We start from the raw sequence: 69,831 nt of genomic DNA, 5'->3' as shown, positions 1-69,831 counted from the left end.
ATGGCTAACACAGAAATTTTGAGAGGAAAAACTAAAATGGGCTGCAGTAATCTCAGAAGAAGATATTTGGGAGGGAAAAGGGAGAGGTAAAGATGAAAGGAAATAAAAGTCATGCAAAGTTTGAAATCTAGAGGAGACAGATGGAGTAGAGTCATTTGGGGAAAAAAAGAAAAGCATATAATCAAGATTCAGGGTATGTTGACACCATGTAGAAATAGTACTTTGAAGATACCATGTAGAAATAGTAGCTATGTCCTCTTTTTCAATAATCTTGGTATTAGTTCCAGAATCTACTATATAAAACTGTTCCTTTAACAGTTAAGATTTTAAATGATAAATTCTTTGTAATGGGGAACTAAAGGCATCCCATTTTTATTTTATGTATCCACAGTAGCCACAAAAGTAACCGATATCTTTTTTAAGGAATCAACTTTATTATCAAGTTATAACTCTAAAGCAGTCTTTGTGTAGGGTGAAAAGGGCTTAAGTCTCTTTATCAGATGGTTATTATTACCTCTCCATCTGGAGTTTTCGCCTGTTTATATGTATTCAGTCATAAACTATGACATTTATCCAATCCTAGCCTACTTTCCAAGAATTTATTGCCCAGAACTATTTCACTGTGTATGTACAAGAAATGAAAGTCACTACTCTAATGTACATTTATGTCAATCTGTTTTCCTATTTTCACCAAAAAAAATTATTTTTTCCAATTGCCAAATATCTAAACATTGTGACTGACTTATACACTTCTCCTTGAAAACAATTTCCTAGCTTTCACAAAATAGATCTTTGTGTGTTCATGTGTGTCTGTACAAAACCTTATCCCTTCACTTTAAAAGCAGAGGCTAGTCTTGTACTTTCTTTGTGTTGGTCATGTGTTGGTTTACAAGAAAAAAATGTTTGACAACAACTATTACATATGAAGAGAAATGAATCTACCTCTTTTTTAAAACTATCCTACGATAAATATTCAGAAAAAAATGCAATTTTAATAGTTGTCAACTGATATATATATATATATATATATATATATATATAAATGCATAATCTGAATTCCATGTTTTTCATTTGACCTCCATAAAGTGCTCAGGAGGGACACTGACCTCAGGGTCATTTCCAGCTGTTCTTGTGTCAACAGGGCCTGTGGTTCTATGTGAAGGCCTAAGGATTTGGTGCTGCTCAGGCCCTGCCTTGCTGGGGATTAACTGGGCCCACCCAGGCAGTGCTGGAGGGCCATGGCTTCAGAGCTGAAGCCAACATTTCGGTGGGGAGCATGTGTGTTGGGGATAAAATGGCATGTGCCACAAAGTTGCACCTTAGCCTCTGTGCTGTTTTTCAGTTTTACCCTGGTTCCTTTTTTCTTTTGGTTCTCCAAAACAGTGATCAGAGGACAAGGGTGCCTCTCCCACTGATAGTCTGTCTATGCTGATAGACTCCATACCTGGAGTGCTAAAGGATTGGGGCGCATAATGCCTAGGACTCAGATTGGAGTTCACTGCACTTTGAGCCACTCCTCCAAAGGTCATTGATTTTTTTATTATTATTATTATTATTATTATTATTATTATTATTATTATTTGGTTTTTGGGTCACCCCCGGCGGCACTTGAGTTCCTCCTGGCTCTGAGCTCAGAAATCACTCCTCGTAGGCATGAGGGACCATATGGGATGCCAGGATTCGAACCACTATTCATCCTGTCCTGGGTTGGCTGCATGCAAGGTAAACGCCCTACCACTGTGCTATCTCTCGGTCTCAGGTCATTGATTTTTTTTTTGTTTAAATGTAAAGTTGTTAATTAAATCACTGTGACATAAAGTTACAAAGTCATTCATGACTGGGTTTTAGTCATACAATGTTTAAACACATCCCTTCAGCAATGCAAACATCCCTTCCGCCTCTGTCTCTGAGCCTTTTAGGGGCACTGTTGTTAGCAATACTGCTATAAAAGGGTGTCATGTTGATATTATAAGGATATCACTTTACCTCCTTTTCACACCCAGTTCTTTTCCAGAGTGGTCATTTCCAACTACCACTGTTGCCATAGTGTATATACTCCTTTATATGTATTTCCTGGGTAACTGTTATTCTAACTATGTATCACAGATTATAGAATATGACATCTTCTGAGGGATAGATACTATTACCTAACCATAGTCCCCTCATGCCCCAATATTACTTTGTGGCAATATCCTTCTACGCCCTAACTGCATTCGCCTCTATCTCTGGCCCTTGTCTCTATAGTCTTTGGGTATTATTACATATCACGTTGTTGTTTTTATTTCCCACACGAGTCCTTTAATTTTTAAACCCCAAAGAAGCCTAGAAATAACTATAAAACCCATTGAAGAATTTCAGCCCTGCCATCCCCCAAATATTAAAGGACTTGAGCTAAGCATTAGTCTCCCACAGAGAAAAGTTAAGGTTGGGATTTGAGAGAAGACTATTAACTGGTAAGTTTCCACTCAGCAGTGATGAGTGCTACCTATCTGATACTTGGGAGGTGGAAAAGAGAAACACGAAAGAGAATATAGTTAGAGAAGGGGAAGTAGTCAGGATACAAACAGAAAATAAGGACACAATCAGCGAAGTCATGACTACTTCAACAGTAAGTTACAACTGCTCATAATATTTACTGACCCTTAGAGATATTTGATACTGCTACTAAAAAAATGCCATGTTCTAAAATTCTATGATCAGCCCAAATGTCACTATACATCTTATAAGAAGGTCAAACCTTACACATTAGCAAAACTAAATTTGGGTATTGATTTTTCTGCCTAAAAAAAAAAAAAGAAAGAAATCAATAGACTTGCCATAAATTCAAATATATGACATTCTCCTTCAGTATCTTTCACAAATCGCAGCTTGCTCTGTCACCTTGTTTAAAGCACATTCTACCAAAAAGATGTCTGCGTTTAATTGATTTTTTACCTATAATAAACAATCTAGAAAGCACTAACTAAGGGTTCCTTCAGGATAAAATATTAGATACAAAGGATCTGCTATTATTATGAACTGGAATATATGCTATCGGATACTCCAGGCATTTGGACAGTCAGAAACAAAGAAAAATTGGGAAACCAATGGGGGGGGGGAATTATAATCTCATCCTGGTTACATGTGTGACTGGAATGTCTCATTTAAGATATCATACCTCACTAATACTAATTATGGAATTTACATAAAAATTTAAATAGCTTTTCCTCACAGATAGTGCTTTTCACTAGTATGGTGAATGTCCCTATAATTCATGGCTCTGCTCATCAGCAGTGTGGCAAACAGTGACACATACAAGAAAGGCAAGGATCCTCTGTGTAGCCTGGGGAAGTGGTACTGTAACAAGCAGAGTGAGTCAGACTAAACCGATTCTTCAGGAAAAGGCTCAGGCTACAGAAGGTGCTGCTAAGGCTTGAATGCACTGAGTCCAGTTGCAGAACTCGGAGACTGCTGGCCAGAGGAGATGCAGCATTTAAATTGGAAGGAGAAAAAGAAAGGACCAACTGTTCAAGTTCCAAGTGTTGCATTTTATTAGAAAGATAATAAAATCTTCACTTCCTGTGTGGAGGAGAGTAAAAGTAGTGCCATTAATAGTGTCACATGTAGGAAAATGTGCTTGGAAATAAAACAAAAACTCTAAATATTAGCAATCCTGGGACTTTTCACAATTTAGGCAGAGGGTTCCAGAAGAATCCTAGATAACTTCATATTAGCAGTCACAACTAGTCTTTATCATTCTGAAAATCTTGGGGCTTCATTATTTTTAAAGAAAATGAAAAAAAAAAAAAAAAAAAAAAAAGAAAGAAAGAAAATTAAAGCTTTTACACTAATCTCAGTGACTGTATAGGGACACCAGTGTGGCCCACCAGAGACCCCGACCCGCAGGAGAGGCTGGAGACCACAACAGTTATTCACGAGTCACAAGAGAATTCCGGCCTAAAAGAGAAGAGGGGCTAGGAAATAAAGAGACTCAAGACGAAAGATTCCGATCAAGAGTCCATTTACTGTGGAGAAAGGTGGACCTTATATAGTCAGGCCAAACGAAGAGAAAGGGGGCAAGGCATTCTTGGAATAACTGTAAATTTCCATAGGCACATCTTGTTTTTTTTTCAAAATTAACAAGATTATACATCATGAGGCTGGCATTCATCAATCATGAGGCCCACATTGTGTTAGAGCAACAAAGTATAAGACCTAATCTCTGCTTAGGCCCACCAGCCCTTATCTTTATGGGAACTTCTTGGTGTCTGTGGTCGACTCCCCTAGTTCTGAGGTATGCAGTAACTCCCCTTTTCTTTAGGTCCAAGGGCAAAGGCCACATCTGCTAGCTGCTCAGGCTGGCAGCTCCTGCTAATTGTCACGTAGGCATTTTTGCTCAGACTTTCAGAGACTCCATTTTGATTTTAGTAAAAAGGGCTTTAGTTATGCCAAACAGTCTCCAACACACCAGAAAAAGAGTATGACCAACATATTGATATACAAATGAAACATAGAATGTATGTTTGCTAAAAATCATTAAATTGTACACCTAAGATCTGTAGATTTCATTAAAAATTTACTTTAATAAAATTTTTTTGAACTGTTGAAAATTTATACACTAATAATCCTTTGAACTTGCAACTGTTCCACAATCATGTTTTAAAATACTTATTTTAATATGAATATTACCACCATTTTACTATTCCCTAGTTATTATAATCCATATATATAATTTATATATATTTTTAATTTTATTTATTTGGTTTTGGGACTACACCAGTGATGTTCATGGGTCACTCATGGTTCTGCACTCAATAATTATTCCTGCTGGTGCTCGGGGGACTACATGGAATGCTGGAGGATCAAACCTGGGTTGGCTGTACAGAAGGCAATTACCTTACCCGCTGTACTATCTCTCCAGCCCAGAAGATATATATTTTTTTTTTTTTCGGTTTTTGGGCCACACCCGTTTGAAGCATAGGGGTTACTCCTGGCTATGTGCTCAGAAGTCACCCCTGGCTTGGGGGGACCATATGGGACACCGGGGGATCGAACCGCGGTCCATCCGCTTGCAAGGTAGACACCTAACCTGTAGCGCCACCTTCCCGGCCCTTCTTTTTCTTTTTTAATGGAAGGGAGGGAGGGAGGGAGGGAGGGAGGAAGGAAGGAAGGAAGGAAGGAAGGAAGGAAGGAAGGAAGGAAGGAAGGAAGGAAGGAAGGAAGGAAGGAAGGAAGGAAGGAAGGAAGGAAGGAAGGAAGGAAGGAAGGAAGGAAGAAAGGGAGGGAGGGAGGGAGGGAGGGAGGGAGGGAGGGAGGGAGGGAGGGACATGAAAGGAAGGGAAGAAGGGAGGGAGGGAGGAAGGGAAAGAGGGAGGGAGGAGGGGAGAAAGAAAGGGAGGGACAAGAAAGGAAGGAGGAGGGAGGGAGGAAAGACAGAAAGGAAGTATGAAAAAGAGGAAAGAAGGTAGGAAGAAAGGAAAAGGGGAAGGGAGGGAGGGGGAGGGAGGAAAGAAGAAAGGCAGAAAGGAAGGATGAAAAAGAGGAAGGTAGGAAGGAAGGAAGGAAGGAAGGAAGGAAGGAAGGTAGGAAGGAAGGAAGGAAGGAAGGAAGGAAGGAAGGAAGGAAGGAAGGAAGGAAGGAAGGAAGGAAGGAAGGAAGGAAGGAAGGAAGGAAGGAAGGAAGGAAGGAAGGAAGGAAAAGGGGAAGGAAGGAGGAGGGAAGGGAGGGAGGGAGGGTGGGGGAAGGAGGGAAAGAAGTCAGAAGATATCTTTAATGCAATTATTTTACGGTTATTTCACATCATACCTTTCTTCAGAGAGCCTCATACTTTTGAGAAAACTAATTTCATATCAGACTATACTTTTGTTCTCCGAAGCATAATTTACATAAAACTAAAATAAACAAGATCTATTTTCTTGGTTTTTGGGTCACACCCGACAGCGCTCAGGGGTTCATCCTGGCTCTACACTCAGAAATCGCTCCTGGCAGGTTCGGGGTACCATATGGGATGTTAAGATTCGAACCACTGCCCTTCTGCATGCAAGACAAACACCTTACCTCCATGCTATCTCTCTGGCCCCAATACACAAGATCTTAACACAACTCATGCTAAGCATGAGTTCTGACAACCTTATGCTAATATAAACAAAACCCAAGATTCAGGGGCTGGAGAGATAGCACAGCAGTAAGGCATTTGCCTTGCAAGCAGCCAATCCCAGCATCCCATATGGTCCCCCAAGTCTGGGAGAAGTGATTTCTGAGCGTAGAGCCAGGAGGAACCCCTGAGCGCTGCCGGGTATGACCCTCTCCCCAAAAAATATAAACAACAACCAAAATTTTTTTTTAAAACTCTGCAAAAAAAAAAAAAAAACCCAAGATACAGAAGATTCCATAGTTCCGCTTTCCACCTAAAGGGAACCAAGAGGAAAATATAAACCTTTGTAGACGTTAGGGAGCTGTTCATCTCTAGGAAGGCTTATAAATTGCACTGGAAACACTGGGGGTTGAGAGTCACAAACATCCTGGGAGAAGAAATAACAATTGATAACAATAAGCAGTCTCACTTCAGCCAACTGGCATGCAAGAATCTTTTTTAATTTTTTCGGATAGTCTTCATTCAGCACCATACTGGTTAAGCAAAACAACAAGTGGTGGGGTGGGAGCAAAAGTACAGTGGGTAGGGTGCTTGCAATATACGCAGTTGACTCAGATTCTATCCCAAACATCCCATATGGTCCTCTGAACACCACTAGATTTGGAATGAAGAGCTAGGAGTAATCCCTAAGCATTGATGAGTATAGCCCCCAAATCAAAGTAACTACTCCCCCCCCCAAACACACACAAAAATAGTCAGTACTACTAGTTCTTCAGTAGCATCACAAATCAGTGATGTTCTTTTAGAATTTAGATGTATGGGGCTAGAGTGATAACACAGTGGTAAGGCATTTGCCTTGCATGCGCCCAACTCTGGATGAATGCAGGTTCTATCCCTGGCATCCCATATAGTCCCAGGGCCTTCGAGGAACTATTTCTGAGCACAGAGTCAGGAATAACCCTGAGTACCATAAGTGTGGCCTCCAAACAACAACAACAACAAAGAATTTAGGTGTATGTCTTGAATGCTTGATTTTCTTTTGTTTGGGATAACACACTCTCAAAGAAACTAATGATTCTAGGTAGATACTTGGAAAACTGATTGCTTTAGGATTAAATGAAAGCATACACATAGCTTAGAAGAGAAACCTATATTTATGAGCCAAACGAAACAATCAAATCTAAGGATATGAACTAGAACTACAAGCATAAGAAAAATAAATGAAAGCTGAAATTAATATCAGGAAATAAAAAAAAATGCTGAAAGTAGTCCAGGTTATTATACTTGGGACCTGGTTTTTAACAAGTCAGCTGGTTTTAAGATACAGAGCTGAGGGGGCCAGAGATAGAGCTCAATGAACTCTAAGTTGCGGTGCTGGCTTCGTGTATAGGAGCCCTAGGACCCAACTGTACCACATGACCATAGAATGCCATGGGTACCACCAGGGACAGCTAATTCCTCTCACCTCCCCCAAACAACAAAGATACAGAACTGGTGTAACATAATCATGTATTTTTCTAATTCAGGACACCAGCTGTGGCACTGGCTACCTTGAACTGTCTTACTTGAAAGCAAAAAAATGGATAGAAATTCGCCATGAGGATAATGACACTTCATGAAAGGGATGAATTCCTCCAGGGCCTTTCTTTTTCATTCAAATCCTGTTACAATCTCCCAAAGAACAGTTTTCAGTCAGGAAAGAACAGTATTTCATTTCAAGCTGGACTACTCGTCTACTAAAATACCATTCTGACCAAAGAAACAGATGCAGAATTACAGTCACAGCTGCATTCAGTACGGAACAAGTTGGATAATGGTACTCTAAATTGCTAATTGCAGCGTTAATGATTTTTTTCAGTGGCACTGCAGGATTTTGCCCCCTTTGTTTAAATTTTCGAAGAAGCGGCTGACAAAGTTTTTAGAATCTTAAAGTGTTAAGTACCAGTGAGTCACCAAAGAAAAATTCATAAAGCCTAATATGGGATTCTCATAGGGGATTTTTTTCAAGACCCCATTTATTGTTTTGATTTACATCCTGACCAATTTACTTGCTCTCAAGATTACTGAGGCAATAAGTATCACAGTAAATATTTGTATCTAGATCTAAAGTTAGAATGAAAATATAATAAGCTAGTATGTCACGATAGGCTGGCGTTTGGAATGTGTTATGATTAGATTTATAAAATAGCAAGAATACAATTCTATTTTTACCCTGACAACCATCGTGAAATTTATTAGTATTGCCATTTTATTGTTTAATCATGCCCACATAGCTGAGGGAGGTAATTACATTTTAGATATAAATGTACTGTTAATGTTTTTATTTCAACTTAGCAGACTATACAATAAAAATTAAAGCAATGCTATTGATCCTTATTTTTTTGTGTACATTTAAGTGGCATGACATTTGTATCTATAAATAGTTGATTTCTCCTAAATTATTTTATCGTAGTTTCTATATACTTTCCTTGACTAAATGGTATATTATTTTTGATAAGTTTAATTTACAAAAGCAAACCAATAATTTAAATTATTATAAACAATCTATGCAATTATAAACTACAAATACTTACATTTTCTTTTAACGTTCTATCCAACTTGAGCGATCTTTTAACACTGCAAAGAAAACAGTTTAAAAAAAATTCAGATTGGCTATGCTTTAAGTGGCCAAATATTTAAAGGCCATAGAATAAATAGTTCCTAAGTTTCATTCCCCCTCCCCCTGGCCCCCCCCCCCATTTTCTACTTTCTGGACTTCCCAAGCAGTAGAGAGCCCAGGCCCACCCCCAGCAACATTTGATCAAATGGACTAAACAGTTCAATACTAAATGGTTTTCCCCTTTTCTTATCATTTGGGGGTGGGGGTGGGGCACATACAGCAGTTTATAGGGCTTATTCCTGGCTCTGCACTCTGGGATCATTCCTGACTGACTCAAACTTAGGTTGATCACATGCACGGAAATGTCCTACCCACTGTATTATTGGTCTGGCTCCTAGTATTATGTGCTTTGAAAGAGCAGCAGGACCAGAAAGAAAACCCCAAGGGTTAATAAACATGCTTTGCATACTGGAAACCTGGGGTTTGATCCCTACGGACCATATGGTTTACAGAACACTGCTAGACGTGACCTCTGAGCACAGAAGCGGGAGCACCCCTTTTAGGAAAACAGTTCCAGGTAGTCCACAAACAAAAACATTTAAATTGATAAATAACACCAAAGAAATCATACATATAAACAAAATATTTATATACTGTTGGAGAAGTTGAAAGTATATTTTGCACAAATATAGGATTAAAATAAAGGCAAGTGCTAAAATAAGCAAGGTGAGAAGAGTTTTATACATTATTCTAGCTTTAAACATGATTCAGTGCTACCAGACTATTACTTAACTCGGGAACAGATGCTCTATGTCTTTATAAGTCCCCAATCCATAAGAAACTCTTTTTTGTCTCCCTCACTAAACTGATTCAGGAACTTGCTAGTCTCTCTCTGTGCAAAATCTGTTGTGCTAAACTCGATGCCCAGCTGTTGGTGGCGATGCTTAGAAACGAAAGCCGAATATTTACAATACTTTATTTCATACAGCTGTCTTCTAAAGAGCAGTCATCAACGTTTTATTGAATGCAGGCTAAATGTTCAAAGGAGAAAAAGGTCGATATAAATTAAGACCAGTTTTCCCAGAGACAAAGGCAGTACTAGAAGTATTTTCTTGATCCCTGAGCAACAGAAATTGAGTTATTTAAAAGAATAAGAGAATCTGAGCTCAAGCAAAAGAGAAAAAAAAAAGATTAAAGAAAAAATATTTATAGATCTTAGAAAATGGCTGTTCATAAATAACTGAACAATGACTTTAAAACAGGTGACAGGAGCAAGGAAATAAATAGAAATGATGGACAATCCGCAAAAATTACTAAGTTGCTGATATAAAAATCTGACCTAGTTCAAAAGGGCTCACTGAGGGCCAGAGCGACTGCACAGAGGGGTAGGGCTGTGGTTTCCGGTTTGCCTTGCACAAAGCCAACCTGGTTTCAAGCCCCAGCATCCCATTTGTTACTGGAACATCCTTTTTCACCCCAAAGTCTCCCCAGCTTCCTCTTTCTTTCCTTTTTCACCTATCCCTTTCGACCTGTAAAAATCCACCTAGACTAGATTTAACTTGATAGGAATTTTTGTCTCTCTGTCTCCCTTTTGGTTGGGGTTTGAGCAAGTGAATAGAGGTTTCTGTTTAGCAGGCCTGGAGACCATGAGGCTAGAAATGACTGGACTTCATGCTTTTCTCTCTCATTCATGACTGTCTGTTTACTAATCCATGTGACAACCCTGCTTCAGATCTGCTCACCCTAGTTTGAAAATATGGCATGTAGGGCTTTTACAATATGGTCCCCTGAGCCTGCCAGGAGCAATTACTGAGCACAGAACCAGGAATAAACCCTGAGCATACCCGGGGATTACACTGGCCTCAAAACCACAAAGAACAAAACAAAATCAAACAAACAAACAAAAAAAGGTTTAGAGTTTTTATACCTGTTCACTACCACAGAATATTATTCACTGAAATGAATTAAACCATTTGAAGAATTACTTTCATCTTGTAGAAGTCCACCTGAAATCCACTGAATATGAATTTTCAATGGACACTTATGTACACATGAATGTGTGTAAGCACTATTATGTTTCAGGCACATATTATATCAGAATCTTTTTGTTTGGGGGCCACACCCAGAGATGCTCATAGACCACTTCCGAGGTCATTGCTTGAGGCTGTTTCTGGAGGTGTGGGGAGAGACCATGGAGCACCTGGAGTCAAACCTGGGTGCCGGGCATGCCAAACGTACAAATATGCACTAGTCCTTTGAGTTATCACCATTCCGGGCCTTAATTCCACATCTTTTCTGGATGGGAGAGGTTGCCTAAGTAGAATGCACTATTATAAAAATTCAGATTGTTAACAGCATTAGTGTTAATGAGAATTTACAAAACACAACAACACTCAAAGGCATTTTATAACAGGAACAAAAAGTAACTGTAGAAGTTAGTTTTATGGATGCTGAAAAAGTAACTGTAGAAACTAGTTTTATAGGTGCTGAAAGGAGGTATAGTGATATGCATGATACCCCTGCAGTAACAATACTGCAAACCAGTGTCTAAAAGGGAAAAAAAGGAAGAGAGAGTGAGGAGAGAGAAAGAGAAAACACTGTATTTGCCGGCGTATAAAACGACCTCCTAATTTTGCAGTTAAAACATAGGTTTAGGCCTATGTTCGCTGTATCAGACAGAACGTTCCTGTACTGCAACTGTATGGACCACAGTGAGCCAATCACAACAAGCAAAGGTTCAAAGGTTCTACTGTAATAGACTTCCTCTCTGACTCTGGCCAATCTGAGCAGGCTTTTGACAGTGTAGATTCGGGTCCAGAACATTGTCTAATTTGCATGCCTAAAAAGCCTGCTCGGATTGGCTGAGTTAGAGAGGCGGTCTGAGCAGCCTTGCAGTGATTGGTGCAGGATCGAGTTGGAAAATTCGTTTTGTGGCAATATTCAGACAATTTTCGTTTAGCGGCATATTGAAACATTTTTCGGGATATACTTGGCGTATAAGACAACCCCCGGTTTTCAGTTGACTATTTTTTGTTTCAAAAGTCGTCTTATACGCCGAAAAATACGGTATGTCACGGAGGTAGGCAAGGGAGAGGGCAGAGTTGGGCAGGAGGGAAACTGGGGACATTGGTGGCAGGAAATGTGCACTGGTGAAGGGTGTTATACATTGTATGACTGAAATCAATCATGAACAACTTTGTAATTGTGTATCTCAAGGAATTTAATTAAAGAGTTAATTTATAAAAGAAGATAGTTTTATTGCTCTGTAAAACTATCTTTACTTAATTTTTAAAGTTATTTTATTTATTTATTTATCTATTTTGGTTTTTGGGTCACACCTGGTGGAGCTCAGGGGTTACTCCTGGCTCTGTGCTCAGATATTGCTCCTAGTAGGCACAGGAGACCATATGGGATGCCGGGATACGAACCACCATCCGTCCTGAATCAGCTGCACGCAATGGCAAATGCCCTATTGCTGTTCTATCTCTCTTGTCTTTTAAAGTTAATATTTTTATATGTACCATAGTTTTTCTTTCTTCAAATTTTAATTTTTTATAGATTCCTTAATCAGCATGAGATTCATAGTTACAAAGTTGTTCATGATTGAATTCCTTTCTTTTAAATATATAAATCTTTATTTAAGCACCATGATTATAAGCATTTTGTAGTTGGGTTTCAGTCATAAACAGAATTGAAGCTCACCACAAAGAGTGGTGAACGCTGTTAGGGAAATAACTACACTAACAACTCATATGACAATGTTAAAGAATGAAAGTAGAATGCCTGTCGCGAATAAATTTTTATTTTTGCAGTGCTGGACTGAGTCTGGGGTCTCACACATGTAAGACATGCACATCCCTTTCTTTAACTTATTACCTGACAGTATCATTAATAAGATTCACTGATTCATCAGTACAGAGCAAATGGACAGGCCCATTTAGACATTAATAGCAGTAACCACTACCACTTGATTCTATTAATTTCAAATTAAGAACAGGAACTACATTTCAAAAGGTGACAAAATGGTATGACCTGAGGTTCTCATGTAATATATTTATAACATAAATATTATATAATAATAACTATTATTATTATTTTGGATTTTTGGGCCATACTGGTAGTACTCAGGAATTACTCCTGGTGATGTTAAGAAGATCCTGACTATGTGAAGGCAAACACCCCCTGTCCACTTTTATATCACTTTGCCCTGATATAATTAGGTTTTTAAAATACAATTTTGAATAGCAGAGCCAAGACATGAATTTTGGGGCAGAGGGGATAAACTTAGTAAAGCAGATAAAATTCATGGAGCCTTGATGCTATGCCAAATTCTTCTCCTAACGTTGGTAATCACATAATCTCAGTAAGCTTCAGAAAGTTGGTAATACTGGTCTGGAAAGTAGGAAATTTATGAATGCAAGATAAAAATAACACAGTACATGAGAGTTTCCATTTATACCTCATTATGATTGAGGCAACTTCATGGGAGTGTAAAGGATTATTGGGTGTGCTTGTGAGATGCCTAGAAATCCTGTGATGAAAGGCAATGGCTAATTTCATATCCCATGAAATTACTTAGATAAAGTGAGGTATCCAAAAATGATTAACTTTTTTATTCTATGTATGGGAGGTGCAAAGAAGGGACAAAAATTTCCTACATGCTTTTCTGTTCTCCCTTTCACTCAGGCCTATACTTCTTTGTGTTCAACATTCCTAGTGGTCAGACATTAACTATGATGAGTGGGAACACCACTGCATATAGAGATACAATCACATTATGAGAGCACCTAAAAAAATAGTTGATATTATTATTCTCTATGATGAAATCTGGCAAAAGCTTAACCAATTACCATGCAACTCATGTAATATTATATATCAAAATATTTTCCAAAAGGAAAATGAATGAAGTTGGGAGATTGACCCTTGATGATAAATGTGTTTCCTGGCGTCAAATAAACAGGGACATGTCATAAGATCATTTTATTCCTCAGTGTGTACTAAAAAAATATTAATATTATTAGTTTCTGCCAGAAACATAGACAAGTGCATATCATTGTGTATCAATGAATGTAAGCCTTGGGGGCAGGGAAATAGCCCAAAGAGTTGGGACACAAGTTTTGCATTGCAGGAGGTCCAGACCCAATCTTGGCACTGCATATGGTTCCCTGGCAAGAATGGGATGATTCTTGAGCTATGCCAGATGGGAGCTCCTAAAAACATACAATAAAACGTTTCTATTGAGGGGCCAGAAAGACAGTACAGCAAGCAAGTTTCTTGCTTTGCAAGCAGCTGACCCGGGTTTGATCCCTGGCACCTCTGAGTAAGTAAGCCCCGAGCACAGACAGGTATGACCCCAAAACCAAGGGAAAAAAAGCTTTTATTGCAAGGGTCCAAATAGTTCTATTAGTTTTAAGTATAACAAATGGGTGATATTTTTATGTACTTTTTAAGTCTGGATTGTTTTACAACATACAAATTTAAATTCAACTAACACTGATGGCCTCCCTACTCTCGAGATGCTAATGAAAAATCATCTTGAAGTTTTCCCTGACACTGTCCAGAGATTGCACTCAAGATCTTTCCACTTCAGAACACATGGACATTGCCCTCTAATTGAGTAAGAAATGAATGAAGGTAAGGGAATGCTTACACTTACAATTGTTCTACTCACCAGGCTGTATGTAATACTTCTAAAACCTAGTTAACTTGTAAATGGAAGTCTGTTCCTTTGAGCACCTTCACTAATTTTTCAACCCACATCAATTTGTTCTATGTTCTTATAAGTTTTTTTTTAGAGTCCATATAAAGTGGAACCAGATGTAATCCTTCTATTGGATTTATTTCACTGAAGACATCTGATATGTCTAACATTTTGCTGTGGGTTAACTCCAACTTTAAACCTACACCCAAACTACTTTTTACTCTCTCCCTTTTATATCTTTGATGCTTCAATCATACTTTTATATCATGTTTACTTCAATTATTGTAGCTTTAAATTTTTTTTTGCCTGATTTTGGGCTATACCCATTGGTGTTCAGGGGTTTCCTCTTGCTCTGCACTTAGGAATAATTTCTGGTGGTGCTCAGGGAACCATATGGGATTCCACGGCTTGAACCCAGGTCAGCTGCATGGAAGGTATGTGCCTTACCTACTGTACTATCTGACCCCAAAAAGTTCACTGACCTTTTTGTTTGTTTTTGAGCCACTCCCGAAATGCCCAGGGCTTATTCCTGAAAAGCTCAGTAAACTAAATGGAATGTCATACTGAACCCTTGGCAGTGTGCAAGGCAAGTACCCTACCAACTGTACTATCATTCCAATCCCTTTTTAATTTTTAGGTGTCTGGGTCATATCCAGTAATGCTTAGGACTAACTACTGGCTCTGTGCTCAAGGATCACTCCTGGTGGGACTCAAGAAACAGTATGAGGTGCCAGGGATCAAACTGGGAGTAGCCACTTGCAAGGCAAGTGACCTAGTCACTATCCTATCACTTTGGCTCCTGCACCTTTAAATTCTGTACTTGACTATTTAAAAATCTTCATGCTTGCTTTTTAAGTAATTTAACCACTACCTTTACGACATGATTATCTTTTCATTTGGGGGGGCAGGACAGGGGTTGGGCCACACCCAGTGACACTCAGCTGGCTGTGCTCAGAAATTGCTCCTGGCTTGGGGAATCAAATGGGAAGCCAGGGATCTAACTGTGGTCCGTCCTAGGTTAGCGCATGCATGACAAATGCCCTACCGATTGCGCCAAAAAAATAAAAGTTTTTTTAATAACTTTCCCCTTTCATGTATTTTATTAGCTGTCACTTTAAGTTTCAAAAAATACTTTGTTTCCTGCAAAAAGTGGTTAATAAGTAATGAACTCCTGAAGCATGTGCTTATTTTAGGAACTCTTTTAAAATCCAGATGTTAAACTTCCATGTACAGAATATTTTTGTTTGTTGTTGGTCACACCTGGCAGCGCTCAGGGATTACTTCTTGCTCTACACTCAGAAATTGCTCCTGGCAGGCTCAGGGGATGATATGGATGGCAGGATTCAAACCACCATCCCTCTGCATGCAAGGCAAACGCCCTTCCTCCATCCTATCTCTCCGGCCCCCAGAATTCTTGGTTGAAAGTTATTTCCCTGGGTAGGAGCAAAAGCACAGCAGGTAGGGCATTTGCCTTGCACAGGGTCAACCCAGATTTGATTCCTAGCATCCCATATGGTACCCTGAGCCTGCCAGGAGTAATTTCTGAGTGCCACTTGGTGTGGCCCACCCCACAACCCAAACAAAATAATTTTTTTGTTTTGTTTTGTTTTTCGGGTCACACCCATTTGATGCTCAGGGGTTACTCCTGGCTATGCGCTCAGAAATTGCCCCTGGCTTGGGGGACCATATGGGACGCTGAGGGATCGAACCATGGTCTTTTCCTTGGCTAGTGCTTGCAAGGCAGACACCTTACCTCTAGCGCCACCTCGCTGGCCCCACAAAATAATTTCTTTTCAGAACTTTAAATCTCATGCATTGTCCAACTTCTAAAATATCTATTAGTAGTCAAATAGCCTATGGGGGTTTCACTACACAGACAAGCAACTATTCTCTTGCTGCCTTTTCATTTTGTTTTTTTGAGCCACACTTAAGGGTTACTCCTGGCTCTGAAATTATTCCTGGGGACCATAAGGGATGCCAGAGATCAAATGCAGGTCATCTTGTGCAAGGCAAATGCCTTACCCTTTGTACTATGGCTACAGCTGCTCTCTCTCTCTTTTTTTTTTTAATTTTTTTATTTTGAATTATGAGAACAAAAGATGCAAAGAAAGAGGACAAGGTAAAGTTACAGTGGAAGGACAATCACCCATAACATAATTCTCAGAAGTCCCCTTGCTGATATCTTAACTTTGAACTTTCAGCCAAAGAACATTAAGATAAATAAAACAATCCATGTACAATTACTTTGTCCCTCAAGTTCCCAGATTGTAACACATTATTTCTTAACAGCACACAAGGCAATCTAAAGCCATAAAACTTACGTAACTCCTTAAACATTAGACACAGTATTTTTTACATTTCCATGTACATGCATATTATACAGCTGCTCTCTTGCTGCTTTTGTTAGTTTGTTTGTTTTTGGGCCACACCCGGTGACACTCAGGGATTACTCCTGGCTATGGGCTCAGAAGTCGCCCTGGCTTAGGGGACCATATGGGACCATATGGCACTCTGGGGGATGGAACCACGGTCTGTCCTAGGTCAGTGCATGCAAGGTAAATGCTCTACTGCTTGTGCCACTGCTCTGGCCCCTCTTACTGCTTTTAAGATCCTCTAACTTTTTGACAACTGAATTATTTCTTAGCATGGTTTTCTTTGGTTTCTCTTAGTTGGGTCTTCCTGAGTGTTCCATACCCAGATGTGTTCCCAATTTTCCAGATCAGGAAGTTTTTAGTCATATTTTCTCAAGTATTTGTTCTTTTCTTCTCTGGGGATTCCTAATATTTGAGTACTATTCCTTCTAATGCTGTTCCAGAGTATCCTTAGGAGCCAGTCATTGTATTCTTCAGCTCTGTACCTTGTTTGAATTTTTAAATATCTTAGTTCAGGAAAAACACCAAGCTGTCAACTCATCACAAAGTAAATTGATCTGCAGGCTGAAAACTGAGGTCTTCCAAGTAGTGGGTATCCAGATTCCCCACCCAGCAGTGGCTTCACCCAACTTCCTCCAACATGTAAACAGGTCAGCTCTACAGATCTTGGAGCACAAAGCTGCATTTATAGCCACACATACCTCCTCCACACTTCAGTCCTGACAATCCAATAAAGGCACAGCTAATCTGATGGGCAAGTTTCTCGGAGAGCCCAGCATGCTCCAAGAACACAAAAACTATAAGGTTCAATCAGCACCAACCAGCTCAGGGAAATCCACAATGACTTAGTAAACACCATTGTGAGAGAAAACAATGACTACAAATGGACTTTTAGTGCTCTGTTTTGGATAATTCCACTTATTTTGTTGTAAGAAGCAATATGAAGTAAAATTGTTTGTGCTTGCTAAGGGGGCTGGCTTGAGTGGAAAACTAAAGACACTAAACTAAAGAAAGGAAAGTCACCCCCAATAATACTGGAACACTGAATGCCTGAAACAACTGCATGATAAGCAACTTTGTAAATTATGGTGTTTTAAACTAAAAAAAAAAAAATCAGCCAAAAAAAGCACCTTCTGAAGGAAAGTATCTAACATCTGAACATATGGAAATACTTCATGTCATATAGGAAAAATATAAGAAATTTTCTTGGTAAGATACCATTTGCAACTTAAGAATAGGAAGAATTCATGAATTAAAACTTCTGATAGCCAGAGATCGAGAAATAGGTATCCAGAAATTGGCAAATTATGCTTGCAATAAAGGTAAAAGTCAAGACCACCTATTTGTTCAACAGTGTGAGTCTCAAAACTCCAGGAACACAAAATATTATTGAGAACCCTCTAGAGGTCTAGGATGTAGGTATTTGTTGGAGGCTGTTAGAGCTAGAGAGCAAAATGGAGTCTCTGATGCCTGAAAAACCAAAGGCCTGTGTACCTGACAGGCAGCCACTGTGGCATTTACCCCCTGGACCTAAAAGAAATGTTAACCAAACAAGTCAGATGTCCCAGTAAACCGCCTGGGTTGCTAAGATAAGATCACATCCTGTTAAGCTACCATTGTGAAAGAATGTCTGTGCGATATAAGTCTATGCGATATAAGGGTATGTTGTAAAACTGGAAAGTCCATCCTGTACGACCCCCCTATTTTTCTATACCATGGAAAAGTACTGAAAGCTACTTCCTTATGCTATAGAACTATATAAGCTTGTCTTGCCTTAATAAATTCAGCTCTTGATCAGCCAGCTTGACTTGAGCTCATTTCTTTCTCAGCCTCTTTCCTCCTTTTTAGGTCGGATCCCGCTCGTGACCCACGAATTACTTCGTGGTCCTCAGTCCACCCTGCTGGCAGGGTCCTAGGGGGTCGCAGGTATTGGAGGAATGTTGAAGCAGTGCTTGATGCTAATGATTTATTTATTTTGGTTTTGGGATATTTGGCGGTGCTCAGAGGTTACTCCTGGCTCTGTACTAGAAATCACTCCTGGCAGGCTTGGGGGACCATATGGGATGCTGGAGATCAAACCTGGTCTGTCTTGGGGGTCCACCACATGCAAGGCAAATGTCTCCTGAAGCTAATGATTTAGATAACAGGATGGCCTCCCAGGCATAGAGGGGAATAAGGGGAACTAGAAATAAGACAGTATTTGGTTCTTCTTCATGACTGTGAAGCCTAGCAATAGTTTCAGTTCTGCAATTAGGAACTCATAGGTTATATAATGATCCTCAAACATCTTATAACGTAGTAATAAGAAAAAGTAGAGTTGCCCCTAGACCCTTGAGAACTCATTCAAAAAATAAACAAACAAAAAATAATAGTGAGCCAGAGAAGTAGGTGTGCTTGCAGTGGAGTAGGTGGGAGGGGGGAAAAAAAACTTTCACAAGCAAGAAAGAAATGTACCAGCTTATCCCCCATTCTTCTCTTCAGTGTAGTGAGCATGTTTATTTTTATTTATTTTTTTATGCTCAATGAATATTATTCAGTGCCATGATGGAACCAATGTTGCTGAATAGGAAGCAAGTGTGTTTTATGTACCATCTATCCATCCTCAATAAATTATCAATTTTGTCTTTACACACATGTAGAAACACTGAAGAGATTTTTATGGCAAATACTGGTACTCTTCAACCAGTGAACATATAGATATATCAATAATGTGGCATGATTTTATTTTTTTGTTTTTTTGGTTTTGAGTCACACCCAGTGGCACTCAGGGGTTACTCCTGGGTCTGCACTCAGAAATCACTCCTTGCAGGCTCGGAGGACCATGAGATGCCGGGGATCCAACAGGATCCATCCCGGGTCAGCTGCATTCAAGACAAATGCCCTACTGCTGTGCTTTGTTCTGACTCCTGAGCATGATTTTAAATCTCAATTCATGGGTTTTTATTTCTTCAGACTTACATATATTATCAAAATTTACTAAAGTGGTGCTTTGTGGTTATTGTACATTCATTTAACATCAGTGTCCTCATATAAATAAAGATCATTAAATCTAAGGGAAATTCTTTATCTCAGTAACACTGGACTTATTACAATGTTAGACATAGTGAGAATCTCATAAATATCTATTTTGTAAAACCTAATTGTAGCAATGATATGATTTTGTATTATCTGTTACTCACTATATTATTTTTAATGATATCTTTATTTAAGCACCATGATTGCAAACATGTTTGTAGTTGGGTTTAAGTCAAAAAAAAGAACACCCCCTTCACCAGTGCAACCTTCCCACCACCAATGCAGTGAGCATGCTTATAAGCATTTCCTTGAACTCTTCATGAGGCACGTTGTTTATTGTCAATGTCTTTAGTTGTTCCAGGCTTACATCTTGCCATTGTTTGGAATATATTCCCATTCTCTGTGCTTGCTTCTTCTATGCTTTATTCAACATTGCTACCCTCTTGATCTTACAGAAACAGTCTGATGCAGGAGCTGTCCTGGCTAGTTTAAAAGCATAGACTCTAGTGGCTTAAACCAATTATATCCCCACATATAGTCTCCCTGGTTCTACCAGGGAGCACAGAGTCAGGTCTAAACCCTGAGCAGAGCCAGGTGTGGCCCCCAAACCAAGATGATCATCTTTCTATTTTTTAGGTCAATTCTTATCTGAAAACATTTTTTGCACTGTCACTTGGCATTTTGCTAAAACCCTAAAATAGAAGGAATAGCACAGGATGGAAAAGGCAATCTGCACAGATTAGATACTGTTATTTTGGCTCAAGGTTCCTGTCCCCAGGCAGTCATGAAAGAAAGCAGAGACTGGTAATGAGATGACTTATTTCCTTAGATATTCTGAGGAAAGGAAGGGAAAGACAGGGAGGGAGGTGCATGGCAGTGTCTTTAAAAGGTATTTTCAGGGGCCGGAGAGATAGCACAGCGGTAGAGAGTTTGCCTTGCATGCAACCAATCTAGGACAGATGGTGGTTGAATTCGGGCATCCCATATGGTCCCCCGTGCCTGCCAGAAGTGATTTCTGAGCGCAGAGCCAGGAGTAACCCCTGAGCTCACCGGGTGTGACCCAAAAATAAAAAAATTAAATAAAAAGATGTTTCAGGAAACCTTCTCTTTTTATATTTTTACTCACCTATCCAGTGAGCACTCAAAAATGGGCTGAAAACATGTTAATATAGAAACATAAAGGAGTTACCAGAGAACAGCAAGCTGTACAAAAGGCTCAAATAGTCTTTTGTATATCCTGGAACCATTCTCAAGAATGTTTTGAGACCATTCTCATCCTGTTTTCCTCTTGTCCTTGTAACGCTGTACCAGTGTGATCTTACCCATTCCTTTCTCTCACACAAGTTTTTTTTTTTTTCACTGATCTTTAAAAAAAAAATCCTGGAGGGCAGCATTAAGAAGTTTGAAGCCAAAAAAAAAAAAAAAAAAAAGAAGTTTGAAGCCCAAAATTAAGTAATTTTCCTACCACAGGACAGCACTGCCTAAGCTGCCTTCTTTAAGGCTAGAGCGATAGTACAATGGGTAGGGCTTTGGCCTTGCATTGGACAACCCGGGTTCGATCCTCAGCATTCCCGTATGATCCCTTGCCCACTCCAGGAGTGATCCCAGAAACAGAGCCACGTCCCCCCCCTCCCAAGCAAAACTATTGGGATTCAGATCTCTAAAAGACTCATCACCCCACGAATGCATCCAAGGCACTATGAACTCATCTTACTAACTGAAGGCACTAAAAAGTTTTTAATCAAATAATAAGGCACTTGAATAAAACCCCAAACCAAACCCCATCTCCTTCGATCCAGTCTCATCCTGTGATCCTGTGAACCCTGTTTTGCAACCTGATGTTTTTTTTGGCAAGCACAGAAGCAAGAAAGTAGAAAAAGCAAACAGAAACGGGGGTGGGAGTACAAAAAAGCCTTCCATCTCAAAAGAGGTGCAAGCATTAATCAATATCCAGGAGAAGATACTCACGGCATTCTGAGAGCCAAGAACACACCTCCAGTAGCGAGACCAAGCGAGCAAATTCTTCCCTCCAAAATTCCAGACAACTTGCCAGGGGAAAAATTCCAAAATCTTAAAAGCGCGCGCGGAAGTAGGACTCGGTGTCACACTGCTTTCGGCCCGCCGAAAACGCAGCACATCCAGCGACTTGAGTTCCGAGGGCTTGTGGGGAGAAGGTGGGGGAGGTGAGGGAAATCTTTAACCCAAGCCGCATTCAGTCCCTTGGGGGGACACACACGATTCTAGTTTAAAAATATAGCCTCACAAGCCACCAAGAGGAGCAACCGAGCGCCTCCATTCTCTGGCTGGGCTCATTTTTCTGCCCGGACTGTTTAGGAAGGTGCTCCGCGGCGACTTCCGGTGGCGGAGCGGCCCAGTTGCCACGGTAATGGCGGCTCTGCCTGGAGGGCTTTGCTGAGACCTCCAGGTCCTAAAGGGGAGAGAATTGGGTCGATGCGACTGATTGGGGAAGTTGGAATTAGGTTAGCCAACAGCTGATTGTGGTTCCTTTGCCCTCTGGCTTCCTGAATTCCCGGCTGCTGCTTCTCCTGCTTGTTTTCCTCCTTGATGGGACTGAGCCTTAGGCTGGGATACAAGGGTGAGCCCCTCTCCTGGGGCCTAGTGGTACCCTAAAAAGCCCGAGGCGCTCACTCCCAGTTTATTTTTCTTTGCTAAGAGTGGAGCCTGTTATTTATGGAGCCCTTTAGCCGGCCTGGAGTCTCCAGGCCCTTCTCGAGCTGGAGTTTTTAAATAAAGTTTTTTGTTTTTTTTTTCACCCTAAGCCTAAGGGCAAAGGAAGGTTGGGGGTGCAGTTTATCTATTATTTATATATATTTTATATATATGATTATCTATTAATTTAGATTTCTCCTTGCCGAAAGGGAAAGAAAATTGAATTCTGCCACTATTCTGCAAAGGGGCTAGTGGCTTCGACTTTGCAAAGAGGCATTTGAGGACTAACTTGCAATAAAACAACCAAATCTCACACATTTGGACAATTGTTTACTGCAAAATGAATCTCTGATTTCCCTAATGGGACCGTTTTCTTGCATGTACATGTGCAGATGTGTGTTTACGCCGAGGGGTTGGTTGGAAGTTTGGGGAAAGGGGGCTTCATGGCAGCGATGCCAATTTTGCAGGAACCAGACTGACGCAACCAGACTGACGCGCCAGGTCCCCCATGGGGTCCTTCTCAAACTATGGGATAATAGAAAAGCGTCAGGCAGGCGGTGTGTTTATTATAAAGAGGGCACTTGATCCCTGATAAGCGATTGTTGTCTTGCTTTCCCCCAGAGTAGAAGCCCTGGATGATTCAAGAAGGTGCAAAGTAATGTAGGCGTCCCAAGTAAAAATCCAATAAGGTTTTGAAGGGGAACCAACCCTTGTCTTCTTTGTCTTGCTGAATTTGAGACATTCCATTTGTTAAATTGGGATGTGTTTTAGAGGTCAAAGTGGAGTCAAATGGTGTTGGGAGCCTTTAAATATGTTTTAGGGCCTCCTCATCACCGTCATTAAAGAAAAGAGCCTTCATGCATTTTAAGAAGGAAGCAATGGGCTTAGAGTGACATCTCTGTCCCTGATCTGCTGACGTGTGAACAGACTAAGTAATACATGGCCTGTGTAGTGCAGAGGGCTGGCAAGTGATCTGAAGGATTTCTGAGCAGGCGTGCTAGATAATCCAAAATACTAGTTGTTTTTTTTTTTTTTAATTTTTGCTAAATCTTCTGACTTTCTTTGTTTGATTCTCATAGCCATGTATATGTAAAATAGTTGCATAAGGCTTGCTAATACAACCATGTGACTATAATAGTTATCTTTTTTCTCACACATACAAAACTTCAGTGTCTTGATTCCCTCCCCTTTCCTCCCACCACCCCCCCACTCCATTTGAAAGTTCAGTAGACATTTGTATTTTAAGGAATTAGCTTCACTAAACAAACTTTTGACTTATTTTTTCGTAGAATGGCCATCAATCCAGGAAGCGATGCAGCTTTCTCCAGCCAGAAATCAGAGAGTGCTCGAACCAGGAATGTTCCATCAACTGAAGAGGAAGTATTTTACAAGTATTGTAGAGCTGCCTATTTAACTGTTTTCAAAAGCAGTTTAGAAAACATCCTTTCTAAAGATCAACTTTCTTTAGGTAAATTTTTTTTTTTTTTTTTTTTTTTGGTTTTTGGGCCACACCCTGTGACGCTCAGGGGTTACTCCTGGCTATGCGCTCAGAAGTTGCTCCTGGCTTCTTGGGGGACCATATGGGATGCCGGGGGATCGAACCGCGGTCCGTCCTAGGCTAGCGCAGGCAAGGCAGGCACCTTACCTCCAGCGCCACCGCCTGGCCCAGGTAAATTTTTTTAATTGAGGTATCATGCCTATTTGTTGAAAGTTCATAAATCAGAAAAACTGAAATTTGAATTATATAGCTAAATACTTGTTTTGGGGCCACACCCGGCAGTGCTCAGGAGGTATTCTGGCTTTGTGCACAGAAATCAATCCTGACAGGCTCTGGGAACCATATGGGATGCTGGGGATGCCCTACTGATGTGCTATCACTCCTGCCCAGTCATTGCACTTTTTAATAAAGCTTGGGCGATATAACATCAAACTATTGGGCCATTTTATACTTGAGGAGCTCCAAAATTTAATTTTTAGTGTTTGCAAAGGCTATCTTAAGTGTTTCTTAAGCTTCTGTCAGTTTACCTTAATATTTTAATTTTGGACCACACCTGGTGGTGCTCAGGGATCAATTCTGATGGTGTTCAGGGCATCATATTTGGTCTTGGGGACCTAACTCAGGTTGGCCGTGTGCAAGGCAAGCATCCTGCCCATGTGCTATTTCCCAAACCTATAAAATAAAATTTTAATTCTCATTTTAGTAAGATACATAATAATTTAAGCAGTTGGTATCACTCAGCCTAAAATTGACTTATGCTGGGGGAAATGTACATAATATATAACAGTGGGCTCAATGTAAAGAAAAATTATTAGAATACAGCTATATTATTTTTAATAACTGATGTTATAAAATATTTTGACTAAGATTTTTAAAGAGATTTGAGAATTCTGAGATTGGTTTTCTCTTGGTGGGAGTGATAGCTTATTTTCTCCATTATTATATATTAACTTTCTCTGCTTACAGAAACCCCTAAACCAAATCAATTTGGTCCTTGCCAAATATATCAATATTTGACCGTCTCTTTTCTTGAGAGAGTGGTAAACAAGGGCTTCTGCTCTCACTGAACACTTAATGCCAGTTTTGGCATTTAACATTTAGTGTCATTTGACACATAGTGTCAGTTTTGTTCATGCTAGTAACTCTGAGTACAGAAAAGGAAATTTTGCTAATTTTAGAAGCATATATCTTAACCTAGTGACTGGAGAGATAAGTACAACAGATAGGATACTTGCCTTGGACACCTCAGATTCAAGCAGACCATTGAGTCTGATCACCCCTAAATGTGATCCCTGAGTACTACCAGGTGTGGACCCAAAATAAACAAAAAAACACCTGTTTTTGCAACAATGTTTTGGATTTGAATATAATAACTTATTGTCTGTTTTAGGAAATCAACTTTGGATTATATGACAAAAAGCTCTTAAATGATAAACTATAACTTTAGGGTCTTTTTTCTTTTATTTTGAAAATAAGTCGAGATCACAAATTTAGATTTAAACATGGAGGGATGGAGAGATGGTGGTAGGGTGCTTGCCTTGCATGCAGCCCACCTGGGTTTGGTCCCTGGCATTTGGTATGTTCCCCGAGCCTGCTAAGAGTGATCCCTGAGTGCAAAGCCAGGAGTAAAGCCTGAGAACTGCCAGATGTGGCCTTTAAAACAGAACAAAAAACAATATAAGCTGTCTTTTGCTACTATGGCATCTAGCTTGTGAATCAATGAGTATGTATTAATAAAGTGCTATCCATCTCTTCTGTATTATATACTCTTTTGGTTTTGTGGTAGAATAATTTTTGTAACATTTAACTGATTCTAGATTATCAATTATTTTTAAATAAAGGAATAATGTGAAACAATGATACCTTTTTCTTCCTACTCTGTTTCTGTTCTATATTTATCTGGGCATCTGACAAATTCATTCTGTTTTAAGATCAAGTAGAACAGTACAGAAACTGGAACTATAAAACTCAATTTTGCCTCCTGATTTAGAAATAATATAACTACTATATACCTATGATGCCACCAGTTCAACTTGTAACGTTGCTTGTGCCAGGCAAACACAACCAGCCCTTTGAGCTATCACTGTTCTGATATTATATGCACATATTACATTAATCTAAAATATAATTTTAAACAATTGTCAATTATTTTGTATAGTAATACAAAATAACTTGGCAAGGAGTGTTGAACAAATAGCTTGGCAGTTTACGGATAATAGCTCCTTTAAGTATTTCTGTATTTTAGTGTTTGGGGTCACACCTTGCAGTATTCAGAAACTATTGTTAACTTTGTGTTCAGAGGTATCCTATAGTGCTTAGGGACCAGATGCAATGCTATGGATCAAACTAGAGTTAGCTCCATGCAAGGCAAGTGCCTTAACCCTGCACTATCTCTCTGGTATGTTTGTCTAGCATGAGCCAGGTTGCAAGTTGAGTTGGTGGCACTGTAGGTTCTCTGAACACCACTAGCTATGCCCCGATGGCTGCAAGTACTATTGGGCCCAAGAGGCATTGCATCACCATCTAGGCCTTGAACCTTCCTGCTTGTTTGGGCGTTCTATTATTGCTGGAATAGTTCTGACTCTCAGAGCACACTTGGGAGCTCCCCCGCACTCTGCTAAATAAAGCATTCTCATATCTTCTTTATCTTTCCTAGATTAAAAGAGGCATATTTAAAAAGTGGGAATGTCTTATGAATCAATATCTAACAATAGAGATATTTTTTAATGTTCTGATTAAAAATTATAAGTAATTTTGCCATTACATTTCTCTGTTCTTCTGTCAAAGTATGTTGACATACATGACAGTGCCATGACTGAAACTACTTGTTTTGAGTTTGGGGAAATTTTTTGGGGGGATTAATCATATCCATCCAGCTCAGGTTACTCCTGGCTCTGCACTCAGGAATCACTCCTAGAGGTGCTTGGGGGGCCATATGTGATGGTGGGGATCAAACCCAGCTGGCTATGAGCAAGGCAAACACACTAACAGCTGTATTAGCTTTCTAGCTCTCCAGGCCTTTTTTTATTTTAAAGACCACACCCAGTGGGGCTCAGGGTCTATTCCTTGTTCTGTTCACAGAGGTCACTTGCAGTAGTGCCCAGGAGATCCTGGGTACCTGAGATTGAGCTGGGGCTTCCTGCATCAGAGAGCATTGTGCTTGCTCAAGCCACTCAGCTTTTTCTAGCTCAGTAAAAACTGACATTTAAAACTTAGATTAATGCTCCTGAAATTATAACACATATGGTAAACATTTAGATGCCATAACTTGTTGACAATAATACTCTCAAATTAATTATTTTTTCTATTTAATTGGGATGTTTATTGTGTGTCATGGAAAGTTACTTTTTTTTTTTTTTTTTTTGGTTTTTGGGCCACACCCGGCAGTGCTCAGGGGTTACTCCTGACTATCTGCTCAGAAATAGCTCCTGGCAGGCACGGGGGACCAAATGGGACACCGGGATTCGAACCAACCACCTTTGGTCCTGGATCGGCTGCTTGCAAGGCAAACACCGCTGTGCTATCTCTCCAGGCCCGGAAAGTTATAATACTTTTGGTAGTCATTTTTGTTTTGTTTTGGGGCCACACCCGGCGGCACTCGGTTACTCCTGGTTCTGCACTAGGAAGTCGCTCCTGGCAGGTTCAGGAGACCATATGGAATTCCAAGGATCAAATGCCTATCAGCCATGTGCAAGGCAAACACCCTACTTGCTGTGATATTGGTCCAGCACCCTACTTTTTGTAGTCAATCTTATGTCATGAAAACAAGTGTATCTTTTCTTTCTCTAGCAGTTCTTCCTAAGTTGGACATTATCAGTTAATTAAACTGTATAGTTTAAGAAACAACCTGTCAGAATATGAAAAAACTATTAATTTTAACATAAGTAAATTCAGAATCTGGTTTGCATAGGTGTGCTTTTGAGAATCAAGCATACATTGATATTAATGAACATCAAAGGTACTATATTAATGTGAAGGCACTACATTGGTGTGTGCATGTGTTTAATACGTGAGATATTCAAAGAAATAAATGCACCTAACTAAATTTAAGATATAAACCTTACATATTTGTATCACATATGACTATAACATGACTAACCCTTGTTTTACTGGGTAGTTCTTCAGCATGCAGGAAGAAATCCATCCCAAAAGACCATTAATAAGTACTGGACTCCTCAAACTGCTAAACTGAATTTTGACGATTTTTGTATGATTTTAAGAAATGAAAAGCCTATTTCAAAAAAAGAGCTGCTGAATTCATTTAAACAATTAGATATCAATGATGCTGGCTCTATTTCACACACTGATCTTTATTCACTCCTCACAAAGGTAAGTTATGTGAAACAATTCTGTAATATTCTATGTATATTCCATGAAATATCTTAGACTGTTGCTTTAGCAATGAAAGTTGACATTAAACATAACTTTCATTGGCAGTTGAAATGAATCACATATATGTTGTTTATAAAATACTTAAAGATCTTTCTGGATAAAAGATGTTTTATAAATAAAAGATAAAATTGAACCCAAGTTGTAATTCTCTTTTGCAGTTCTTTTTTTTTTCTTTTGGTTTTTGGGTCACACCCAGCAGCACTCAGGGGATACTCCTGGCTCCACGTTCAGAAATCGCTCCTAACAGGCTCGGGGGACCATATGGGATGCCGGGATTTGAACTAATGACCTTCTGCATGAAAGGCAAACACTTTACCTCCATGCTATCTCTCCAGCCCCTGCAGTTCTTTTTTTTAGGTTTTTTTTTGTTTGTTTGTTTGTTTATTGGGCCACACCCAGTGACACTCAGTTACTCCTGGCTATGTGCTCAGAAATCACTCCTGGCTTGGGGGACCAAAGGGACACTGGGGGATCTTAGGTTAGCACAAGCAAGGCAAACGCCCTACCGCTTGCACTACTCTCCGGCCCCATTTTTTAGTTTTATTTTATTATGGAGGTAATGTGGTTCATAGTAGAGTCAATCTTTATGCTTTTGATGTACAAAGTTGCTGCATCTCCACCATCAACTGCCAAAGTGCCAATACCCTCTTTGTGTCACATCTATTCCTTTACTCTCATTTCTTCCTCAGAACGCTTTGTAAATCAGTGGTCCATTCCTGTGTGACAAGTGAAAAAGAAACATTCAAATGGGACACAATCATTATTCTAAAAGTATCATTATTCTAAATTTAATAGTAATTATTATTGGATCTCTGATACAACTTTTGAAATTCAATAAAGCAAAATACAGCGCACTTTTTACAAAATTTAATGAAATTGTGAAATTTTATATTCATTTCATTCTTGCTTGTAATAATACCCATTTTGAGATTTACAATAATTTTCAAATCTGTAGAAAAGATTAAAGTGACATTACTCTTACCATATATATAACTAAGTGTAATAGAATTTTGTTTTAAAACATTTCTATTCTCGGGGCCAGTGAGGTGGTGCTAGAGGTAAGGTGTCTGCCTTGCAAGTGCTAGCCAAGGAAGGACCACAGTTCAATCCCCCCCTCCCCCCCAGCATCCCACATGGTTCCCCCAAGCCAGGGGCAATTTCTGAGCGCTTAGCCAGGAGTAACCCTGAGCATCAAATGGGTGTGGCCCCCCCTAAAAACATTTCTATTCTGTTTGAGAGGGACCAGGGAGCCCAAAGAACTGAGCATGTGCTGTGCATGTAAGAGGCTCAGCACCATACATACGGTTCCCTGAACCCTTCTACAGGGAACAATCCCAATGCACCGTGGTGTGCCCCTCACCCCCAATAAATATCTTGGTTTTACAGAGAGGTGAGAAGATGAGTCCAGAAGAAGTAAATGCCATAATAAATTTAGCTGATGTCAATGCCGATGGAAAATTTGACTACATCAAGGTACATAAAGCCATACTATATAAATTTGCTTACTCTGTTACAGTGGTATTTTTTTTAAAAAAGGGCACTTTTTAACATGGCATGGCATAATTATATATCGTATAATAATTGTAACAGAAATCTCATCTCTTCTGTCTCAAGGCTATAATCTAGTGACTACATTAAAGCCAAAATAATCCACAACGTATACGTACTCACATGGACAAAGAGACTCGTTAGACATGTGTCTTTTGTGGAGTGGAGAAATCATAAAAATTATTTAGAACGAACCCAAGTCCACACATCTTGTAAAAAAAAAGTCATAAATCACTTCTCTTGGTATAGCCTTTTATTTTCACTCAGTATGACCTTGTTGAATCATGGCTGCATTTCACTAGGTCACTTGAGGGTGGTCAGTCTGATTCAAGAAAATAAAATGAGTAGCCTAGTTCAGTAGGAAACATATTCTATCAGTCAATCCCTTGCCTACTAATGTGCATTTGCCTTCTCCCAAATGGATGATTGAATGTCTCACCCACCGGACTACTTTTTTATTTCCTGTAGTTTTGTAAATTATATATGACAACCAATGAGCAATGTCTCAAAACTGCTTTAGAAAAACTGGAGGTTGACAGTAAACTGAGACGTCAGCAGTTTGGAAGCCACAAGGAAGGGTCCCCTGAAAGTCACCCAGTGCCCGTAACAAAACCATCACCTGGACTCATAAGAAAAACTGATCAGGAACCGTTTTCAAATAAAGGTATTTGCTTTTGATAGTAAGAACTCCTTGACCAAGAATGGTGGGTCATACATTAGTTTCTTCTTTCATCTTAGCTTATCGGTGATTACGGAGAAGCCAACTTTTGTTAGCTACCATTTTAGACTCTATTACCCATAAAAATCTATTGAAGTAAAATTTTATTATAGAACTTGGCTTTATCAAAAGTAAAATTTCAGGCTAAAAGGTGACATTGCAATAAGGAATCCTAGTAGTAATCCATAAATAAGGGACAGAAATTTAATCTTGATTAATATAAAGCTGCAGATTTTATTTCAATTGGAATATGAGAACAAAATTAATACATAGACCTTTATGGCTACATGGTGGTTAAACTTCCTAGGGGCTATTTTAATAATGTGAGATCAAATAACTATGACTCCTTACAGGTGACACCAGGAGTTCGATACTGGCAACAACTAGGAAGTTCACATCATCTATTTCCTTGATACTTACCATGGGTACAACTAGCAACCGAAAATCAAAATTAACTGAGCCAAACTTAATAAAGGTATTTTTTTCTATAAATACACTATTTCTTTAAACTTTGAAAATATGACTCTTTAGTGTCTATGAGAGCCAGTAACGTTTGTGAAGTAATTCTTTGTGATTTTTTTGTAGATTACAGCATTTGCACTATAACATTTTACTAATAAATACAATTATTTATATGATAATAAATTTATATTAGTCATGACAATAAAGAAATATGATTTATTAATAAAATATATTTAGAGGCCTTCCGTTTCAAAGTGATAAGCTTAGTTTTCTAACTTGATCTAATTTGCTGAGCAGTTGTTTTACTTAACAAATACTTAAAGTGACATTGTTTAATATTTGTTTCTTATAGACTTATAAAAAAATCATTCATTCAGTGATCAGTTCCTACAAGAGAAAGACAGCAGTGTCACTTTGCTAAGTCAATATTTGTGGTGTTAATATTGATCTTCTTCCTTTGTGTTCCCTTTCTAGAATCAGCCTTTACTAGTTTTCTTTCAACACAAAATAATAGCTACAAAAATATAAAACATTAACTGGAAACTGCTAGGATACATTAAAAATGTGTACCTAGAGACCTCTGTAAAAGGGGGGAAAATGGTTATGACCACATACTATAACTGCTGTTAGAAAACTGAACTGATTGTTCTCAAGAGCTACATTTTTGTTTCAAATAACAACTCTGTATTTGTTATTGAACTCTGAAGTCCCTTATATCTTTAAAGTGCTAGACAGTGACATTTGTTCTATATTAAAATTTTAAAACATTATCTCCAAGGAATTTTGTTCAGACTATTTAGGAATCTATACACCCTAAGCAATTTGGTGTGCATGTCTAGCAATATTTAGTGTTCCAACAATATTGCTTTCCACTGGTGGAACCTTTTTATATTTTGAAGCTAAATTGATTACTAATTGAAGTATAATTATTAAAATTATTGTTAAAGTATCAAAACACTTGAATAAACATTTAATAAATATTTTAGTAAGTAAAATGGAATGATTTAAAACTAATAATTTTAAAATAATATAAATTATATTAACTGATATGACTTTTTCTGTATTATACTCTTATTAATCTTATGTCAATATAATTTATTTAATTCAATTGAACTAAATTAAATTTAATAAATTCATGACAATCATTTTGCTTACTATAAAATTTAAATTTTATTTTTATTTATTTATTTTTTTTATTTTGGGGCCATACTCAGTGACACATAGGGGTTACTCAGAAATCGGACACCTGGGGTTAGAACTGCAGTTCACCCGAGGTCAGCTGCATGCAAGGAAAACTTCTTTTTGCTGCGCCACCGCTCCGGCCCCAAATTTTAGATTTTTTTGTTGCCATATTCAGTGGTGCTCAGGACTTGCTCTTGGCTCTGTGTTTGGGAATCATTCCTGGTAGGGCTTAGATAACCATATGGGGTGTCAGGGATTAAACCCAAGTCAACCTTGTATAAGGCAAGTTTCCTACCCATTGTACAATCTCTAGTGACCCCAAATTAAAAATTTTAATCATGGTAATGGTAATAGCTGAAGTAGTAGAACATGTGACTTGCATATGCAATGTCTTGAGTTTATTTCTGACATCCCTGTACCCTCCCACTGTCCTAGTACAACTGGGTACCACTCTACTGATCCCCTAATATAGCCATGTATGGTCCCTAACATGTTTTTTTCTTAATAGTATGCCAAGATAGTATGGCATTGTATTTTGCTTACTTATTCTTGTACTCAACAATATTTACTCATGACTGTGCCCAGCAACCAGTCTAGGTGTTGGTAGATTACTTTGGAGAGAAATATCAGTGACTGAGTTCTAGATTTTTCAGTAACTGTGAACTTTGGTTAACATTAGTCAGCAGCCCTTCAGAGTCTCAGTTGCCTTTTCTCTGAATTGGGAATTAATATATTTAGTGTGCTTTGAAAGATTTAAATGATCTAACTTATATTAAGCATTTAGCACAGTGTCAGAGATATGGTATTGAATTTAATAAATAATAGTGCTGCAAACATTATCATAGAATAAGAAATGACTTTCGTTTTTTATGATAATAGAGGGTAGTTTTAAAGAAGTTATTCTGCTATGGAATAACAAATCTTGTATACGAAGATTTCAACCCAGAGAGGTTTGGTGAGGGAGGTCACAAGGTCAGGGAGGTTTTGTGAGGGAGATATGAGTGTCTGTCACAGTCTCCAGATGTAAAGTGCTGACAGAACCTGAAACAGGCTAACGAAGGGACAGAGCTAGGATTTTCCAAATTGGTAAATCTGCTTGCCTATTGAAGGACCTCTGCTGGGGAGCTAGCTCAGTGTGAGTTAACTGACTGGCACCAACAAAACCTCTCTCCCCCTCTCTCCCCCTCTCTCCCTCCCCTCCCCTCCCCCCTGTTCCCTTTTAGACACTGTGCTTTGCACTGTTGTTCATGTGGGAGTACCATACATATCACTTTATCACCTTCAGCACCCAATTCTTCTTGTCCAGAGTGATTATTTCCAACTACCTTGGGTTAGCATGGTCTCTTATCTATTCTAATTACACTGCTCCACTATTTGTGGCAAGCCTCCTATCCTGATCTGGTCCCTCCTGGCCTTCATCTCTGTTGTCTCTGACTATTATTACTATACTATCTTTTTCTTATGTCCCACAAATGAGCGAGATTATTCTATATCAATTCCTCACCCTCTGACTCATTTCACTCAGCATAATACTCTCTATATCTATCCATATATAAGCAAATTTCATGACTTCATTTTTTCTAACTGCTGCATAATATTCTGTTGTTTAGATGTAGCACATTTCTTTAGCCACACACTTGTTCTTGAGCACTTGGATTGTTTCCAGATTCTGGCTATTGTAAATAGTGATATAGTAAACATAGGACTGCAGAGGGCTTTTCTGTATTGTATTTTTGGATTTCTAGGGTATATCTCTAGGAGTGGTATTGTTGGGTCATATGGAAGCTCAATTTCTATTTTTTAAGGAATAACCATACTTTCCTAAAAGGTTGGATCAGTCTACATTCCCACTAACAGTGAATGAGAGTCCATTTCTCCTGACATCCACACCAGCACTGGTTCTTCTTGTATTTTCTGATGTGTGCCAGTTTCTGTGGTATAAGATGATGTCTTATTGTTGTTTTGATTTGCATCTCCCTGATGATTAGTGATGTGGAACAATTTTCATGTGCCTTTTGGCCATCTGTATTTCTTCTTTGTGGAAATGTCTGTTTTTTTCTTCTCCCCATTTTTGGATGGGGTTAGTTTTTTTTTTTTTCTTGCTGAGTTCTACCTGTATTTTGTATATCTTAGATATTAACCCGTTTTTGATGGATATTGGGTGAATAGATTCTCTCATTCTGTGGTAGTAGATTTCATATCCTAGTTACTGTTTTCTTTGAGTTGCAGAAGTTTCTCAGTTATGGAGTCCCATTTGTTTATCTTTGGTTGGTCAGTGTTGTTTCTTCCTTGAAGATGCCTTTAGCTTCAATACAACAGGAATTTTTAAGAAGGGAAAAGCCTTAACTTCCTTACCAGTCATGACTAGAATTAGAGAAAGTCCCAAGCCATGGCTTATAAATTCCAGAGATGAAATTTTTCCTGTATTTACCTTGCCTATTAGAATATGATCACATGTATATGAGCATATTGTGAATGTGTATTTATATATGTATTTTATATATGTATATACAAAGCAGTAGAAATTGAGACACTTGTTGGAGGTTTCAGGCCACTTCTAGCAGTGCTCCGGCTTTACTCTTTGCTCTGTGTTCAGAGATCACTCTTGGAAAGCTCAGGGACTCATATGAGTGTGAGGATCGAACCTGTATCAGCTATATGTAAAGCAAATGTCCTACCTTCTCTACTATCTCCACTTAATTTATAATACTTTAATAACAAAAGTTCAGTAACTTTTTCTACCTAATGATAATAAAAATCAAATAGATTTCCAGTTAGTAATATGGCATATGGTATCTTTTTTAAAAATAATTTCAGATAAAGAATATATATTTGGGCCCAGAGAGATAGCACAGCAGTGTTTGCCTTGCAAACAGCCGATCCAGGACCTAAGATGGTTGGTTCGAATCCTGGTGTCCCATATGGTCCCCTATGCCTGCCAGAAGCTATTTCTGAGCAGACAGCCAGGAGTAACCCCTGAGCACCGCAGGGTATGGCCCAAAAGCAAAAAACAAAACAAAACAAAAAAGAATATATATTTATGTTCTGATTTTAGTCTGTGGCACATTTACTATTTAACAGCTGTATCTCACATACAACTTTAGTAATAGTTCAGAATTTATATGCTGAAGCCTAGAACATTCACTACAGTGTTTAAGGAAATTAGTAAAAATTTTCTACTACATATTTTTATTTTATTCTTTTCAGCATTTTCCTTATATTGTGACCCCCAAACAATTAAAATTCGTGAAGGATGAATGCATTTTGCTGCTGGCACATCTTTGAATTTATCTGAATTGGTAGAATATAGCACCACCTTATGTGCTGTGAAAGAATTACAGTTAGTATTTTGTTTCTGTTTTATATAGTCAGTTATGACTTTGATTTTCTTTGATTTGTCAATAAACTCAATTTATAATTCTTTCAAATATATTTATTTAAATTGCCAACCATCTGTCGGTGCTTTTTTCCCCTATTACTTTATAGTAACATTCTAGCTTAGGCCCTTAGTGTGGTTGAGAATCTGTTTTGAATGTTTCATAACTAGCAGATCTTGAAAATTTTTCCTTTTTAACAATCTGCATATTCTAGTGATAACAATGTTCTAGAAATATGATTATTTCAGTGACATCTGGCTGATCTAAAGACTATGGCATTTGTTTTACTTCTGTTTTATAATTTGTGTTTTACATCTGCTTTATAGTTACTGTTTTACAATTTTCCACCTTATTCACTATGTACTGTAATATGTAGATTGTCTTTTCAAAGAAACTTAACAAATTTCCATGTACCTTTTCTAGACATGGAATTTAGGAGAGGCCTTAATAAAAATATTTTGTGTAAGTAAATGAAGAAATGGCTAGAAGTAATGTAAGGACACTTCTAGGAAAGGTCTGGGGCATTTTGGTGGTGGTGAGGTGCTATAACTTGCAACCTCCCGTGGGGGACCCCCGATCCGCGGGGGTGTGGAAATGAAGGTTGCTAGTTATTCGTGGGTTTGCCCGAGCAGAACTGACCTGTGAAGAAAAACTTGAGAAGTTAGTAAGAGAAGTCCTCAAGACAACACATGCTGTTCAAAAGGGAATTTTATTGTCGGGGGATCAACTTTTAAGGGCTGAAATACGTCAGAGGGTCTTACAGGTTTTTCCACCACTTACAATTACAAGCATTCATTAGCATAAGCTGGGGCAGGTAATAGGGAGGGGCAAAGAGGTAGAGAGCACGTTTTACCTGAAAGCATAAGATTCAAACAGAGTTCTATAAATTTTACTTAGCAAGTATAAATAAAACATCAGTTGTAATCATAATAACCTTTTGCTAACACAAAGGCAAGTTGCTCTATATTTTTCTTTCTGGCTGGATGTATTGGGCTGCTTTGAATTACTTTAGTATTTGTCTATTTCCTTTGTTCTCAAGGCATGGGCGCCTTTGGTCACGTGGGTGACAAGATTAGGAATTACTGAGGTGTCCTATGTTCTAGGTTTCATCAGCTAGGCTCCCCACAATAACTGGTTATATCAGCACCATAAGCTTTAATTATAACCATGATGTATAAGCACTAATATAATAATTACAAGACCAATTAAAATCAGATTAAGCTCTGCTAGGCACAGGTTTAATTCCCAGCACCACATGATATCCCCTCACTCCCATCCTGGATATCACCATGTATTGTTGGAAGTCCCCCAGTACCACTGGGATGGCCTTCCCTAGATCCATAGGGCCCAAGCAGTATCACATCTTTGGGCTCTTGCATTGCATCGATATCCCACTGGGCTGAGAATCATCAGTTGGGACTCCCGGACCTCCTAAGCATCATCTGGAAGGCCCCCTTCCCAAATAAAGAAAATTTAAATGTTCAAACAATTCTCAGCTAACTGACACATCTCTTTGCCCCAAGAGTAGTTGAGCTTCTTAAAATATTAGGACAAGAGGAAAATGTGTTTACCTGGCATTTCCCTTCTGCCGCAAACACATTCACTCCCAATGTCCTGGGACATGTGTTCTATTTTTTAGATTCAACAGTTTTAAGCAGGGGGAAGACTATTATAGTCATCATTTAATAAAGCTTAGGACTTTTTCCAGCTACTAAATCCGTAGCTTTTAATATTAAGAAAAATAATTTGTATTAACATTTTTATGTACTTATGGTTCTAAATGATACTGCTTTAAAATCCTTTATTAGGGCCAGAGAGATAGCACAGTACTAGGGCATTTGCCTTGCATGCAGCCAATCCAGGATGGACTTGGTTTGAATCCTGGCATCCCATGTGGTCCTCCTGCCAGGAGCGATTATTAAGCGCATAGCCAGGAATAACCCCTGAGCACTGCCAGGTGTGACCCCAAAACCAAAATAAAAAAATAAAAATAAATCCTTTATTATATAATGCCTGAGCATGAGGTTTCTTAAATAGTAATTTTTTTTGTTTTGTTTTTGGGCCACACCCGGCAATGCTCAGGGATTACTCCTGGCTTTGTGCCCAAAAATTGCTCCTGGCAGGCTCAGGGGACCATATAGGATGCCAGGAATTGAACCCAGGTCTGTCCTGGGTCGGCCACATACAAGGCAAATGCCCTATTACTGTGCTATTGCTCCAGCCCCATTTAAATAGTAACTTTAAAACAAATCACTGTATGTGAAAAAGAACAGTTTTTGAAATTGTTGTTTTGTGTGTGTGTAGTAACATTGGTTTATATACCTTTTACATACCATTTATATACCCTTTATATACCATTTAGGTATCAGCTGTATTTACTGCATCATTTTGGGGCACCACCAAACTCTATAGCAGTAGTTCAGCCAGTAAGATTCTTGCCTTGCACATGGTCGACTTATGTTAAATCCCCAGCATCTCATAGGGTCCCCTGAGCTCATTTAAAAAAAAATACTTAGTTTCCATTGTGTCACCCTCTGCACAGGTTTGGTTAGGTTTGTTTGTTTGTTTTTTGTTTTGGTCCACACCTGGAAGTTTCTAAAGGAACCATATGGAAGGTCAGGGATTTAACCCAGGTTTGTCTGCTATGTTATTGCTATATTATCTGCTATATTATTGATCTAACCCCAGTGTTCTGTATTTTTAAAATAGCTACTGGGCTGGTACAGCAGGTAAGGTATTTGCCTTGCAGGCAGCCACCTGAGATTTCTTAGCACCCTATATGATCACCTGACCCACCAAGAGTGATGAACACTGCTGGGTGTAACCCCAAACCCAAAAAATATATAAATAAATATGAGAGCATCCCTAGCCATTCTGGTAGATAAAACAAAATCATAAATTAATTGACATTCGGGGCCGGCGAGGTGGCGCTAGAGGTAAGGTGTCTGCCTTGCAAGTGCTAGCCAAGGATCAGGACCTCGGTTCGATCCCCCGGCGTCCCATATGGTCCCCCCAAGCCAGGGTCGATTTCTGAGCGCTTAGCCAGGAGTAACCCCTGAGCATCGAATGTGTGTGGCCCGAAAAACAAAAACAAAACAAAAAAAATTAATTGACATTCAGTTTGATAATGTTATTGTCAAAATGACTGAAAGGAATATATTTAGCTTTCTATATGATTTAGAATCTTAGTTCAAACTGTCTCAAAGAATAACATTTACGTTTATCTTTCCTTCTTTCAGCAGTCCTCATCCACAAAGGTCATGTTATTATCTAAGGGCCACTTGGCTTAAAGAAAGTGTCAGCATCTTTTGCTAGCCTATGTTCTATTCCTACCCATGAGATTTACAGGGCAGCTAAATGAAACACTTTGTAAATACTCTTATGTTAATAGATGGAACCTGAACTGTGACACAACCCACAAGTCTGAAACATACTGTGTTATACAAATTTTGAATTTAGTGCCCTTAGTGTATTTTCTTTTGGAAATATGATTTAATGGTAAAAGCATTCATTCAAGACTCTTAGGTTCCACATGATATTTCTCTAAGCTTCTTACATAACTAAACCCATGTCAATTTTAGGTAGCTCAGTTTCTATTTATTTAAAAAAAAAACCTCATTATTTCATAGGAATGTTACTGAAATTTACATAATGACTTTGTGTTTCTGTCATGGACAGAATACTTTTGAAGAAAAATTCTTAGAATTTAAGATCACATTTATTTGGGTTTTTGATTTTTGGACCACACCCGACTGTACTCAGGGTTTACTCCTGGCTCTGTGCTCAGAAATTACTCCTGTTGAATTTCTGGTGACTATTTAGTTCCTGAGAATAACTCTGGTTGCCGTATACAAGGCAAGCACCCTACCCACAGTACTATCATTTCAGCCCCCCTTAAGATCATATTTCATTTTATCAATTAAAATACACATACCTTTTTAATAGTGTGTGTGTGTGTGTGTGTGTGTATGTGAGAGAGAGAGACAGAGAGAGAGAGAGAGAGAGAGAGAGTACTCTTGGCTACACCTGGCTTGGTGCTGTTCTGGATACAAGGTAATACTGAAGATCAAGATGGGGCCTTCAGTATGCAAAGCATGGAACTATCCCTGTGAGTTATCTTCCTGGGCCCTACATGAGGTTCCCTATTCCATCCCTGACACATACCTGGCTAGCCCCAAAGGGCAGATGAACAGTTGTGGCACTTGAACACAGAAGGAAGCTCCTGGCTCTTACAATATACATATTTTGTACTCTAGACATGTGACTGGACTTGATTAATGATTGACTAGAAGCTTGGGTTCAGCAATAGTGGTAGTTTTTTTGTTTCATTTGGAGGGGCACACCCGGTGATGCTCAGGGGTTACTCCTGGCTCTGCTCTCAGAAATCGCTCCTAGCAGGCTAGGGTGGACCATATGGGATGCCGGGAATTGAACCTGGTCTATCCCAGGTCAGTCCTATGCAAGGCAAATGCCATACTGCTGTGCTATTGCTCCAGCCCCATTGGTAGGTGTTTTAAATTAAGTTTAAGAGGGGCCCGGAGAGATAGCACAGCAGTGTTTGCCTTGCAAGCAGCCGATCCAGGACCAAAGGTGGTTGGTTCGAATCCCGGTGTCCCATATGGTCCCCCGTGCCTGCCAGGAGCTATTTCTGAGCAGACAGCCAGGAGTAGCCCCTGAGCGCCGCCGGGTGTGGCCCAAAAAAACAAAACAAAACAAAGCAAAAAAATTAAGTTTAAGAAGAAATCTCCAAAGAAAAGATAAATATGAAATGGAAAATGAACAGGAGTTGGAAATAATGAAAACTAAAATAAAATTGAGGTAATATTGCATCAAAGCTTACAAAGGGTATGTACTATTTGACATCATCAGAAGAGTTTAATTACAATATGTAAGAAATTTCCATGTCTGTGGGATATTTGTTAGTAGATTTTAAAATACACTTTTTTTTTTCATTTAAAGATCAAACAGATAGTACACTTGCCTTGTATGTGAACCAGTCTGGATTCAATCGTCGCATCCCTTATGGTGACCTGAGCACCACCAGGAGTGATTTTTGTAGAGCCAGAAGGAACCCCTTAGCACTGCCAGGTGTGGCCCCCCCAATTTTTTATTTACATTATCTGCATTGATAAATTGAGACTTAAGAGACTTAAATACCTGGCATATTAGAATATTTAAGGAATGACAATAAGATGCATATTGGGTAGAGAACCCTCATTCAGAGGCAGGCAGAGGTTGAACAGATTCCTTGTTCCTAGGCACAACACCAGAATGCAGGAAACCCCTGCATCTGAGAGAGGTGGGCTTGCTCAATCTAACCTAGTAGGGAGATAATCCCTGTGCCTGCTCCCAGGATGGCTCAGCTTTATTCCCATGAGACTTGATGCACATGCTGACTCAGCATCTAGGCAAAATATTCACCAGTCAGACATGGGGTAGTATCTGAACATTAAAAAAGAGTCTATCTTAGGGGCAAAGGGGGAGCATGGGATTTAAACATGCACTCTACACACAAGTGACCCCAGTTGGATCCCTAGCACTATAGTACCTAGTGCCTAGGTACCACCAGGAATTCCTAAGCACAGAACCAGGAGAAGCCCAAGTGCTGCTATATGACCCAACTCCCCCTCTAAGAGAAAGTGTAACAAATCCAACCCCCAAAAAACAAAAACCACAGAGATTGTCCCAGGCCTGACACCCAGACCTATGTCTCCCACGGTGGGCATCCCATATTCAAGAAAGGGTGTATGAACCAGATAAAGACAAGACTCAATCTCTTACTTTGGAATTAAGGGCCTGATGGCACCTTCTTTGCAAGTGAACTCTCTCCCAAAGCCACGTACTCATTCACCATATCCAATAGAAAAATTAAATTAAGAGAAATAATTAAGCTAGAATATACAATTCAAAGCCAGTTAAGAGGAAAATTGCTTAATAAAAATTTTGTGATAAAATATTCTAGTACAAAAAGTCTCATCTTTGGGGCCAGTGAGGTGGCGCTAGAGGTAAGATGTCTGCCTTGCAAGTGCTAGCCAAGGAAGGATCGCGGTTCGATCCCCCGGTGTCCCATATGGTCCCCCCAAACCAGGGGCAATTTCTGAGCGCTTAGCCAGGAGTAACCCCTGAGCATCGAACGGTGTGGCCTGAAAAAACAAAAAAAAAAAAGAAAAGAAAAAACAAGAAGTCTTATCTTTTTAGCCTAATTCATTTGCCTTTTAAGTGTAGCCACATTGTTTTACAGCCATAACCACCATCCATGTCCTGAATTTTTTCATCATATGCTCATTAAAGCACCAATTCTTCCTTCCCTCTTCCCTCAGTCTCTGGCAACCACCATTCTGCTTTCACAATCTCTGAGTTTAACTGCTCTGGGTACTTGGTATAAGTTGAATCACAATATTGTTCTTTTGTTTCTGGCTTATTTCACTTAATAGTCTCTGGGTTTCTCCATTGGTGCCACGTGTCAGCGTTTTGTTTCCTTCGGAGGCCAATGTGTTTGTCTTGTTGTATGTGTGTGCTGCTTAGTGTACCTGTTCTTCCTTCTGTCTGTGGACATTTGATGTCCACATTTTGCTATTTTCAGCAATGTAGCTGTGAAGATGGATAGACAAAGACCTTTCTACACTTCTGCTTTAGATTGTTTCTTCTGGGAGGGGGGGTTATACCCACATGTAGAATAGCTAGATCATACAGTAATCTTGGTTTAATTTTTTTTTACTGTGAACAAAGTGAATTACAAATCTTTCACAGTAATATTTAAGGCAAATAGTAATAAATGAGGGGCATTCCTACCACCAGTGTTGTTTTGATCTGCATCTCCCTGATGATTTATGATGTGGGGCAATTTTTCATGTGGGTTTAATTTTTTTTGAGAAACTGCCAAACTTCTTCACAGTGGCTTTAGCAATGTACATTCTTTCCAGTAGTGCACCAAGGGTTTCCACTTCTCCACATTCGTGTCTCTGTCATTGTATGGCAGTTGGACTTGGACATGCTCCTTGGATACCCCCGATATAATGACAGTTAAACCTGGACATGCCCTCGTGGACACACCCCTTGACTCCTGTCATGCCGAGTATAAAAGGAAAAACTTGGACTGTTTTGGGGGGGTCTCAAGATAGTGACCAGAGCAGCGCCTGCTGGTCCGGGGGAGTGGGGGGTGGAGATAAAGCATCAGCAAGATGCTGCCTGCTTTGTATCTATTCCTCTTTCTTTCTCTATTTCTTTCTCTACTCACTTCTGGCCAGTGAATCTCTTTTGGGCAGGCGGTTGCTACATGTTGGCATCACTGAATGGACACTTGGCCCACCCAGCAGCAGGCCCTGCGGGTCCCTGTAAGCCTTGCAGCACCAGGCCTTGTCTATAGCCTGCATCCCTGGCAGCCTTGGGCCTCTGTAGACTTGCAGCAGCCAAGCAACAAGCTGTGGACTTGCAGCTTACTGCAGAAACCTGTAGAAGCCTGGAAGCCTTGCAGCTTATCATAGTAATTTCTAGTGTCAACACATATTATTCCTCCCTCAATCCCCATGCTTTCTGGTGTGTGTGTGGGCCCACCCATTGGTGCTCAGGCTTCCTTATGCCCATGGTGCACAGAAGTGTTTCTTTTCTGGGTGGGTGGGGCCATACCCAACACTGTAGAGGTGCAACTTCTGGCTTTGTACTCAGGGTCATTCCTCGTGGTGTTCAGGAGACTGTCATATGCAGTGCATAGGATCAAACAAGGATTGGCCACATGCAAGACATATACCTTAACTTGTTTTAGGGAGCCAGCCCATTTAATCTTTTATTGTCTTTTGTTGCTTGTGTTTTTTGGTGTCATAGCTAAGAAATCCTTCATTATCAAATCTAATTTAATGCAGTTTACTCATGTTCTTCTCAGATGAATTTTTTTTTGTCATGGCTATAATTGTAGCTGATATTTTATTTCTTTTTAAAAGCCCATCCAAGAGGTGCTCAGCATATTTTTAATCACTCACTCAGCTGTACGGGTTGAATGGTCAGTTCAGGGAGTCATCAGGCAGGGTTAGGAGCTTGAAGATGAATGCATGTGGGCTGCTGGGGGTTGAACTGAGGGCCTTAGGCCTCCTAGGCACATGCCCTACCACTTGAGCTGCCTGTCAACCCCATTTTCTTATACTTTCTGTTTTGAGGCTTACATTTAGATAGATCTTAATTCTATTTATGCTAATTTGTGTGTATGGTATACAAGATTTTTTATTTTGCATATAGATATTTCATTTTTCTAGTCACATTTGTGGAAAAGACTATTATTTCTCCCATTGAATGGTTTCTACACCCTTGCTGAAAATCTTTTGACCATATGTGCAAGTTCATTCTGAACTGTCTATTCAATTTAATTTATATGTGTGCCTATTTAATTCACATATATGCCAATACTATTCTGTTTTGATTATGTAACTTTGTAATTAGTTTTAAAATCCAGAATGCTAAATACTTTGACTGTTTTCTTTCTCCTTACGAAAATATTTTGGATAGAACCTTAGCCATAAAAACAGCAGAAGTGGGGCTGGAGAGATAGCACAGTGGGTAGGGTGTTTGCCTTGCATGTGGCTGGTCTGTGTATGATCCTCAATACCCTATATATGGTTCCCAGAGCCCCATCGGGAGTGATGCCTGAGTGCAGAGCCAGGAGTAAGCCCTGAGAATCACTGGATGTGACCCAAAAGTAAGAAACAAAAAGGAGAAAACAGCAGGATTTACATTGGTATAATAAAAATTAAAATAAGATAATTGTAACTTAGGTAAGGGATAAATGCTGTGTATATTCATGTTAGGATCATTTCAATTTGTTTTGTTTTGTTCCATTTTCACCCCCTACCAATCATTTATTGTTAAGAAAATATGAGTGAGAGGACCGGAAAGGTAGTACAGGGGTTAAAACAAATACCTCACTTGTGTGGAATTTCAGTTTATTCCCCAATACAATATGGTCCTCTGAGCAGTGATGGGCTGTTGCAAGAATTACCAGGAGTGACCCTAGGTCCCCTGAGCACCTCTTGGTGTGTCTCCTCCCACAAAAGTGGGAAATAAATCTCAATAAAAATGGTTTGTTCTTGGGGCCAGTTCCAAGAATGAATTTCACTTGATTATTATAGTAGTATATTTAGTTATGCTTCAAACATCTCCCATCCTTAGAAACTTTATTTTTCTTACATCTTCTATTATGTCATTTTCTACATTTTCATTTAAATCCCTTTAAGATGAATCTTATGGTTTTCTCTACTTATATTTATCTGTTCTGATAGTCAGATAATATTTATTGAGCCCTGAGAGTATGCCAGGCACTATTTTAGGTAACTGGATGTTTGATATTATTTTGCATGTATAATGTATCTTTGTCCTAGCCATGTTATTGTTAATTATAATTGAATTGTGTCAGAAGGGCATTTATTTTTTACCTCCTTCATTTTCTTCTTATCATTCTCTATTCATACTGGAAGCGTTGAGTAAACAGTGTTTGAAAAACATGTTTTTCTACATTTCAGGAGTGGCAGCGTGTACAATCTAAAGGTTGCTTTTTCGTGGAAGAAGATGGGGAAATCATTAATCATCAATACAAGATGCATATTGCTCAGAGATCCATGGTTTATCTAACTATTAAACCACTAAACCTGAGTCAGGTCGAAGGCAAGTTAAAATGTTTTAATGTGTGTATATATATTTATGTGTGTGTATATAAATGAATATTTATATGGGGGGTTGGGCATTCAGGGGTTACTCCTGACTCTGCACTCAGAAATCACTCCTGGCAGTACTCAAGGGACTGTGTGGGATGCTGGGGAATCAAACCCCAGTCGACAGCATGCAAGGCAAATGCCCTACTTGCTGTGCTATCACTCCGGCCCCTTAAGGTATATTTTTAAGATATCAAGTTAGTCTCTTTTTGGGTGGGGCCACACCCAGTGACACTCAGGGGTTACTCCTGGCTATGTGCTCAGAAATCGCTCCTGGTTTGGGGAACCATATAAGACGCTGGGGATCGAACCACAGTCCTTCCTAGGTTAGCAGCGTACATGGCAAAATGCCCTACCACTTGTGCCACCACTCCAGCCCCCTCAGTTTAGTCTTTTTATGAGAATATGTGTTTTTAGTAGTAATATTTAGTGGGGGGAAAAAGTCTTCCTAAGAATAATACAGCTATGTACCTTTGTAAAATCATAGTTTATATTATATTATGAAAAGAAGTAAGTTGCCTTTTTTCGGAATTTTTTGTTCATGTGCACAAGTGCTTGGAAGCTACTCATGGTAGAGCACAGGTGGGTATTGTCCCAAACAAAAACAAAGAAAGATTACAAAATAAATTTAAAAGGGATGTGTATACTTGAAAAAATCCAAAGCTGAAAGAAACACTGACCTTTCAAAAAATGTATATATATATACATTTATATATGTATGTATATTAAGAACAAAGAGTGCTTATTTTAATATGTCTGGTCTTTGTTTTTATTTTTAGGAAAACTATCTCCTTGGTTATCAGTTGATACAACTATGTATATTCTTAAGGAAAGTGAAAGTCAAGCAAGTATACAGCTTATGGGTTTTACAGAACTACAAAATAGAGAAGTATGCATATTTGTTTTCTAATTTTTATTTTTTAATTAGAGTATGAACGCTAATCTGGGGGAAATGATGTCAATTTTAATGTCAACTTCTGTATCTTCCCCTGTAACAAAGTTATCAGGGGCCAGAGTGGTAGTAAAGTGACTAGGGCACTTGTCTTGAACCCTTCCGACTTGAGGTCAATGCAGGGCATCCCATATGATCCCCTCAAGTCCCACCAAGAATGGCCTCTGAGTGTAAGGTGTCAGCCCGGAGTGAGTCCTGAATACCACCAGTTGTGGCCCAAAACAAAGCAGAAATCATTATGAGTAATATATATGCTTTATTAATTATAAAAGATTTTTTCTTGTTTGCTTAGTTCTAAGAATCGAGGATTAATCAGTCATTTGGGCTCCATAACTTAAGTTCTATCACATTCTGCCTCACTTTCCTGTTTTATACATAGTCTGTTACTTCAATATGAACATTTTTGGGTACACTTCGTAAAAATGACAGATGCCAGTGGATTCCCCCCACCAAAAATATAAGCAATTCAAGCCTGGAAAAGTTGCTCTGGATGTTTATCTTACTTACACTGCTACAGAAAAAAACAAACTTCAGAATAACTATCCTCAGGCTTCACTCATTTTATAGGCTTCACAGATTGATATAAAGAAATGCTTTTAAATGATTTTATATGTTGCTTGTGGGTTGTTTCTGATCTTTTTTAATTATATATTTACTCAGAGGCCAAATATGTGAGGCAGATACATAAATGTGGCTATTTATTTTATGAGGACTACAAAATACATCTGCTGCACAACAACAGAATAATACTATTCAAGGGCTTACTGCAATATCATATTTAATCTTTATATAGGTCCAACGACAGACAAACATTTCCCTGATGGAATGTTACATAAAAGTCTTTATTGTAGACTTCCTAACAGACAAGTATAGTTATAGCCAAGGAGCATATAAAATGACAGAAGTTATTAACGTTTGACTAAACTCTTCTTCAGAACTGATTGAAGTTAAATTCAAGATAAAGCATCATCTGAAACTGTAGCTTTTCCCATTTTGTTTTGGATAAAATTGCTTTCATATGAGAATACATGTATAAAAATATTAGTACATAGCCAGCCTATAATATAGTTTGAATGAGTTCCTATTTACTTCTTTACCGTATAGGTTTTTGTTTCTCTGTAATATGTCATATTTACAAAGGATTTTTAAATTTTTAGTTTCACAATTTTTCTCCTTAAAAAGTGTTGTGTGCCACTGGAAGATTTTTCATTTACCATCTGTACTGGCACTTCAAGTTTATATGTGGAGATAAGGGAGGGTCCTGGAATAGCAGGTTGATGTTCTCTAAGAACTTTTCATTCAGAGATCCATCATTTTCAAAAGGTAGATTTTAAGTCTTAAATTTTCAGATCAACCCTGTTTATTACATTTGCTTCTTTGTGTATCCTGACTTGAAGGGGAGATAATACTGAATCCAGAATTGAGATGAGTAAGTTTATTTGTGTATGAGTTTCAGAATAACATACATTTGGGTCTTGAAAGGGGTTTTTGGACACAGTATCAGAATTCCATTGTTCTATACTGATGAATAAGTAGCCGTTTGCTTATCTAATTGTACACAACTCAAAATGCTTAAGTTTAATGTATTTGACACAGACAACCCATAGGAAGCTATTAGATTCCAGAAATACCTAGAAAGCATATCAAGGGATACATTTTTCTTTATTTCATAGAACAGAGAAAAATAAAAAAAAATTTTCTCCACAAATGTTGTGGTACTCATAATAAATACTCCATGATGAAAAATGAGTATTTATGAGTTGTCTTGAATTCTGCCTTCTTGTTTATTATAAGTTCATATTAAATAATAATAGAAGTCCAGTGTTTTTCTCACATAATTAGGAACTTAAAAATGAAATTAGTTTTGGGTTCTGAGAATGGTACAAGGGGGCAGAGCATAGGCCTTATACTTGGCCAACGCAGATTCGATTCCCAGTATCCCATGTAATTTCCCTCCAGCCTGCCAGGAGTGATTTATGAGTGCAGAGCCAAGAGTAAACCCTGAGAATTACCAGGTATGACACAAGAAAGAAAGGGAGGGAAGGAGAAAAGGAAGGCAGGAAGGAAGGCATGTAGGCATTAATTTATACAAGTGGTCAAGTTTTTAAAATACAATATACTTAATTTTTATTTTATGTCATTGAAATCTGATGTACAAATTATGCATTTATATATGAGTCAAAGTAGGAAACTTACCTTAAAAATATAATCACAGTTTTTAAGATTACTGGGCAAGATTAAAAAGATCTTTTTCTTTAGGCAGTAATTTTAAATATATTTATATATGTTTAAATCATCCAGTGGGTGGCTGGAGCAATGCTACAGCATATAGGGCACATGCTTATCATGCACCTGACCTGGGTTTAATCTCCAGCATCCCATAGGGTCCCCTGAGCACCCTACAGGAGTAGTTCCTGAGTGCAGAGCTAGGAGTAATCCCTGAGCATTGCCAGATGTGGCAAAAAAAAAAAATCATCTCATGGTCTTTCACTAAGGTTTCACCTAATAAAAATATTTTGTGGGGGCCGGAGAGATAGCATGGAGGTAAAGCGTTTGTTTGCCTTGCATGCAGAAGGTCAGTGGTTTGAATCCTGGCATCTCATATGGTCCCCTGAGCCTGCCAGGAGCGATTTCTGAGCATAGAGCCAAGAGTAACCCCTGAGCACTGCCGGATGTGACCCAAAAACCATTAAAAAAAATTTTTTTTTTGAAGAATCATAATAGGTAGATATTGATAAAGAATATTTCTAGAGAGAGAAAAACGCAGAATGGTCTCACTCATCTATGGGTTTTAAGAAAAATGAAAGACACCATTGTAATAATAATTTTCAGACACAAAAGAGAAAAGAGCTGGAAGTTCCAGCTCACCTCAGGAAGCTCACCACAAAGAGTGATGAGTTTAGTTAGGGAAATAACTACATTTTGAACTGTCCTAATAACGAGAATGTATGAGGAAAATGGAGAGCCTGTCTAGAGTACAGGCGGGGGGGGTCGGGTGGGGAGAAGGGAGACTTGGGACATTGGTGATGGGAATGTTGCACTGGTGATGGGTGGTGTTCTTTACATGACTGAAACCCAAACACAATCATGTATGTAATTAAGGTGTTTAAATAAATTTTAAAAAAATGTTTAAAAAAAAAGAATATTTCTAATGTGTTTTGTTTCCAGGAAAAGATCAAAGATATAAAATCTTACAGGTTTTTTTTTTGTTTTTTGTTTTGTTTTGTTTTTGAGAAAAGGTGTTTGGGTGGACTGGTGAACTGGGGCCTGGAACTTACTGGTTAATTCCTTGTACAACTGGCTGTAGGCTGAGGCAAGAAATAAAACCAATAGCCGAAGAAGCCCAGCTTGTATGTAGAGATGAAAGTGGAGAATTATTTCTTACAAAGGAATTTAGGTAAGTTTCATTTATTGAGGCATAAAGCTGGAGCTCTGAAACTTGGACCAGAGTACATTGATAGCCTGTGTCTCCTGTCCTTTGAACAGCATGTACCCTTAACCTCCACATTCTAGTTTCTTTACTCAGCTCATTTCCTTGGCATCTGAAAATAAACTTTCCTTCAGTGCTCTGTGACTTGCTATTGATTTCTGGGTTTCACCATTTGGCAAGTTAACTTTAGTCACACAGCCACCAATCCCTTCCCCATAAGACATTAATTGTCCTACAAATAGATCTTGCTAGCTAGTTTTGTACTATTGACTGAAATAATGGTCAGGTTTGAAATTCAAATTCTAGGTAGTTCTCTCGTGCCCAAGACATAGACACTAAGATCTGGCTGCAGGTCAAGCTGGAAAAGATTAGAGAAGGAAAAAGAAAAGACACTGTTGCTTAGGGGTTTCTTCTAAGTGCTGAGCTACTGTGGTTTCTTTAGAGCTTTGTTTATCTTCCATAGACTTTACAAGCATATGTCTGGATGCATTAATATTATAGTTCATAGGGGCCGGTGAGGTGGCGCTAGAGGTAAGGTGTCTGCCTTGCAAGCACTAGCCAAGGAAGGATCGCGGTTCGATCCCCCGGCGTCCCATATGGTCCCCCCAAGCCAGGGGCGATTTCTGAGTGCTTAGCCAGGAGTAACCCCTGAACATCAAATGGGTGTGGCCCAAAAAACAAACAAAAAAAAGTTATAGTTCATAGAGACTACCTTTATTTTCTTTTCAAAATGTTCTTCTAATTAGTTGCCTTAGAGACAAACAGTAATTTGCACCTTTTTTTAATCCTTTTAGGTCAACTTTATCAGATATATTTGATGTTATTGATCTAGATGGGAATGGTCTTCTTAGCCTGGAAGAATATAATTTTTTTGAACTGAGAACAAGTGGCGAGAAGTGTGATGAGGATGCCTGGGCAGTCTGCAGAGGTAAACACTGTTTCCTTGACTATGGAGCACTGCGGCACTGGTATCCCTTTCCTCACTTCCCTTTCTCTGGCTACTCTCATCAGAGCAGGGATCGTGCATGCCCTCTGATATCACACACCATAGTGGAGATGCTCCTGTGTATTTGGTTGCAGTACTTGCAGAGGGCCTCGTTCACATTGTACATGGCTAGAATCTCACACAGTGACCATGATCACACTTCGTGTATGTGGAGCACTTCTGGGGGTCTGATCCTGTCTCACACATGCTTGCTAGATGCTCTACACAGAATAGGGCCCACACACCTTTTCACCCTTAAGAAGTAAAGTATTGCAGGACTAGAGAGATAGTACAGCAGGTAGGGTTCCTGCCTTGCACCTGACTGATCTGGGTTGGATCTCCCATTTAGTCGACATCCCATATAGTCTCCTGAGCACTTGCAGGAGTAACCCCTGATCATCACTGGGTGTGGCCCAGGAACCAAAACCGGAAATGCAACATCAGAAAGTATCACAACCCGGTAGGGCATTTGCCTTGCACGTGGCCAACCCAGGACAGACATGGTTTGATTCTCAGTTTCTCATATGGTTCCCCAAGCCTGGCAGGAGCGATATCTGAGCAGAGAGCCAGAAGTAACCCCTGAGCGCCATCAGGTGTGACCCAAAAACAAAACAAAAAAAATTTGTATCACAACCAAGTGTGTCTGCAACCCCTGATCATCACAGCACCCAAGACCCAAGGGAAGAGACTTGAGGAGAAAAGACAAGCATTGTCTCTGAATGGAGAGCCAGGGATTTCATTCTGAGGATAAGTTGCTTACCATGCAGGCTGCCAGCTCTATTTTAATCTCTGGCAACATATGGTTTCCTGAGGTTGCATGAACTAGTGTCAGCACCGATCCAGGAGCCCTGCCTTCAAATCAATGGAATAACATGGTAGTTGATGGAATCCTGCATCAACTCAGTGTTAAATATGTTGGCTGCTTTACAAACCTGTGGCTGGTGTGTCTGAGTTCAGTGTCTGGCACTGCCCTGTATACTCAAATGCAATACCAATATCTCCACTGTTTAGAACCCTTAACACCACAGCCAGTTGTGGGATTGCCAACACACTGTGACTGTGTGTTATGATACAAATTGTGCAGGAATCTCGTGATTCTTTGATTTGGGTTAGAGCAACCACACAATGGGTAGAAAATTTGCTTTGCACAGGACTGACCCTGCTCCATCCCTGACATTACCTATGGGCCCCCGAACTTGGTAGGAGTAATTTCTGAGTACAGCTAATAGTCCCCCTGAGTGCCGCCAGGTATGCCCTCCCCCCTAAAATAAAAGTGTGATTTGGGTGAGCCCCCATCAAGCACCATCAACAAAAATGTATGACCTTCAATTATCAAAACCACCACAGAAGCGAAGAAAAGAGGAATTGGTAAGAAACACATTGGTAGTTGGTGTAATACTCACAGTCAAAGAAAAGATGAATTACTTCTATTTGATTTGCAGCCTAGTTTTCCCTCTCAAGAGATTCTCAAACCATGGGGTAGTCAAGATCCCAACAGGCTGGCCAGGATTTGCTCTGCACAAGCACATATTCAGGACCACAGTGAATGAAGAGTCAGTGACTGACAATTCTAAGCCTTTCTTGCTAGAGATCCCGAAGAGAGGGAAGGAGAAGGGAGAGAGAGAAGGGGAGAGAGAAGAGGAGAAGAGAGGAGAGGAGAAAGAGAGAAAGAGAAAGAGAAAAGAGATTTGGTCACTGGGGTTTAAATACTATCACCTAATCCACTGAGTTTCCCCTCACACTCTGCTCTTTGGAGTTCAGATATAAACTTTGTCCTGGCTCTTGAGAGCAAAAATAAACTGAGAGTCCCAAGCAGTGACCAGCTGAGGGCAGCAAAGAGCTAGTGACCTTAAGTTTTACTATTAAAAAGTTAAGTGGTTTCCAGGCAGTTGCTTATACATGAAAAAGATTTAGTTTCAAATTTTTAGGGGGTCACACCCGTCAGTACTCAGGGGTCACTCCTTGCTCTACGCTCAGAAATCGTTCCTGGCAGGCTCGGGGGACCATATGGAATGCCGGGATTCTAACCACCATCCTTTTGTGTGCAAGGCAAATGCCCTACCTCCATGCTATCTCTCTGGCCCCCTAGTTTTAATTTTTTAGTTTTTGTTTCTCTTCTGCATTGGAGTAGAATTGGGGGGGGGGGGAGGCTCACACCTGGCAGTGCTCAGGGGTTACTCCTGGCTCTATGCTCAGAAATTGCTCCTGGCAGGCTTGGGGGACAATCTGGGATGCAGGGATTCGAACCACCTTCCTTCTGCATGCAAGGCAAATGCCCTTCCTCCATGGAGTAGAATTTTAAAAGTGTGTCTATGGAGGTACATAAGCCAAAAAAAAATATTAAGAAGGTTAATGGAAATCCTGAAAATGAAGCACAGTTGCTAAAGTAAGAGCTGGGAAGATGGTAGGATGTTTGTATTGGAACCATGGGCTGAAAGATTAAAAGGAAAACCAAGAGCTGGGGCCAGACATGAGTATGCACATGATGTGGGAGGGGGCCAGAGAAGGATTTGTGCCACACCTGGCAGTGTTCAAGGGTTATTCCTGTCTCTGTGCTCAAGAATCACTCTTAGCAGTGCTCAGGGGACTAGATGTAATGTTTTTCTTGTCCTTATATATATTTTGTATTAATGGAAGTATATGTGGGCCGGGCGGTGGCGCTAGAGGTAAGGTGCCTGCTTTGCCTGCGCTAGCCTTGGACGGACTGCGGTTCGATCCCCCGGTGTCCCATATGGTCCCCCAAGCCAGGAAAAACTTCTGAGCGTTACTGGGTGTGGCCCAAAAACCAAAAAAAAAAAAAAAAAAATGGAAGTATATGTATGAATTAATATAAAATGTATATTGCATTATAATCTGATAGTACACATAAATTTAAGATGTTTTAATATAACTTTTATTAATATAACTTATAATTTATTTTAACAATGACTCATATTTGGTTATTTGTTAGCACTAGAGTATGTTCCATAAGAGTAAATCAGTTTTCTTAAGATGTTATTATTAGGGGCCGGAGAGATAGCACAGCGGTGTTTTGCCTTGCAAGCAGCCGACCCAGGACCTAAGGTGGTTGGTTCGAATCCCAGTGTCCCATATGGTCCCCTGTGCCTGCCAGGAGCTATTTCTGAGCAGATAGCCAGGAGTAACCCCTGAGCACTGCCTGGTGTGGCCCAAAAAACAAAAAACAAAAAGAAGAAAACAAAAAGATGTTATTATTAAATAAAATTCCAGCTTAATCATTTAAATAGGTAATGTTAATAAACATTTTTTGAAACTTGATTTTAACACTGTAGCTTATTAAGCTTTTCATAATCTAGTTGTTTCAGGCATTTAGTGTTCCAATATCAGTCTCACCACCAGTGTAACCTTCCCTCCACCATTGTCCCAGTTTCCCATACCCCCCACGCCTGTTTCCTTGGCAGGCACAAAATAGTTTCTTTTTTATTGCTTGCTTCAACAAAACGGTAAGTGGAATTATCAAAAGTATAGGGGTCAGAACAACAATACAGCAAGTCAATGCTTGCCTGGTATGTGGCTGACCCAATTTTGATCTTTGATAATCCATAACGTCCTCTGAGCCCTCCAGGAGTGATCCCTGAGTTCAGAACCAGAAGCAGCTCCTGAGCATCACAAGGTGTGGCTCCAAAACAACAGGAAAATTGTGGGGCTGGAGCAGTAGCATAGCATGTGCCTTGCACAAGCCAGCCCAGGCATCCTTTCTGGTCTCCCAGTTCTGCCAGGAGTGATTCCTGAGTTTGAGCCAGTAGTAACCCCTGACCATGTCCAGGTGAGGCTCAAAACAACAACAACAACAACAACAACAAATAAAGTTCTGTAAAAGAAAGTTTGTGGGGCCCGGAGAGATAGCACAGCGGCGTTTGCCTTGCAAGCAGCCGATCCAGGACCAAAGGTGGTTGGTTCGAATCCCGGTGTCCCATATGGTCCCCCGTTCCTGCCAGGAGCTATTACTGAGCATGCAGCCAGGAGTAACCCCTGAGCACCGCGGAGTGTGGCCCAAAAAGCCAAAAAAAAAAAAAAAAAAAAAAGAAAGTTTGTGTCAATTGTTATATCTCAGTGGAGTCTGAGGGTTTACTAAGTAATGCATTGCTTGACGGACTTCTGTGCTACTTTCCATCTTTGCACCTACTGGGTTGTCAGTATTGTAGAATTTGAAGGTGTCACATGGCTGAATATTAGGCTGCATGCTACAGGAGCCCCGGGGAGCTGTAGAAGTAAGACAATTCTAGCCTACCCTTTTCCCAAGGGGCCCCCACAGTTTTCAGCCCAAAGACTATGGCCCCGTGAGTGCCATCAGCTTGGCTTGCATCCCTTCCAGGTTTAGTCATGAAGCTGTGAACCTGGACCATTTACATGGCAGCAGCTGTGAGTTATTGATAAAGAGAATTTGGAGAATTTGCTATATGCCAAGTAGAAGAATTTTTTACACAGAAGCTCTGTGAGGATTATCTTATTCTCTTTTTCCAAATAAGAACAATGAATTTAAGAAGTTATCACTTGACCAAGACTCCCCAGCAAGAAAGTTTCATGACTGGTTTCAAACTCAGGAAGTCAGTTCCAAACCCTGAAACACCAGGCTTCAAAAATTCCCCAATAATGTTTGATTTAGGGAATTATTTGGAAGGAAATTCTTACCAACATTAATAATACAAAAATGGGGACTGTTTGCTTATAGTATTATTGTTGCCCAGTGGTGCTCAAATGGCTGTGGTGAAGCACACGTCCAACATTTGTAAGCCCCTGGGTTTAATCTTGGTACAACACAAATATATACACAAAAAGAGAATTAGTGGAGGGTTGGTTGAGAATATTTTTTGGGGGGAACCACACCAAAAGTGCTCAGGGATTACTTCTGATTCTGTGATCATTGATCACTCCTGCCAAGGATCATGGTGCTACATGGGATACCAGGGATCGAACACAGGTTGGCTGTGTGCAAGGCAAGCACCTGCTTACTATATTTGCTCTGGTTTCTGATGGATTGAGAATCTTCAGCTTTAAAAGTAGGCCAGTTGCTAGGGGCTGGAGCCATAGCACAGCGGTGGGGCCTTTGCCTTACACGTGGCCAATCTAGGATGGACCTTAGTTCAATCCCCTGGCATCCCATATGGTCCCCCCAGCCAGGAGCAATCGATGTCTGAGCGCATAGCCAGGAGTAACCCCTGAGCATCACAGGGTGGCCCAAATAAAAAAAAAGTAGGAAAGTAGGTCAATTGCTGATAATCTCTATATTATATCTAGATAAAGCTTTCTTGAAAGTAATCCTTTCTTTGGTTATATATCAAATAATAACAATCTTTTAGTCTGCTTAACTGCATAGTGGCAATATTTTTTGTTTGTTTGTTTTTGGGCCACACCTGAGGTGATAGGGTTATGCTAAGAAATCACTCCTGGCAGGCTCGAGGGACCATATGGGATATTGGCAATCAAACCTGGGTTCATCCTGGTCAGCCACATGCAAGGTAAATGTGCTACTGCTGTGCTATTGCTCCAGCCCTAGTGGCAGTATTTTGGGGAGGGGGGGCTACACCCGGCGGTTCTCAGGCAGTATTTTTATCCTCCATTTTGGTTACCATTTCTCTGTGTTCTAATTTAATCTACATTTACACTCTCTTCTTTTTAAAAGTTATGGGTCACTTTCCAAAGTAAATATTTTAAACTCTTTTTTTTGTTTTGTTTTGTTTGTTTGTTTGTTTTTTTGTGAGGGGTCACACCCGGCAGTGCTCAGGGGTTACTCCTGGCTTCATGCTCAGAAATCACTCCTGGCAGGCTCGGGGGACCATATGGGATGCCGGGATTTGAACCACTGTCCTTCTGCACCTAAGGCAAACACCTTACTGCTGTGCTATCTCTCCGGCCCCACATTCTAAACTCTTAATCAGTTAAACAGTTTTAAACCATTATATTTGTGCTGCTCTTCTGACAATAAATAAAAAGGTTTCTCAAGTCAAAGTTTTCCTTGGGTATAATACAGGTGAAAGTTGGAAAATAAAATCTTTCTTGCTGTATGGCATTTAGCAGAGTGTCACCCATAATCATTCATTTTACTTACAATTAATAATAGAATGGTCATGTACAGATTGGGGTTGTTGGAGGTTATTTATACACTTCAAAGTATTTCCCATTATCTCTTAGTTTATAAAAGGGCAGGGAATATATAGACTAAAATTAGAACAATTCGTCATGTCACAGTTTCCTTTAAATCTGGAATCTTTCACATCTCCATTGAAGCAGCAGTGCTTTAAATTTGTCCAGGTTCGGGCCCGGAGAGATAGCACAGCGGCGTTTGCCTTGCAAGCAGCCGATCCAGGGCCAAAGGTGGTTGGTTCGAATCCCGGTGTCCCATATGGTCCCCCGTGCCTGCCAGGATCTGTTTCTGAGCAGCCAGCCAGGAGTAACCCCTGAGCACCACCGGGTGTGACCCAAAAACCAAAAAAAAAAAAAAAAAAAAAAAAAAAAAAAAAAAATTTGTCCAGGTTCTACTGAGTTTAAGTGGCATATATGTATATATGTACATATATATGTATATATGTGAGACAGTTTTATTCTTTGAATATATGACAGTATACTATAAATAAGCAGGTAAGTTGGAATTTATCCAGAAAAGATATAATTCCTTCTCATTTTATATGCTTATATAATTTTACTTTAGATTTTATTAAAAAACTAAATCGTGTATTGCGATGGTACTTGTATAAAACTGTGAAAAATTAGAGTTTCGTTGAGGCCTTCTTCTTCATTCATTATGACTGTTTACAGATTTAAAGGCATTCTCTAACACAGACATTTCTGTTATTGTAGCCATTGTTTCTACAGACCATGCCCAGTAGTGCCTGGGCCCTCAAGATGTTGGGGTTTGAACCCAGGGCCTCCCACTTCAACAGCATGTGCTCTCCCACTTCACCATATTCCTAGTTCTAACCTAAAATCTCTTCAAGAATAAGACACAGGAGACATTTTGTTAAATGTGTGAATTTTAAAAGTATGTAAAAAAGAAATCTTGTTCTGACAGAGAATTTTGAAACAAAGAAGAATGAACTAACAAGACAGGGCTTCATGGATCTGAACCTGATGGAAGCCAATGACATACAGGGAGACCCCCGTGATCTCTGGGTCACTCTTCATTCAATGGGCTATAACAAGGCTCTGGAGCTGACAGAGGTAAAGCCTCTCAGGATTTGCAGTATGTCTAGTGTGCTTAGGAACATGTTACTGACATAAAACTTTGGAGTTCGACTCTCAGATTTCTGTACAATTTTATCAGTGGATCCAAGTGCAACAGCATATTTCAGTCATTTTTGCAAGTTTTTGTTCTAATCTGAAATTTAGTAACTACCAACATTTAAGTAATTCAGAAATAAAAGAGTTAGAGTACCTGATATGTGAGAAAATTATATCATTTATTTGCATTTTTAAAATGTTATTCCTTTATTTAAACACTGTGGTTTGCAATGTTATTCATAATAGTTGTCTGACTTTCAATGTTCCAAGGCCAGTGCCACCATCAATGTAACTTTTCCTCCTCTATTGTCCCTATTTCCCACCCACCCCTGTTTTTGCAGGCATAAAATAATTTACTTTATATTGCTTTGTTACAACTAAATGATAATAGAATTATCAAAAAAAATTCCAGTAAAAGAAAATTTGTGAAAACCGTTAGATCTCACAATGGGGTGATTAAGTCATTGTCTGAAGGCTTCCTAAGCTGTTTGTTACTGGTTGAGCATTCTGTGGTTTGATGGCTTCTGTGCTATTTTCACATGTAATGTAGTATGTTCCTAGTAGGGTGTCAGTATTTAGAGATGTCACAGAACCACATATGCCAGCACATGCTCCAGAAATTTCAGAATCTGTGGAGCTGGGCTGATGAGTTGACAAGGTGGTGGCTGAGGGATGTGGATGTGGCTGTCGGGGCTTCGGGAAGCATAGAGAGGTAGAGGCTTCTCACCCCACTCCAAGGAGACCCCAGTTTTCAGCCCCAAAACCGATGTACCTGGAGACCTCATCAACTAGGTATTTGCAGAGATTAGTTTTGAAGCAGTGAAGTTGGGCCATCGACGTGGCAGCAACTGGAGTGTAGGTATGGCTACTGAGGCTTCAACTGGGCAGGGACTGAGCCCATCCCTTCCTGAAGGTGCCCAGGGTTTTGCTGTCTTGATACCAGTGTCCCCATGAATCTTAGAGCTTGCATCTCTTCCAAGAACAGTAATGAGTCTGTGGAGCTGGCCGATGAGTTGGATGTGGCTGCTGGGAAGAATCAGACTCCTGAAAATTGTCTGATTTAAAGAAATAACATATATTTTCTTGCTTTTCTTTGGTTGCACACGGTGCTGCTCAGAAGACCATATGGCATCAGGGATTGAACACAAAGCTCCTACCAGGGGTTTGTCTCCCTGCACAAGATATTGTATTTTGTATTTCTTTTGTGTTTATTGGTTAATTGATTATTTTTTGTTTTGTTTTTGTTTTTGGGCCACACCCAAGACGCTCAGGGGTTACTCCTGGCTATGTGTTCAGAAGTTGCTCCTGGCTTGGGGGACCATATGGGACGCCGGGGGATCTAACCACGGTCTGTCCTAGGCTAGCGCTGGCAAGGCAGACACCTTACCTCTAGCACCACCATGCCGGTCCCTGGTTAATTGATTTTTAATTGTTTATTTTTTATTGTTGTTGAAGTTCAAGTAGCATGCTTGCTGTAGTGTGTTAATACACTTAGGATCTTAACGTCATACCTCACTTCCACCAAAATGTCTACCTCCCTTTCTACTGTTATTTCTAATAATATTCAATTACTAATGTTATTTCTGGTCCATCTCTTGATTCGATTGTTCCTCTTTTCTGTTTTACTTTTATTTGTTTGGGGGCTTTTATTTTCAAATCAGAAAATGTTTGTGCTTCTGATTTTTTTTGTTGTTGTTGTTTTTGGGTCATACCCAGCAGCGCTCAGGGGTTCCTCCTGGCTCTATGCTCAGAAATCACTCCTGGCAGGCTCGGGGGACTGTATGGGATGCTGGAATTCAAACCTCCGACCTTCTGCATGAAAGGCAAACGCCTTACCTCCATGCTATCTCTCTGGCCCCTGTGCTTCTGATTTTAAGTGGAGCTTTAACACCAACTTTGGGTTTAGGGTTTCAGTTTTGTGTTGTTGTTCTTTAGGTTTTTGGACCAAAAGGCTCCTTCCAGCTTAATCATCTGGAATCACATCCAGTTGGTGCTCAGTGGACTCTGCAAGACCAGGAGTGAAACCTGGGGCTCTCACTGGCAAAGTGCATTCTCCAACCCTCTCTCCCCTGCCTCTGTTCTTAGACTAACTTTGAACTGAGTTATGAGCTGGAGGGACTGGAGAGATTGTACAGAGGTCAGAGTGCTTGCCTTGCATGATGGAGACCTTGGTTTGATCCCCTGACACCCAATCGGGTACCCTGAGCCCCACTGAGGGTGATCTCTGAGAATAGAACCAGGAGTACTGCCAGATACGACCCAAAACAAAAAGATAAAAATAAACTGGAAAGAACGGTGCATCTGGGGCCGGAGAGATAGCATGGAGGTAAGGCGTTTACCTTTCATGCAGGAGGTCATCGGTTCGAATTCCGGCATCCCATATGGTCCCCCGTGCCTGCCAGGAGCAATTTCTGAGCACGGAGCCAGGAAAAACCCCTGAGCACTGCCGGGTGTGACCCAAAAACCACAAAAAAAAAAAAAAAAAAGAAAGAAAGAAAGAACGGTGCATCTTTTTAAATCAAATGATAAGCCTCCTTATAATAAATCACCTATTTTAAATTCTATGCAAAGGCTCAAGCAAGGTTTGCTTTTTCCTATTAGGCATGTCCATTTGTCATTGATATCTATGCAGAAAAGTGCAAGCCACGAATTAAAGCTGTCCAGATGGAGGTCTGCAGTGGGCAGCTTGAGAAGGCCATTTGTAAGTCTGTCCTTAGCAAAGGCGAGGCCAGAGCAATGGATGGCTATGAAAACATCATTGTGCATACTTACAAGTGTGACAGCTGGATTACGTCAGTGATCGAAAACAAGGTATCAGCCATTCAATTGATTCTCATAGCTGTGATTTTCACAAACATGGTCCATCTTCTTTCTCATTGTATTTGAATGTATTTGCAGTAAGTGAATATCTTCTTTCACTTATACGATTCCACCTATATATTATTTCATTTGTACTATTTTTAGTAATTGAATTTTTTTTTTTTTAGTTTTTGGACCACACCCAGTGTTGCTCAGGGGTTACTCCTGGCTGTCTGCTCAGAAATAGCTCCTGGCAGGCACGGGGGATCATATGGGACACCGGGATTCGAACCAATCACCTTTGGTCCTGGATAGGCTGCTTGCAAGGCAAACACCGCTGTGTTATTCGGGCTCCGGGCCCTGAATATTCTTTATACATAGGCTACTTCATTTATACTACTTGTAGTAATTGAATATACTATTTGTAGTAATTAAAGAGTATACATAGTTTCATTTCTACTATTTGACATAAGCACTTATTCTTCTAGGTTTCTAACTCAAACTGGACAGAATTTTTGTTTGTTTCTTTTTGGGCCACACCTGGCAGTACTCAGGGATTATGCCAGTCTTCGTGCTTAGAGCTTGCCCTTCAGGTTCTAGTATTAACTTTCTGGTTCAGCTAGCTAAGAATTCCTGGAAATGGCACCCTGGGCTTCCCCTAAGTACCACTTGGAAGCCCTCCCATCCAAAAAAAAGAAGAAGAAGAAGGAGGAGGAGGAGGAGGAGGAGGAGGAGGAAGAGGAAGAAGAAGAAGAAGAAGAAGAAGGAAGAAGAAGAAGAAGAAGAAGAAGAAGAAGAAGAAGAAGAAGAAGAAGAAGAAGAAGAAGAAGAAGGAAGAAGAAGAAGGAGGAGGAGGAGGAAGAAGAAGAAGAAGAAGAAGAAGAAGAAGAAGAAGAAGAAGAAGAGAAGAAGAAGAAGAAGAAGAAGAAGAAGAGAAGAAGAAGAAGAAGAAGAAGAAGAAGAAGAAGAAGAAGAAGAAGAAGAGAAGAAGAAGAAGAAGAAGAAGAAGAAGAAGAAGAAGAAGAAGAAGAAGAAGAAGAAGAAGAAGAAGAAGAAGAAGAAGAAGAAGAAGAAGAAGAAGAAGAAGCTGCTGCTGCTATTTGGGCTATCATCATTTTAATGATCAATATATTCCATTCTCCAGGACCTATTTTTGTCCAACCAGATTTTTCCAGCTTTCACCTTCCTTTGGCTGCTATTGATAATGCAAGACAAAAGAACAGAGCACACATTCTTCTTTTTCTGGGTATATATATGGCTCTGAAGTTTGTTCAGGAGGCCCAGGAAGCTACTCTTAGAAATAACCAACTAGGGGCCGGAGAGATAGCATGGAGGTAAGGCATTTACCTTTCATGCAGAAGGTCATCGGTTCGAATCCCGGCGTCCCATATGGTCCCCCGTGCCTGCCAGGAGCAATTTCTGAGCCTGGAGCCAGAAAAACCCCTGAGCACTGCCGGGTGTGACCCACAAAAAAAAAAAAAAAAGTTAAAAAAAAAAAGAAATAACCAACTAGGTGACAGTTCAGTGCTAGGGCCCAAGGAAGCAAAATTGCTTGTACTCTGCAGTGCCAGATGGCAGGGCATGTAATGCCAGGGATTGGACTGGGGACACTTTATGCCCAGCATACACCCCTGACTTATGTGTCATCATCTTCCTGTCTGTTACATACATTGATGAAGACAGCAAAACCAGTTTCCTAAACATTATAAAAGTCATGAAAGCTTATTAAAAATAACTTCATTTTTAGGACCACTGGTTGTTTAGTTACTGGGTGAGACTTACTTTATTTTTATTTTATTTTATTTTTGAATTTTGGGTCATACCTGGTGGCGCTCAGGAGTTACTCCTGGCTCTGTGCTCAGAAATTACTCCTGTCAGGCACAGAGGACCATATGGGATGCCGGGATTCGAACCACTGTCTGTCCTGGATTGGCCACGTGAAAGGCAAACACCCTACCTGTGTGCCATCTCTCTGGCCCCAATATTTTTATTTTTTTTATTTTTTATTTTTGGTTTTTCGGGCCACACCTGTTTGATGCTCAGGGGTTACTCCTGGCTAAGAGCTCAGAAATTGCCCCTGGCTTGGGGGGACCATATGGGACACTGAGGGATCGAACCACGGTCTTTCCTTGGCTAGCGCTTGCAAGGCAGACACCTTACCTCTAGTGCCACCTCGCTGGCCCCTATTTTTATTTTTTTAATAAAATAAATTATTGGGGGCCGGGCGGTGGCGCTGGAGGTAAGGTGCCTGCCTTGCCTGCGCTAGCCTAGGACGGACCGCGGTTCGATCCCCCGGCGTCCCATATGGTCCCCCAAGAAGCCAGGAGCAACTTCTGAGTGCATAGCCAGGAGTAACCCCTGAGCGTCATAGGGTGTGATCCAAAAACCAAAAAATAAATAAATAAATAAATAAATAAATAAATAAATAAATAAATAAATAAATAAATTATTGGGGCTGGAGAGATAGCATGGAGGTAGAGTGTTCGCCTTGCATGCAGAAGGACGGTGGTTCGAATCCTGACATCCCATATGGTCCCCCGATCTCTGAGAGTAGAGCCACAAGTAACCCGAGTACTGCCAAGTGTGACCCCCCCCCCCAAATAAAAAATAATAAAATAAATTATTAACTGAATCACGATTAGATACATAGTTGGAGAGTTGTTCATGATTTAGTTTTATAGACTACAAAGTTCAGCAGCCATCCCTTCACTAGTGTACATTTCCCACTACCAATGTCTCCAGTTTCCTTTCCACCCTCTGGGGATCTAACCCTGTTGGCTGATGCAAGAAGAGTGCCCTGCCCATTGTTCCATTGTTCTATCACTCTGCCCCTCCTCTCCAGAGTTACAGTCTTTTTTTTTTTTTTTTGGTTTTTGGGTCACACCTGGCAGTGCTCAGGGGTTATTCCTGGCTCCAGGCTCAGAAATTGCTCCTGGCAGGCATGGAGGACCATATGGGACACCGGGATTCAAACCAATGACCTCCTGCATGAAAGGCAAATGCCTTACCTCCATGCTATCTCTCCAGCCCCGAGAGTTACAATCTTTTTAAGTCTTCCACATTTGTACTTAAGCTTGGCTATATATTATGCCCATATAAATCCATATTGTTTAAAAAAAAACCACTAGTCTCAGGAGGGACCACCAGAAATTATAACATGCTCTCTGCTTTCAAGGCATTTATTTTCCTGTTGGAAAGATAAAACAATACTCTGGAAAGACATCAGAGAATAAATGTTGATTTACATAAGACCAGTTTTAGGTGGAATAGGAGCTAAACCTTGTTTGTATCTCTTATAATTGATTATAGTTTGGATGGTAGAATTTGGTAAATGATTTGTGACACAAAGTGAACTGTGTGTGGGATTTGGAGTATAAGTAGAAATTTTTTCTGGGTTTGGGGGGGCCTACCTGGGCAGTGCTCAGTGGCTACTTCAGGGTCAGTGCTTGGATGTCACTTCTGGTGGTGCTCGGGACCATACAGTGACAGGGATGGAACCTGGACATCCTTCATGCAAAGCACATAATTCAGTCCTTTGCTGTATTTCTCCAGCCCCTGAAAAATAACTGAGATTCAGGTACCAGAGGGCAACCTTACTAGCAGGAGCATCTGTCTGAGAAAGGCTGTTGGAAGAGTTAATGTCTCTCTTTTCCAGGAACTTTGAGTTTTACATGGAGAAGCATTAGAAAGGCAGGCAAATGAATAACATTGGCATAATAGGTCTGAATTATAATGCTATCCTGAAAACAAGATGGAGGAATTTAGACCTGGTGAAGGGAGTGAGCTGGGGCTTGTAATTACAGTCTTCAGATGGGCCAGTAAGCTGTAGTAGTGGTGGTGGGAGGGTGAGGGGGTCATGGTCCAGCTTCCCCTTCTCCTGGTGTGGACTGTAACGGAGGAAAGTCACCAGAGTACCTATCCCCAGCTCTGCTCTGCTGTCCTCTCTCCTTCCTCACCCTCCACCTCTCTCTTTCTCTTGGGGAAAATGAAACTTCCCTTTACTAGAATGAGGCACTGAGAATATTTGTTTTCAGGCATATGTGCTAACATGTGCAATTCTCACAACAATGATCATGTGATGTGAGTCCTGACCCCACTTTGCACAAAACTAAAGTCCAGGAAGAGACGTGGCTCCAGGGGTCTCACACAGTGTTTCTTAACTGGGGGCCATATCTCTGTTGTAGGTCCCTAGGAGTTCTCAAGAGGAGAGGGTCACAGGTGAAAGTCATGTAAATAGGTGGTTGGGGGGATGGAGGAGTCCTGGCATGAGGGGAGTGAGGAAAGCAGAGGTGACATCAAAAGGAAGCATTGGGCTAAGGTGGAAACACAGGTGTAACTCATGTTAAAGCCTCTTTTGAGTCTCACAACGCTTCACCAGACCCTCCTCAGTACCCCAGTCTTAGCTCAGTTCTGTCTCATTGTCACCTCCTGAGCCTCTGCGGAGTCCCAGGAATCCTCTCTCAGGATTCCCCTCTCTCATGCGCACACTGATAATCCTTGAATCTGCATTGATGAAAGTAAAGACTTGCACTTGTGACATCTTTTTCTTACAGTCTGACAATAAAGTGATCATTCATGTCAACAATGAGCAGAGTAGAAACTGCGTGAACAACCGAGGTCTCAACATATTCGCCGTCGAAGTTGCACCCAAGTCTGCAATGGTAACACACCCTTACCATTAATATTATCCTATACTAGGGGACAGAAGACTGGTTCTAATTCAGTTTTCACTGGTTAGGTGGCATGACTATGGGATGCTCACTTAACCATGCTGCTTAAATGAACGTAACATCACAGTTCTGTTTTGTTTTAATTTTTTTTTGGGGGGGGCACACCCAGTGATGCTCAGGGGTTATCCTGGCTATGCACTCAGAAATCGCTCCTGACTTGGGGGACCATAGGGGACACTGGGGGATCGAACCGGGGTCTGTCCTAGGTTAGCGTGAGCAAGGCAAACGCCTTACCACTTGCATCATCACTCTAGCCCCTCAGTTTGAGGTACTTTACTAGGTTGATAGCAAAATAAAAATTAATTTAGGTAAAATACTTTGAACCTCCTCAAAATACAAAGTGATGTTTAAAATGGGCATTTAGATCATCCATACTATTTGCATCTACATTGCTGATGTTTTCAAAGGTAAGCTGAAAGAGAAAATGTCTCTGAGTCTTAGAAAGCAAAACAAAGCAAAAGCCAGAATTGTTCTAGTTTTGGCACTAGACTCCGGGTTTCTCATTTATCCTGCAGTTCAAAGGCAAGGACAGATCAGTAGACCCTGAAACTTTGTTGGCTTGTTTTCTTTTTTGTTTTTTTTTTTGTTTTGTTTTGAGGCCATGCCTGGTGGTGCTCAGGGTTTACTCCTTCCTGGTTCTGTGCTCAGGAGTCATTCCTGGAAGGGCTCTGGAGACCATATGGAGTGCCAGAGGTCAAACCTGGGTTAGCCATGTGCAAAGCAAGCCCTTTACCTGCTGTACTATCTCCAGCCCACAGACCCTGAAACGCTCCTAGTGGAGGAACAAAAGATAAAGCTTTCTATTTTTAACTTTTATTTCTTCATGTTATCTATAAAATACTAAGATAATTTAGAGCAGGAGAAAGAGAAATTATCTATTGTTGTTCCAAAAACTTTTTAGATAATGCTTTAAGTTTAATGCAGAAAAGAGTATTTTCCTTCCCAGCACCCACAACCACACACCCAAACTCTTCACTTCTCTGTTAAAGTAAGATTTAGGTTGGTGTATCCTGTTGGGCATCAGGTTCCTATAGGACAGATTTGTGCTAAGAACAAATATTTATCTGCACAGCTGTATTTTTTTAATATTGGGTCTAGAAATGTCTTGTGGAAAATAACAGGAAGTGAAGCTTCTTGTTGTTCTCACAGGTCTGCCAGCATGTGATGCCCCTGAACGAGCACCAGGAGTGGCTACATCACTGTGTGTATTCCCTGGTATCATGAATGTGCGTGTCTCCCTCATGTCTGAGGTGTCTGCCCCAAGCCCTGTTTCCCTCATGTCCTGAAGTTTTTCCCCACAGTGTGTCCTTCCTCGTCTTCCTGGGCACTGCTTTCACCTGAGACTCTGAAAAATGATTTCTTGTCTTAGTCTGTTTTTTGTTGATCAGTCAAATACTAATCAATTTAATTGATGTAAATACACCACAATTTATTTAACTTGCATGCACTTATATTTTCTGTTCATGTGCTATATTATTAAAAGAGAATGTTTTTAATGTGTGTACTTAATAAATGAACAATCTGGGTACATTTCACTTATGAATAGTATTATCAATTATATTTTTAAAAGTAAAGTTGGGTCAGTTTTGAAAATCTTACACACTTTTGGTTTATTCATCAGAAAACAAGAACCAGGATCATAGTACAGTGGGTAGAACTCTTGACTTGCATGCGCCAGGAATGATTCCTGAGCACTGTGTCAGGAGTAACCCATGTATTACCAGGTGTGACCCCAAAATTAAAAAATAAAATAAATAAGAACCAAAACACCAGCCCAGAAATGTCACTCAAATGGTGAGGATTATGCCTGGTATCTAGGAGGTTCTGAATCTGATTGTGTGGCCTTGCCCAGGCCACCTACACCTTGGCCTGTTCCCCACAAGGAAATGAAAACCTACAAGGAAATGTAAATGTGTCATCTGCTACGAATACTTGCCTCTCCCAATTCTGGCTGCCCTCTCTAGAGCTTTGGGTCCAGGGATACAAGTGCTGGAGCCAACACCTGCAGTAACTGTGGGAGATCCAGGATCTTGGGAACCTGGCTCATTCTTTCAGCCCACACATACATGATGTGCACAGGGATCCTAATGGGTCTCGGAGAACCATGTGGGGCACTTAGAATCAAGCCCGGTTCAGCTGTGTGCAAAGCCAGCATCATATCCACTGTTTCACCTCTCTGGCATAATAACACCTGAGCCCCAGCAAAATGGAAGTATTGCCACCACTACACTTCCCAGAGTGATCGAAGTCCAAAGCCCTTGCAAAAGAGGCCACATAACCCAGGTATACAGAAACCCAAGAAGATAAACACGGACTGAACCCTTTGTGGAGATACACAAGCAAACGCTTGGCAATACTTAATCAGAGTTAACTTGGCTTTGGGGCCACACCTGGCAGTACTCGGGCTATTCCTGGTTCTGTGCTCAGGAGTAACCTCTGGCAGTGCTGGGGACTTTGTGTTGTACTGGGGAAGGCAAATGCCTAACCCCCGTACCTTCTCTCCAATTCCAAATTGACATTTTTCTGTGTCACACTTAGGAATTTTGAATTTGTATATTATACATATTGCATTTAGCTACATATGTTTTATACGACAAACTTGTAAATATACTAAACACATTAAAAAGTAATAAAAAAGTAATTAAAAAGAAAGGGGCCAGAGAGGTGGCGCTAGAGGTAAGGTGTCTGCCTTGCAAGCACTAGCCAAGGAAGGACTGCATGCAGTTCGATCCCCCGGCGTCCCATATGGTCCCCCCAAGCCAGGGGCGATTTCTGAGCTCTTAGCCAGGAGTCACCCCTGAGCATCAAACGGGTGTGGCCCAAAAAACCAAAAAAATAAAGGAAAAAGAAAAATATATATTTTGTTTTATAGCAATTTAAAAATGGGAACTGGAGTGATAGTACAGCAGGTAGGGCATTTGTCTTGCATGTAGCCAGCCCAGATTCAATCCCAGTATCCTATATGATACCCTGAGAATGCTGGGTTGGTCCCAAAACTAAAAAGAAAAGCAAGTGCCAGTAAGATAGTAGAATAGGTAAGTAGCTTGCCTTGCATGCAGCTGACCCATGTTTGATCCCTGACACCCACACAGTACCCCAAGCCCCAATTCCTAGTACAGAGCCCTGGCACTGTCAGATGTGACCCCCAAACAAAGGCAAGCAAAATTTGGAGAAATCTTGTTTACTTGCATTTTTATTTTCGGTTGTTTTGGGGGGCACACCTAGCAGTGCTCAGGTCAGGGCTTACTCCTGGTTCTGCCTCAGGGGTCACTCCTGGCAGGGCTAGGAAGACCATGCAAGATGTCAGGGATTGTGGGTCAACCACATACAAGGCAAGTGCCCTACCCATTGTACTATCTTTTTATCCCCCAAAGAAAGTTAATTTTATATTAAGGAATTACAAATTTAAGGGCTGGAGCGGTAGCACAGTGATAGGGTGTTTGCCTTGCATGCAGCCGAAACAGGACCAATCTAGGTCCCCTGCATCCCATATGGTCCCCAGGAGCAATTTCTGATGGCAAAGCCAGGAGTAAACTCTGAGTGCTGCCAGGTATGGCCCCAAAACCCAACTCTCCTCTCCCCCAAAAAAAGAATTAAAAATTTAATCACAGTAGAAGCGACATTTTTTCTCTATAGTATTTTTTTTTTTTTTTTTGTTTTTTTTTGTTTTTGGGCCACACCCAGTAACGCTCAGGGGTTACTCCTGGCTATGTGCTCAGAAGTTGCTCCTGGCTTGGGGGACCATATGGGACACCGGGGGATCGAACCGCGGTCCATCCAAGCTAGCGCAGGCAAGGCAGGCACCTTACCTTTAGCGCCACCGCCCGGCCCCACTCTATAGTATTTTTAACGTGTGACTTTTGTTCTATTTGTTGTTTTTGTTTTTGGGTCACACCCAGTGATGCTCGGGAGTTACTCCTGGCTCTGCACTCAGAAGTCGTTTCTGGCAGGCTGGGAGATCATATGGGATGTCGGGAATCGAACCAGAATCTGTCCTGGGGGGATTCGAACCAGAATCTGTCCTGGGTAGGCTGCGTGCAAGGCAAACACCTTACCGCTGTGTTCTTGGCTTTGGCCCCAATGTGGTTTTTTGTTTGTTTGTTTTGGTTTTTGGTTTTTGGGTCACCCCCGACAGCGCTCAGGGGTTACTCTTGGCTCTAAACTCAGAAATCACTCCTGGCAGGCTCGGGGGACCATATGGGTTGCCTGGATTCGAACCACCTCCATGTTATCTCTCTGGCCCCGTTATTTGTTTTTCCTAGTTGTTTATTTTGAAGTGATATGAAGAGCTAAGGGCATTTAGTGATGCAGTGCGATATGAAAAATTATATTAAGCAATTGAAAATCATCCACAATATCAGTTACATTAAATTTAACTAGTAAGGAATTGGAGAGAT

At 40.1% G+C, this 69,831-nt stretch overlaps 1 protein-coding gene across 1 annotated transcript; it reads left to right on the top strand.

Moving 5' to 3' along the window:
• Positions 1-22,147: 22,147 nt before the first annotated feature.
• EFCAB7 (EF-hand calcium binding domain 7) lies at positions 22,148-66,930 on the top strand. The gene is made up of 14 exons (XM_049774431.1): positions 22,148-22,240; positions 23,720-23,898; positions 28,046-28,257; positions 29,707-29,793; positions 30,337-30,532; positions 30,940-31,061; positions 45,114-45,255; positions 46,082-46,191; positions 49,494-49,651; positions 50,479-50,612; positions 57,697-57,845; positions 60,507-60,716; positions 65,258-65,365; positions 66,584-66,930. Exons 1-14 carry the CDS (start codon positions 22,212-22,214, stop codon positions 66,656-66,658), a joined length of 1,911 nt encoding a protein of 636 aa, XP_049630388.1. The 5' UTR covers positions 22,148-22,211; the 3' UTR covers positions 66,659-66,930.
• The last annotated feature ends 2,901 nt before the right edge of the window (positions 66,931-69,831 follow it).

The sequence above is a fragment of the Suncus etruscus genome, chromosome 6 (assembly GCF_024139225.1).
Source record: "Suncus etruscus isolate mSunEtr1 chromosome 6, mSunEtr1.pri.cur, whole genome shotgun sequence".
Classification (NCBI taxonomy): domain Eukaryota; kingdom Metazoa; phylum Chordata; class Mammalia; order Eulipotyphla; family Soricidae; genus Suncus; species Suncus etruscus.
Note: the sequence above shows the minus strand (reverse complement) of the source record. Positions and strands in the feature narration are given on the sequence as shown.

Bases quoted from the DNA above. Each gene is read 5' to 3' on its own strand.
- EFCAB7 (XM_049774431.1), top strand. From the start codon at position 22,212: ATGCGACTGATTGGGGAAGTTGGAATTAG. The intron at 28,258-29,706 runs GTAAGTTATGTG...TTGGTTTTACAG, and splicing joins TTTATTCACTCCTCACAAAG to AGAGGTGAGAAGATGAGTCC. The intron at 30,533-30,939 runs GTATTTGCTTTT...GACTCCTTACAG, and splicing joins GGAACCGTTTTCAAATAAAG to GTGACACCAGGAGTTCGATA.